Source organism: Neolamprologus brichardi, chromosome 4 (assembly GCF_056152115.1).
Source record: "Neolamprologus brichardi isolate AB-2024 chromosome 4, ASM5615211v1, whole genome shotgun sequence".
NCBI lineage: Eukaryota > Metazoa > Chordata > Actinopteri > Cichliformes > Cichlidae > Neolamprologus > Neolamprologus brichardi.
Genome location: NC_142107.1, coordinates 25864824 through 25932993, shown reverse-complemented (window position 1 = coordinate 25932993; position 68170 = coordinate 25864824). Strand labels below are relative to the sequence as shown.

The window sequence follows — 68170 nt, the reverse complement described above, 5'->3', positions numbered from 1 at the left end:
CTTCGGAGTGTTGGGTGGAGGCTTCGGAGTGTTGGGTGGAGGCTTCAGAGTGTTGAGTTTCAGAGTGTTGGTGGAGGCTTCAGAGTGTTGGTGGAGGCTTCAGAGTGTTGAGTGGAGGCTTCAGAGTGTTGAGTGGAGGCTTCAGAGTGTTGGTGGAGGCTTCAGAGTGTTGAGTTTCAGAGTGTTGGTGGAGGCTTCAGAGTGTTGAGTGGAGGCTTCAGAGTGTTGAGTGGAGGCTTCAGAGTGTTGGTGGAGGCTTCAGAGTGTTGAGTTTCAGAGTGTTGGTGGAGGCTTCAGAGTGTTGAGTGGAGGCTTCAGAGTGTTGGTGGAGGCTTCAGAGTGTTGGGTGGAGGCTTCAGAGTGTTGGGTGGAGGCTTCAGAGTGTTGAGTTTCAGAGTGTTGGTGGAGGCTTCAGAGTGTTGGTGGAGGCTTCAGAGTGTTGGGTGGAGGCTTCAGAGTGTTGGGTGGAGGCTTCAAAGGCTTCTAACGTAAATCTGATTCCTGAAGAACGTAAAAGAGATGTGTCCAGATTCTCTCGTTGTGCTTTGAACGCCACACTAACATGTAGAGGAACTGTGAGCTCTGACTGGCTAGTTTAGAGGCGGAGCTTAGGCTCTCACCAATAAAAAACTAACAGTTAAAAAGATGCGTTTTAACAGCTCTTTAAAAAAATAATAATCGTCCATACCGGCGCAGCTGATGAGTCTTGAGCTGCCTTTTTGACCAAAGCTGCTCACATTCTTCTTCTTCTCTCATTTCTGCAGCAGAGAAACCTTCTGCTTTCACCGTTGGTCGTTTCCAGGTCACGCCCTCTAAACACGGTCAGGCTGCCACCCAGCGGGAGCAACGCTCCATCAGTCAGGCCACGCCCACTGCTCACTCCCCGCCTCCTCCCAGGAAGAACCAATCAGAGAGTGACAGAGAAAGCAGCTCAGAAAGCAGCGGATCAGAGAGCAGCATCAGCACAGTGACCCTCGCCCCAGTTATTAACAAGAACGCCAACCCGGGAGGTCAGGAGGAGAAAAGGAGGGAGGAGGAGGAGGAGAGGAAGAGGAGAGGAGGCCGCAGGCTGAACGTCAGTCTGTGGGAGGGGACAGCCAGCAGCTTCGGCCAATCACGGAGTCGCTCTGCGACCTACAGCTCTGACGATTCTGACAGAGAGAATGGAGAGATGTGGGAGGAGCTACAGCAACTACGAGAAAGGTGATTGGTAGATCTTTTTTTAATGAATGAATGAATTTGTTTTTGATTTGTGGTTCATGATTCTGCTGATGTTTCGTCATTGAAACACAAACGAGTCGGTTCTGCGTCAATAATAGTTTATGAGTACTCCTTATTTATATTTACCAACATACAAACACACTGCAGTGTTTCTGGTCTCCATTGTTACCATTTATCCCATTATTATCATTATTCCATCACTACAAATGCAGTGACGTTACTTGGCCAACAGGTGTCACCATCCTTCATACAGTGACTCATATTTCAACATTGAAACTCAGAAAGCGCTCTTTCCCGTCGACTCGTTGCTACATGGACGTCGTTCGCCAGGTTCAGTGTTACAGAAAGAAAAAAGACAAATGGTGTCCAGTCTGTCTCCAACACACATTCTTTATGTCTCCTGAGTCCTTTTCCCAACTGCTCCTTCTTTCTCCCAGACACCTGATGGAGGTGCAGAACCTGCAGGTCAGTCAGAAGCAAGAGATCGAGGAGCTGTACCGGAGGAAGGGGAAAGTCCTGCCCCCTGGAATCGTTCCTCCCGCCGCCATGTTGAACAGCCGGCAGCGGCGCCTCTCCATGTCTGGAAGCAATCCCTCCTCTCGCAGGCTGGATATGCTGCCCCCTGCAGGTGGGAGGACTCCCAGCAGCCTGCAGAATAACAGACTAATGGAAGTCATTTAAAACTGAATCATCTTTGTGTGTGTGTGTGTGTGTGTGTGTGTGTGTGTGTGTGTGTGTGTGTGTGTGTGTGTGTGTGTGTGTGTAGGTATCATGAGGAGAACCTCGATCAGCAGCAGCAGCAGTGGATCTCAGGAGAGAGCAGGGAAAGGCGTGACCTTTGCCCCCGAGCACAGCGGCATGGTGAGTGTTTGAGACGGTCAGGAAGAGTTCAGTAAATCTGGACTTTTTAGTCTTTAAAACTTCAGCATGAATCATCAGAACCGTCAGGCTCGCGTCACATCTGGAGCTCCGTGTCTTATTTTCACTCTCATGAAGTCGGTTATGAGAAGCTGACTGTTGTCCTTACGTAACACTTTGCTGCACACACATTCATACAAACACCTCTAACCTGACTGTATCACTCTGACGGATTCACCGGCGCAACTCGGTTCAGTATCTTTTTCACGTCCTGAGCCACAGACGCCACTGCAGCAGAACTCTACACACAGGAAGTTTCACTGCAGTGTTGTTAGCCTCCAGAAATCCACAGACCAGCAAAGTCCACTTCAGAGTGTTGGTGGAGGCTTCAGAGTGTTGGGTGGAGGCTTCGGAGTGTTGGGAGGCTTCAGAGTGTTGGGTGGAGGCTTCAGAGCGTTGGGAGGCTTCAGAGCGTTGGGTGGAGGCTTCAGAGCGTTGGGTGGAGGCTTCAGAGCGTTGGGTGGAGGCTTCAGAGCGTTGGGTGGAGGCTTCCAAGGGTTCTAACGTAAATCTGATTTCTAATAATCTGTGTTCAGATTCTCTCCTTGTGCTTTGAACGCCACACTAACATGTAGAGGAACTGTGAGCTCTGACTGGCTGGTTTAGAGGCGGAACTTAGGCTCTGACCAATAAAATGCTAACAGTTAAAAAGACGCGTTTTAACAGCTTTTCTTAAAAATAATCATCATCCATACCGGCGCAGCTGATGAGTGTTCATCAGCAGGAAGAAGAGCAAACGCAGAGAACAGAGTGGATGCAGATCACATGATGTCTGAAGGACCAATCAGAGTGAATGTGGTCATCTTTGGTTCTGTTTATGTGTTTTCAGTGAGAAACGTTTCCATCTCTGAACCGAGGAGACAGCCTCCACCTGTCACCATCTCACAGTTCTGCCTTTCTTCAGCCATTGATCAGCGATCAACACAATTAATGATCAATGACCTCACAGCCTGTTGTTAGTCATCGTTTCATCGTTATGTAAACATGTCAGTCAGCTGATGATGACAAGGAAACATTTCTCACTGAAAACGTTACGTTCAGAACGATTTGACGTGGACGCCGACCGTCACATTTAACTGACCTTTGACCTTTGTCTTCCAGTGAGCGAGGAGCTGCTGAAGATGAGAAGATGATCACGGTGATGATGAAGAGTAATCCGCAGTGCAATACTTTAATGTCTCGTAGTTTGAAGTGAACGTCTCAGCACTTTAGGAAGAAAGAACCTCAGAGGTCAAAGGTCATCAGACAACAAGCTGAGGGTCGAGTGATGAGCTGCACCCACAAACATGAGATTATAGAATCTGCTGAAAACCTTTGAAACTTTATGAGTTTTGTTGTGATGAGTGTGGAAACTTTTCTGACCTTCACCGCTGCTCGTGTAGTCGCAGGACGACCGAGGGCGGTCTGTGCGTCTGGACGACCATGTGCCTTATTTATCGTCGTGTAGAGATGAATCTGTGTGAGACGCCGTCTCCGTGGACACATTAAGAGATGAAATTATGAATTTTAACAGTTTTGTTTGCTCCAGTTTATAAAGTTTATAAAGTCCAGAATTTCCTCCTCATATTTGTCTTAAATAAAGTTTCCTGTCTGACGATGTGCTGATGTTTTTCTTTTCACACTGAAAGGTCAGAGTGACGTCGTTACAGTGAATAATCAGCTGATTCCCAGCTGTTTGGGTCTGCAGGATTCCTGCATCAGAGAGGCTGAGATGGGAAAGTCGCTCTGCCTGCTGATCCAGGTTTCAGCTGCAGTGACACCTGGTGGTGGTGGGAGGTCATGACCTCTGTGTCCTGACATGACTCTTACATCAACCTGAGCTGTGCTTGCAGAGGTGCTATGAACCAAAGACAACCAAATGTTTTACTAATGAAGCAGACCCACAGACCTGCAAATCATTTACAGCTGTTCCAAAATAATAAATAATACAATAATAAAAAGGAGCCAGCTGAGGTGGTTCGGGCATCTGAAAAGGATGCCCCCTGGGTGAGGAGTTTGGGGCATGTCCCACCGGGAGGAGGCCCCGGGGCAGACCCAGGACACGCTGGAGAGATTATATCTCTCGGCTGGCCTGGGAGCGCCTTGGTGTTCCCCGGATAAGCTGGAGGAGGGGGAGGTCTGGGCCTTTCTGCTTAGGCTGCTGCCCCCGTGACCCGGCCTCGGATAAAGCGGATGAAGATGGATGGATGGAATATAATAATACAAATGAATGAATACAAAGGTACAATACAACACATTTATACAGCATCAAATCACAACAACAGTCGCCTCAAGGTGCTTTATACTGTGAGGCAGACCCTACAATAATACACACAGAGGAAAACCCAACAATCATATGACCCCCTATGAGCAGCACTTTGGCGACGGTGGGAAGGAAAAACTCCCTTTTAACAGGAAGAAACCTCCAGCAGAACCAGGCTCAGGGAGGGGCGGGGCCATCTGCCAAGCCAGTGGTTGCTGTAAACAAACTTCTAGCAGCATCTGTACATCATGTTTTTAAATAACAGAAGTCTGTGTTTCTCACACCCCAAGCAGAAAACAAAGAACCACGACACAGAGATAAGATGAGCAAACAGGTTGGGTTCATCAGAACAATGTGGGCCCCAAGGATGGAGCCACTCACACCTGTGGCTGTGGGAGGGGCTATTAAATGATGGGCAGATGTAACCCGTAAGGTCACGTTGGTGTAGAGGCCCGACTTCCTGTTCATGAATGTGACGGCAGCTCTGAGGTCCTGCTGAGCTCATTGTATTAAAACTTTACCATACTTCAGCCAATCAGAGACCTGCAGCATAGTGGCATGCCATGACCAAAGGTCTATTCTATTCTATTCTATTCTACAGACTGCACAGGGTCAGAGCAGACGTTTTGGAGCAGGTAAGCAGATGTTTTGTCTTTCTGAAAAGTTCCTTTGTTAGTTTGTCCACATGATGAGCAGGCTGGTCCATCACTGGACATTCATACATTATGGTTGTTTTGGAGGAAGGAAGGTTCAGGGTTTAAGTAGTCATCATCATGGGCTCATCCAATTAGAATGAGAATAAGCAGTCATCAATCATTTGCAGGTTTTGTCGTTTTATTGAATAACAGGTAAAGGAAAGAAAGACACACATGGACTGCTATCTCTAAAAAGGACAAAGTATGATTTAAGTAACTCAAATAAGTAACTCAAAATGATACATGAACTCAGGCGAGTCAAAGAGAAACTCACCTCAGCTGCCGCCCCATGTGGGAGTGAAGAAAGAGTGAGGGGCAGGTGAGTGCAGTCCTTATATAACGAGTGACAGGTGAGTGCAATTAAGGTCAAGCACCGCCCCCAATCAAAGGTAAGGAAAAGAAACAAGGTGCATCTGGTGAAGTAAGTGTGCTGAAAGGTGAGTCTTTACAACAATGGTGTAAATGTCATCAACATTTCTACCAGCCGTTGAGAGCAGGTGATGAAGTATGAACACAAACAGCTGCTAGTTGTTGTTTTATTGAGGTTTGAATCAGACAAACAAACGACGTCTATGACACAGCAGCGCTCTTCGTTCAGTTTGAGGACACCGGTGTGCAAAGAGTGTTTGTTGCCTAGCAACGAAATTATCTTTAACTGACCTCTGATCATTTTCACTGCAAACTTTTTAAAATACCGAAGATAAACCAAGAGTCTATATTTATTTAGCTGCGATCTGACCAACAGCAAGCACCTGAAGGACAACGCTACAGACAGTCAAGCTCCTGAGGAGGTGGAGAGAGACGAGGAAACAAAGAGGGAAATGAAACGAGGAGATTTTGGCTTTATTTTGTTTCAGGATCCATCTGTGGACAGATTGAATGTTTGTTGTGCTTAAAATGTTTTTTCCATAATTCCTGTTTCAGAGGTTACGTGTATTTAAACACTACAGAGCAGACAGACTGAGGAGCTGTGACGAAAGGCTGACACAGCTGGCAATGAGCAGCTGCACAGATGAAGTCGTCCTGCAGTGGCTGAGAAAAAACTGACGCCTTCAGCAAACTCAAAGACGTGTTTGACTTCCTGAAGAAACGCATTGATGAGGAGGAGAAGAAGAACCACAGCGATGATGTTTGTGGCTCATGGATCAATCAGAGACTTCATGATCAGCTGTCAGCTCTGCCCACCATCACTGACCTGCTCCTGTAGTCTCCCTGGAACTGCGTCAGTGCTGGTTTAGAGTATCTACAGGACAACGGAGGCCTCAGAGTTTTGTACTGTAAGGATAAAGACAGCTGTACGATTCCTGATGACAAGCATCGACCTGTGAACCTGCCAGATCACCGGAACTCACTGAAGAAAGCTGGAGCACAGATGGTCCCAAACACACTACACCCAAACTACATCTGAGGCTCAGAGTCATGAATGGACTTGAATCATCATTTGTTGTTCCAGCACCAGGTTTAAACTGACGTCTTTATTCAGAAGCATATTTGGGTTTAAAGTGGTTCAGACACAGCTGTTCATAATCTGCTGACCTCTGTGGAGGTTAAACAGACTCACCTGCTCGCTGCTCACAGGTGACGTGATGTCAGACCATCAGCCAGCACACACACATACAATATAGATTATTTATGCACATCAGGTTACATTGCACTGCGTGTTATAACTATGCACGTGACGAATAGAGAATCTTGAATCTTGTATTATGTAATATTTGGGTCTTTTATTGCTTCATGTCAGGGTTTCTGTACACGAACAAAAAGTTATGAGCCACAGCTTTCCAACTCTGAACCGTCTGTCACGTAGCAAACATGGAAGTAACACAAGTCTACAAGTTGTACGTCTGTATTTTCATGCCTGCAGACTCGGTAATTATTTCTGATCTTTTGTTATTGTAAACCATGAAAATGTGAAGATGATGTTGTTTAAATGAAGAAGAACAGGATGAAAACCTGAGGCTGCTCATTAACAACAATATCGTTTATATAAAACGTGCCTCGATCACTGGAAGAACATGTTGATGGCAGATACAAATCCCAGCAGTGTTTGAAACAAAGACTCTACAGATCAAACCCATGAAGTAGTCAGTTAATAGTAGTTACATGTCGATTCGATTCCTGCCTGGGGCGTCTGTATCCAGTAAGGGTCCTAAGGCTAGACCCCCTATGCTAAGCGAGCCTACCGCAGACATGAGCGAGACAGATAAATATGAAGGCAGACGTCGCCCGGATCAACAAGGTCTGCGTCAGGTGTTGAGGAACCAGGCGAGAAGTGGGCTACTGGAACAAGAAGGCATCGGTGGGCAAGAGACGAAAACAGGGCGTTGTTGGAATGCTACTACGCAAGTAACCCCGGCGGACATGAATACATTGGGAAGATGGCCCCAACTGACAGCGTGCTCAGTGAATACCTCAGGCAGCAGAGACCCAAGAAAGAGGAGGGAGACGAGGAACCATCATGGAAGGACAGGCCCCTGCACGGTATGTACCACCGGCAGATAGAGGAGGTGGCTGATATCCAGAAATCCTACCAGTGGCTGGACAAAGCTGGACTGAAAGACAGCACAGAGGCACTAATCATGGCAGCACAGGAACAAGCTCTGAGTACAAGATCCATAGAGGCTGGGGTCTATCACACCAGGCAAGACCCCAGGTGCAGGCTGTGTAAAGATGAGACAATCCAGCACATAACAGCAGGGTGCAAGATGCTAGCAGGCAAGGCATACATGGAACGCCATAACCAAGTGGCCGGCATAGTGTACAGGAACATCTGTGCCGAGTATAACCTGGAAGTCCCGAGGTCAAAATGGGAAATGCCCCCAAGGGTGGTGGAGAATGAGCGAGCTAAGATCCTGTGGGACTTCCAGATACAGACGGACAAAATGGTGGTGGCTAACCAACCGGACATAGTGGTGGTAGACAAACAGAAGAAGACGGCCGTAGTGATCGATGTAGCGGTTCCCAATGACAGCAACATCAGGAAGAAGGAACACGAGAAGCTGGAGAAATACCAAGGGCTCAGAGAAGAGCTCGAGAGGATGTGGAGGGTGAAGGTAACGGTGGTCCCCGTGGTAATCGGAGCACTAGGTGCGGTGACTCCCAAGCTAGGCGAGTGGCTCCAGCAGATCCCGGGAATAACATCGGAGATCTCTGTCCAGAAGAGCGCAGTCCTGGGAACAGCTAAGATACTGCGCAGGACCCTCAAGCTCCCAGGCCTCTGGTAGAGGACCCGAGCTTGAAGGATAAACCGCCCGCAGGGGCGAGCTGGGTGTTTATATATATACATATATAATATATATATATAATTAATAAGGGTATGGTTTAACCAAGCACAGGTGGATCTTGAAAAAGTTACAAAAAAGTCTGATCTAAACACTTTGCATGAAGACTAAAGACACACAACTTTTAACAAATGTCAGAATAAGAAACATTAAAGATGATTAATGAACGCCGATGACCTTTTTATTTTATTCTTTTTGACACAGTTTACTTTCAGCTGTTCGGCTCTGCTGATACATCGTGGCAGCACAGTTTCAAACTGATCAAAGATCAAACAGTGAGCTTCTGTATAGAAATAAAGGTTAAAACTCAGAAGTGGTTCTGTCTGATTTCAGGCCTTTGAGTCTTGAGAGCCTAAAGAAGGATTAGCAGGTATGGAAACCTTGAGCACCCTCCTCAGGTGGACTCTCCATGGATCTTTGTTCTCTGCAGATGTGAAGATGTCAGCAGCACAACCTCCATAGCCCGAGCTGCGCTTCCCATTGACTGCGTGTTAACTATTGTCAGAGGTAGATATGCATTAATATTATGATATATGTTTGAATTAATTTGCTGTGAAAATCACAAAATGGCAAAATCCCATCCAGCACTTTGGTGCAAAGTGGTCAACAGGCTGGTTCTTCTATAACGCTTTTCTACTCTCAGCACTTTACACAACATTCACCCATTCACGCACTTCCATCAATGCTGTTTCTAAATGGCTCCAACATTCACACACGTTCACACACATGGATGCATCAGAGAGCAACATGGGGTTCATATCTTGGATATGTGGCATGCAGACTGGAGCAGACTGGGATCGAATCGCCAACCCTTCGGTTAGTCGGTACCTGCTGTCTGTGCAAAGATTTATTAATGTTCATTCTTATTATCTATAATAAAAATTCCCACGATGAGTCAGGCTGCAGTTTAAGCTGCAGTGAGAGGATGTGGTTACACCAAACCACTTCATCTGTTAACTTCCTGAAACTAAGTACCCCTGATCGAGCAGCGAGCATCAGTCCAGACTTCCAGCGAATAAACAGGTAAAGTCTTTTTCACATTTCTTTTAACAATAAAACTGGAGCTACAGATGTTTCTAAACCTGAATCAACTGAAGTGACCTTGGGTTCAACATGGTTGTGAAATCTGCAGTCAGGAGGGAAGCTGTTGCTGCTTCCTGGAAGTTGCGTGTTTCTTTCTCTTTTATGAAGCCGTTCAGTGTAATGAAAGTGTCAGCTGATAAAAGAACGTCTTTCTTTCTCTCACAAAATCTTCAATCACACAGTAAACTGCTGCAGTGCAGGCTCTCTGTGAAAACCACAGCGTACAGGAAACCACGCATGCTGCTGTGCGACGCCGAGTTATTTCATGTGAATGAGCAACAATTTGGGACTTAAAGGGATCCCTGGGGTACGCCACAGTGTAGATGTAGTATTACACTGGAGTAACATTGGAGCAAACGTTGACAAAAATGTAACAGTTTTTATCAAACGGACAGAGACGCTCCGACTATTTTCAGGAAGTATGACTGCATGCGTTTAAAATAGCACGAAGCCCTTTGTGTCTGCAGTAAACCTGATTACTGATTAATGGTCTGTCAACAGTGAAATATGTTACTGTCATCTGCAAACATAAATCATCTTTAAACATTACGACGTCTTTACATTAGAGAAACATTAATGCACATCAGGCACACTGTGTAACATGTGCACGGAGGTAAGAACACAATAATCCAGCAGCACAACAACTAATTACAACATCATATATGAGAAGTTTACCTGCCTGTCAGGCTCTTTGCTGCAGTGCTGTGGACACAGAGTGACGAACACTCACTGTCACTGAGCTGCATGTAATTATCTGTAGATGTTTTTGTTCTTATGTCGGTATAAAGTTGCTCTCAGTAGAATGCAACACCTCTGGTAGATCTTTCAAATTAAAAGCCCTCTAAGCAGCTGGAAGACCTCAGCACTGACATGTGAGATCCACATAATCGTACCTCCTCTTAAACACTTTTCTTTGACTTTGGTAGAAAATGTCCTGAGATGAAGGAAGCCAGAGTCTGACTGTGTGACAGGATTGAAGCTCAACAACATGGACTACAAATTCACATGTTATGTCGCCTCAGTGCAGTCTTACATTGGTGATTCATGCATATTTTATAAAGGAGTGGTGTTAAAAATCTATTCAGTTTTAAATCACAGCAACAGTCACCTCTGCTCATGTTTTATTGTAAAATCCTACAATAATACAGAGAAAACTCCAACAAAGCGCAGAGGGATGTGTAAACGCACAGTGCATGTTATTACCACCCAGTTACATGTGGTAGTTCCTGTGTAATAAGCAGGAAACAGCGCAGCAGTGCTCAGTGTGGGAAGGAAGATTAAAGGCAGTCAGCACTCGCCCAAATCACTCTGCAGTAAAAACAAAAGAAACACACAGATGTTTTTGGTTTATTGTGGATGAAAGTGAACTGAGGTGTGCCCTGTTCCTGACCTGCGTGTTGTAAATGTGCTGTAGTGGTGAGAAGGTGCTCCACAGATGAGTTGTGCGTTAGTTCCCTTACATTTCCAGCGTGTTCCCAGTCTCGTCTCTGTGGGACGTCCTCAGCTGCTGGGCTCAGTCCTCTCGATCTCCCCAGTCACGCCACCATGTCTGTCTGCTTTGCCTGTCTTCTCTTATGTATGTACTTAATACTTATTATACTTATAACAGGTGCACTTATTATATTACTTGTAGTTATTGTAATGACATCTTTACCCTGTCACTTCTCGTAATCGTCCCTCTGTGTCCTTTCCTGTTTCATGTGTCTTAGTGAGCTCCCTGTGGATGCTGGCTGTGGTTCAAATCAACATTTCCATTAATTCCAACAACTGTAAAACAGCAACTGACTGATGCAGACTGAATTATAAAGAACCTGAGACTCACTTTGGGTTTGGAGACCTTACAAGTTACTGTCATTTCTTACTGCGATGTTCACAGTCAGTGACTCAACAACAGGTCACAGCATGAAACACAGTGTTTGTGTCCTGGGTTGGTTACCAGTGTTTCTGTGTTAGCCTGTGGTTTTATCAGTTTTAGTCTCCTGGTTTCTGTTTTGTGCTCAGTAAGTGTCATTCTGTGTCTTTGTGGGTGTCTCTTGTGTTTACTGTTTTACTTTGATGATCTTGTTTCCTGTGTCTCATCATGTGTCTCATTAACCGTCTCTGATTAGTCCCAGCTGTGTTTCCAGCTGTTCCCCTGTTCCTACTGTCTCTGCTGGATGTTTCCTCCATGCTGCCGGTCTCCGTGTTTGTTTTCTCGTCAGTTCCTAGTTTTCTAGTTTCTGTTCTCTTATTTCCTGGTCTCCGAGCTCTCGGTCATTATGTTTTGTTTCTTATATCTTGCATTCAAGTTTTCGCAGCGAATAAATCTGCAGCTTTAAGAGACCTTAGCGTGCTGAGTCCTGCATTTCCTACATCCTGCCTGCCGCACAGCGTAACACTGTTATTGAACATTTATATGATTAACATCACTTTGTTATGTTAAAATTATTTTTTTGTACAAATGATGAAATATCAAGTTGTGTCCCAACATTATTATTACCTTCTTACTAAAGGAGGTAATAAAGCAAGAACCTGTTATTATCATGACTCCCACGCAGCTTCCTCAGGTTATTTCTCTCTCACGTCTCACTTAGTAACCTTCTGAAAGTGCAATAGTCTATTTCAGCATATCCTCAATATAAACCAAAAACACGGGCAGGTAATGAAGGTCATATTTTGCTTTAAAGAACTTATTAAACTGATGTTCAACTGGCACAAAATGTGGCATTGATCTGTCTGGATTACGTCTGAAGAAGACGTCGACAGAGGTGAAACTTCTCATTTCTTCTGTGAAACTGACACTAAAACCACCTGTGAGACACACGTGTGGTTTGTTCATTATTACACTGAACAGATTAAAAACTGTAAAGCCGTCTGAAGTGGACTGTGTCTATCTCGTGGGTTTGTTTTATTCTCATTGATCCACATGTTCACGGGTACAGATGTGTTACGTCTGAAGATAAATCTCCTGATTCCTGACAGGACCGAGGATGGCAGCACCAACAGAGTTGGTGGAAGCGTTGGAGGAGCTGGGAGACAGCGAGCTCAGAGATTTTAAGGAGATGGAAACAAAGGATCAGGTGGAAAGTTTATCTGACTCAGGACCTGAAGGTGAGTCATGGAAGCAGGTCAGTCAGCTGACACGGCTTCTGAAGCAGGCAAACTGAACTCCACATTAAAATATCTCACACACATATACCTACATACTTAGTCTGGAGCTACTGCAGCACAACTAAGAGAGGATTCAGGGTCCCCTGATCCAGCCCAACTATGTGCTGTGGGACCAGAAGAGGAGCTTCCAGTTTGGGAAGCTGAACTCTGGAACCAACAGACAGTCTGAGGGAGGAGTGCCCTATTGGTACAGTATAGTACTACGAGATCTTTACAATATGAAACAACCCTCTGAAGCATCAACAGCATACAGACAGCAAGCCGGGAGGAGTATTTGCACCTGCACCTCTCGCAGAGTCCAACCCGTCTTCAGGAGACTCGAGAGTGTCTTTCAGCTCAGACTCCCACCACAGAGATGTTACAGGAAATATCTGAATCAGAACTCTTTAAAGAGGAAATCCTGGGGTCTCAGTTGCTCTGAGACAGTAAGAAGAGTAGCTAGCTAAGCTAAACAAACAATACTATTTATTACAAAGTTACAAAATATAACTAAATAACGCAAACAAAGAAACACAAAAGAAGTAAAAAGCTTAACAAAGTTTAAAGGATGACTGTAAACTGTGAGAGGCTGCACGCGCACAAACAGGTTGTTGTGTTTCCTACAGCAGACTTTTCGTGTCTTTGCTCCCCACAGATGTGAGAGGCACGCCAGAAGCTCCGCCTCCTGAAACATCGTACCAAGTCACGCTGCAGTCTGAGCTCCAGAACATCTTCAGGTGTGCTCAGGAGAAGCAGAACGAGGAACGTTTGTATGACGTGACCCCAGAGCTGTTTATTACAGAGAGACGGACCACAGACTCACAACAAGAGGCCAGACTGGCTGACCTCGAGTCAGAGAGGGTGGCTGAACCCAGTGACCTCTTCCAGCTGTTTTCTAGTGAGGGCACGGCTGTGAGGACAGTGCTGACCAGCGGGATAGCAGGAATTGGCAAATCCTCCCTTGTTAAGAAGTTTTTGTTGGACTGGGCTGAAAAAAGAACCAATCAGGACTTACATCTGATCTTCCCGTTTGACTGCCAGCAGATGGGTTTATGGAAAGGAGAAACATTCAGCCTGGCAGAGCTCATCCATACATGTATCCCATATTTCTCAGCCAGTGGCATCAAAGAAGACACTTTAAATGACATTTTCACAAGTTCACAGAACTCCAGAGACACAAGTGAGTTCAGACTTCTGTTTGTGTTTGATGGACTGGATCAAAGCCGCCTTCAGCTCGACTTCACAGGAAGAACAGAGAAGTCCACTGACGTGACAAAGTCAGCCGGAGTAGAAGTGCTGCTGACCAACCTCATCAGGGGCAAACTGCTTCCCTCTGCTCGCCTCTGGATAACCACACGGCCTGCAGCAGCCAATCAAATCCCCCCTCAGTACGTCCACAGCGTGACGGAGGTCAGAGGGTTCACTGACCCTCAGAAGGAGGACTACTTCAGAAAGAGATTCACAGATGCGGAGCAGGCCAACAGGATGGTCGCCCACATCAACACATCCCAAGGACTACACATCATGTGCCACATCCCAGTCTTCTGCTGGATCACAGCTGCAGTTCTGGAGGATGTGCTGGAAACCAGCGAGGGACGCGAGCTGCCCAACACCCTGACTGAGATGTACATCCACTTCCTGATGGTCGAGATTAACCACACAAAGCAGAAGCATGTCCCAGAAAAGTGCATTCGGTACATTATGTCATTGGCTGAACTAGCTTTTCACCAGCTGCTGAGAGGAAACGCCATCTTTACTGAGGAGGAGCTGAGCTGCAGCGGCATTCACGTCAGAGCAGCGTCCAAGTGCGCAGGACTGTTCACAAAGATCTTCAAGCAGGTTTGTGGACAAAGGAAGGAACAGGACCAGAAGAATATCTTCAGCTTTACTCACCAAAGCATTCATCAGTTCCTAGCTGCAGTTTACGTGACCATATCACTGTTTAGCCACAACAGAAATGTGATGCCCGTCCCCCGACTCACCGTGCAAAGTCTGTTCATGTGTTTCGGTAAATCAAACTCTTCTACGGCTCTGAACGTCCAAAAAAATGCAGTCAAGACAGCGTTAAAGAGCCCAAACGGTCACCTGGATTTGTTTGCTCGCTTTCTCCTCGGTCTATCACTGCCGACCAATCAGACTCTCCTACAAGACCTGCTGACACAAACAAGAAGCAGCTCACATAACAATCAAAAAGCAATCCTGTATGTGAAGAAGAGGATCAGGAAGAATCCTGGTCCAGAACAAAGCATCCTTCTGTTCCACTGCCTGAATGAGCTGAATGATCGTTCTCTGGTGAAGGAGGTCCAACGATACCTGAGTTCAGGAAGTCTCTGCAAAGATAAACTGTCCCCCGCTCAGTGGTCGACACTTCTCTTCATCTTACTGTCCTCAGAAAAACATCTGGATGTGTTTGACCTGCAGAGGTACTGTGCTTCGGAGGAGGCTCTTCTGAGGCTGCTGCCAGTGATCAGAGCCTCCAGAAAACTGCTGTAAGTTCATGGATAAGTGAGTCACCCACGAAACCAAATATAATGTTACTTCTCCCAAACAAATCAGCTTACAGACCTTACAGAGTCGACATTATAAGTCACAGCAAGCAAGATGATGTTATTTACTAGTCCAATAACAAAAAGGCCAACAGATATGTTTCTGCCTCTAGATTATTTTGCTCTCTTCTGAGCTCTCTATCATCATGCTTTTGGTATCTTTGCGCTGCTGTAAATACAGAATATGTCAGTTTTATAGCTTGCTGAAAGCCTACAGTGTTAGATAAACACATGCTGTGGAAGAGAGCTAGAGATTAATAACAAGTACGATTCAGTGCAGAGAGTAAATGGCCTGTATTTGTACAGCGCTTTACACATCCAGTCATCCACCCATTCACGTGATGGCACAGCCATGCTGGGGCGCACTGACAGAGGCGAGGCTGACGGACACTCTGACCACCACCAGTAGGCAACGGGTGAAGTGTCTTGCCCAAGGACACAACGACGAGACTGTCCAAGCCGGGGCTCGAACCGGCAACCTTCCAATTACAAGACGAACTCCCAACTCTTGAGTCACGATCCCCAGAGGTCTGTTAACACATAGTGAGTCAAGAAGAAACACTCACTGAATCATGGGAATCTTTAACATTTTAAAGATTTGAATTCTGGATTTAACAGGAAGCTAAAACAGGAGAAATCTGCTCTCTCTTTCTAGTCCCTGTCAGGACTCTTGCTGCAGCATTTTGGATTAGCTGAAGGCTTTTCAGGGAGTTTTTAGGACTTCCTGATAATAATGAATTACAGTCGTCCAGCCTGGAAGTAATAAATGCATGAACTAGTTTTTCAGCGTCACTCTGAGGATATTTCTAACTTTAGAGATGTTGCACAAATGGAAGAACGCAGTCTTACATATTTGTTTAATATGTGCGTTGAAGGACATGTCCTGGTCAAAAATGACTCCAAGGTTCCTCACAGTGTTACTGGAGGCCAAGGTAATGCCATCCAGAGTAAGAATCTGCTTAGATACCATATTTCTAAGCTTTTCAGGGCCGAGTACAATAACCTCAGTTTGATCTGAATTAAGAAGCAGAAAGTTAGTGGCCATCCAGGTCTTTATGTCTTTAAGACATTCCTGCAGTTTAACTCATTGGTGTGTGTTATCTGGCTTCATGGACAGATAGAGCTGGGTGTCATCTGCATAGCAGTGTAAATGTATGCTATGTCTTCTAATGATGCTGCCTAAGGGAAGCATGTATAATGTAAACAGAATTGGTCCTAGCACTGAACCCTGTGGAACTCCATAATTAACCTCAGTGTGTGAAGAGGACTCTCCATTTACATGCACAAACTGGAGTCTATTAGATAGATATGATACAAACCACTGCAGCACAGTACCTGTAATACCTACAGCATGTTCTAATCGCTCTAATAGGATATTATGGTCAACAGTATTGAACGCTGCACTGAGGTCTAGCAGGACAAGCACAGAGATGAGTCCACTGTCAGAGGCCATAAGAAGATCATTTGTAACCTTCACTAAAGCTGTTTCTGTGCTGTGATGAACTCTGAAACCTGACTGAAACTCTTCAAATAAACCATTCCTCTGCAGATGATCTGTTAGCTGTTTGACAACTACTCTTTCAAGGATGTTTGATATGAAGGAAGGTTGGAGATATGTGGGTCATAGACCTACAGTACATGTTTGATTTGGCACAGATTTTATATTGAAGATTCTTCCAGATTGAACGTTCCCATAGTAACACTATGAGTGTGCGAGCTTGTGACTCAGTGAGGCTGGATTTGTGTATTGAACCATCAACAGTGCAGATATCCACTTCTTAAAAATGCATATGTAGCTGCTCTAGTCGGACTATTTTAAAATGAAGCGGTGTGACTCGTGGTCACAAAAGCAGAAATTATTTGAATGTTTTAAGTGTTTAAGTTTTGTTTGTCATCAGGCTGAGTGGCTGCAAGCTGTCATGGAGAAGCTGTGAAGCTCTGTCTTCAGTTCTCAGCTCCCAGTGCTCCAGTTTGAGAGAGCTGGACATGAGTAACAACGATCTCCAGGATTCAGGAGTGACACTACTGTCCACTGGACTGCGGAGTCCACACTGTATACTTGAGATTCTCAAGTTAGTCATTATGATCAAAAAACAAAACAAAACTATTCTTTGCAGATTTTTGATAATACATTTTTTTTAATTCTTCAGCTTAAAAATTAAATGTTATTCATGATTTTCAGGCTGTCAGGCTGCATGGTCACAGAGGACGGCTGTGCTTGTCTGGCCTCGGCTCTGAGCACCAACCCTTCACATATGAGAGAGCTGGACCTGAGCTACAATCATCCAGGTGACGCGGCAGCAGATGTGCTGTCTGCTCGACTGAATGATCCAAACTGGAGACTGGACACTCTCAGGTATGCTCTGAAAGAACGAGAAGCAGACGTGTGCTGATCTTTACATACGGTGGATGCCAAAGGTCCCTAGTTTAGCAAATGTCAGTGACAAAGCTGCTATTAATGAATTCATGTTGCTGTGTTAGATTTAATATTGCAATATGCAAGTCCTAACAGCAATCTGCGCATTTACAATTGTGGTAACATAACAGTAACGGGACTGCAGTTTTCATACAGGTCAGCTGTTTGACACATATTTCAGTTAATGCAGCTCTCCACCTGAGTCTCAATCCTCAGGACCCTTTGCACATGCCCACAGAGTTCTGCCAGAAGAACTTCAGCTTCCTCTCATTTATCTAAATTGCTGCACTGTTTTTGAGAGAAACATGTGTACAACCTGAGTTATTATTGTGATTAATGGGCCCAACACTCTCCTTGTTCTGGTTTGTGGATTTATGAGCCATTAAATTGTGGAGAAATTCAGGAGAAAGTTAGTAGATCACCTGTGGCATCACAATAATTTGCCCTGCTTAATAAATCTGCCAATAAAATCAAATCCCTCTTATTTTCTTATATTTAGCTGCTGTCATCCCGTAGAACGATTCCTGTGACTGCAGTAAAATATTCCACGTTTATCCCAGCCAACCTGAAGTAAACATGAATCCATGATAATCTTAAAGGCTGTAATACTGCAAAAGGCATTAACAATGAAAACTGATTCCACAGAAGCATAAACTTTTATCAGTTAATATAATCTGGAGAACTTTGTTCTTCTTATTCCAGCAGTGTGATGTTCAGCTGTGAGTTTAACAAACTGCTTTTGAAAAATTAAAAATATTTCATCAAGTTATGGCATGGACATCCAATTACAGGTAATATATATACGAGCTGCGCCACTTTTTAAATTATTTTTAAAGGAAAAAAAATCTTTTTTTATATATTGACAGGAAAATGCGCACAGTCAGGGGTTACAGTGGATTCAGTGGGAACCTAAAATCAGCTGCAAGGTTCAGGGAAAATAGAGCTTGAGTAGATTTTCTTACTGTACAGGCTGTGATCAGATGACCTGCTTCTGACCTGCAGTTTGTTTAGCAGCAGGTTTAAACAAACAAGTAAAGAACAGATAGCTGAAAATTGTTCTTACAATAAATTATTTGTACTTCGTGTCTCGTTTGGCAGCAATCAGAATTATTATTGCCCAGCGGATTTATGTTTCCAAGTGGATCACTACAGCTTTGCCATACTGGTCTACGTGATTGATCTTTATTATTATTGGTTAATTATATTATTATTTTTTTAGTTAGTTGTTTAGTTAATTAGTTATTACAATCGGAACAGACATGATGGGGGATAATAGGAAAGATGTAGACAAGACAAGTTCGAGAAAAGGAGAGAGGAAGAGGGGCAGAGAGAAAAATCAGCTGGAAGAAAAGAAAGAAAACAAGCAAAAGAGAACAACACAACAGGGAGACCACAGCAACATCTAGATAAGTATAAGTAACAATAAAGAATAAATATTGAATGTTACTGACCAGCACACAAGACCAACCACGCACGGTATGCTTAGAGGCAGCAGCCAAGGAAGATAGTGTGTCTGAACAGCTGTGTGCACACCTGTGTGCGTGACTGCGCTGGCATTCAAAAGGTTTCTCCATTTAACAATCTGGTAGTCGATGTGGAGAGTTTACTTCTCACCTTTGAAACCCAGAGAGAGTCTTTAGAGAGAAAGAAAGAGGAAAAAGGTTCCAAAGAACACCAGCCTGCCCACATCACGGCAGCTTACAGGAACTTACCCAGCATGCACTAAAATCCCAGTAATGAGATAATGTTACATTTTGATTGGCTTTTAATTAGATTTGTGCTGAACGTTTGATTGTGCTGTTTTATGTATATCTGTTTTTATATTACTGTGAAGCACTTTGTGGTTTTTATCCTGTGAAGAGTGCTACATAAATAAATTGAAACCAAGAGTTCTGATATGTTATCATCAAGTAGACAATGCAGTCAATGAATCTGACAAACTATGCACATATACAACATTACACTGTATAATGATGAGTTTTGCATTTGATGGTAAATTTTCATTTTCAGTTACACGATTATCCAAAAGTATCATGCATGTTGTGATAGCATTATTTTGTGAGTTATTCTTTGATTCCCAGCCTGAATCATTTCAAATGATTAAAGTGTGAAGCAATTCATAACTGCATCTGTAAATGGCTGCTTTGTTATGCAGATTGGACCATGGTGGAGAGCAGAGGCTGAAACCGGGCTTAAAGAAGTGTAAGTGATTTTACTCAGCTTATTCTGACATGTCACAGAAAAAAAATATAAAAAACAATTGAATTCAATTTTATTTATCTACCAGGAAATGCCCAAGGTGCTGTATACTGTAATGTTTAAAAAAAACTACAATAATACAAAGAAAACAGAGAAAATCCCAACTATCACAGAGTGCCCTATGAGCAGCACTTTGGCGACAGTGGGAAGGAAAAACTCCCTTTTAACAGGAAGAAACCTCTGACAGAACCAGGCTCAGGAAGGGGCGGGGCCATCTGCTGTGATTGGTTGGGGTGAGAGAAGGAAGACAGGATAAAGACATGCTGTGGAAGAGAGACAGAGATTAATAACAGATATGATTCAGTGCAGAGAGGTCTGTTAATACATAGCGGTCGTGTCCAAATTCATGGGCTGCATCCTCCTGAGGACCCGGCCTTTGCGGTCTACGTGGGCCGGGTCCTCAGGAGGTCGGGTAGGCCGGAAGTAAACAGCTATGAAATGTGACGGTCGAGCCTTCAGATCTGCATCACCGCTGTCTCGGTGGAGTTAAATTAACTCGCCGTCTGCTCCTTGCTATCTAAAATATAACAGGACACTGGAGTAAACTCTCGACCGTCTCACACTCTGTTTAATCAGTTTTCTGTTTGACGTTTATTCAGCTGTGTGGAAACTAGAACTTTGATCTCAGCCAAACCGATTTACTCACAAACAAATAAAACACCAAAAACCAAACAATAACATGTTTAAGTTTTCTAAGTGACTTCTATGTCATGCTTAACCTGAGTAGCCAAAGACCGCGGTGATCTGAAAATGATGTGCCGGGGGTGTGCCATTCTCGGCGGCTCTAGTGACCATCGACCTCCCATCTAGCTATCGAACAGACGCCTGCGAAAACCTCAGAGCACTTTTGCAAATATGCGATGTCTTGATAAACCGAGCAGATATTTGATGTTTACACAGCTACATTGTCACCTGAAAATATGTTAAAAGTTTATTTTGTGACCCAGAAAGATTAGTATGAGTAATTTTAAAACTTAGTAGCGGTCGCCATTGTCAGAAACTTGAATTGGCTGGGCCGCGTTATGAATTCTGGGATATGGCGGGCCACGAAGGACACACCCGACCCATCCTTCAAATTCGGGGAAAAGGAGGACGCATTTGTCGGCTGCATTCAGAAGAGTCCAAAAATTTGGACAGCCTTCGTCGCGTTGCTGTGACGCAATCGGCCCACAAATGCGGAGGATGCAGCCTGTGAATCTGGACACCACCACTAAGTGAAGATGAAACACCCAGTGCATCATGGGAATCCCCCAGCAGCCTGCACCTGTTACAGGAAAAGGATCCATTCATATGAATCTGCACTTGTGGGTGTCTTTGAGAACTCCCAAATAACACACTTCAATGATGTTTTGATTCAACGGTACTTTGTTCCTGGCACACCAGGTTTTTGATGCACATTTCTGAACCATCTCCAGCAGCTCCATTAAAGCTTTCTAAAGATCTTGGAATATTTGCCCGCATGCTGTTAACAGAAATGAAACCAGTTAATGTGATTTGCTGTGTTCTTTGTCTCCATCAGATGCCTGCGAGCTGCAGATAGACCCAAACACAGCAAGCCGAGCCCTCAGATTGTCCCACAACAACATGACGGTGACAGCGTCAGACTTTCAGTTATATCCGAATCATCCAGACAGGTTCGACAGTTGGCCCCAGCTTCTGTGTGAAAATGAACTGAGCGGTCGCTGTTACTGGGAGGTGGAGTGGAGAGGACTAGTGGACATATGTGTGAGCTACAGAGGAATCAAAAGAAAAGGCAACAGCCCTCGAAGCAGGTTTGGAGGAAATGATCAGTCTTGGAGTCTGAGCTGCTTTCTTGACCGCTACGCTGTCTGCCACAACAACCAAGGGAAAGAGATGTACTTCCCTTCCTCATCCTCATCCTCTTTCTCTAAGAGAATAGCAGTGTATGTAGACTATCCTGCCGGCATCGTGTCCTTCTACAGAGTCTCCTGTGACAGTCTGATCCACCTTCACACCTTCAACACCACCTTCACCGAGCCTTTGTATGCAGGCTTTGGCTGTGACTCCAGGCTGGGCTTTAACCTGATGTTTAACATCCAGTCCTCAGTGTCTCTGTGCAAGCTGTAGGAGGATGAGTGTAAATGATGAATCAGTCAAGTTCGTGCACTTTAAACAGAACAAATAACAGTCATAGTAATGCATTTTTGTTTTTTTACTGATTAACAAGAGTTGGAAAAGCTGCCAGTTCTTCTCAGAGTAATGCACAATATTGGGAATAGAGAGTATACAGCTGTGTTGTAAGCCCTTTGCCCATCCTTGACAAAGGGCTTATAACACAGCTGTATAAAACCAAGGAAACATCCTAAGAACACAGGAAACAGCAAAATCCATTAAAAACTGTGGAAACAAACTGAAGGCTGAATGTGGGGCAAAGAGTTTGTTTGTAATAAAACGTAGAAATAATCATACTGCAGTTCTCACAGGTTCAGCATTGATCACGTGTTATTACCTCTCCTGTAGTACACACAAGCATGCAAGCTGGTTTCATGGACTTCATATGTATTTGAGTGTGTTGGCTTTTCAGTTGCCCTCTCTGGATGGATATAGTTACAAACTGTATCTGCCTGTACATGTGTTTGTTTTGTTTTTTCCTTCTCTTTCTCTTTTTTTCATACCTGCGTGAAGGAAAAGTACTTGAAGTGATGGCGTCCAGACTACTGTACATATAAGTCTTAGAACAAAGGAAGCCATCAAATACTGTACATTTTATTTTATGCATAACTTCAATAAACACTTTTAAAAAAACAAACTAATCAGATCAAACTCAAGAGCGGTGAAGCCTGCACAGACTCTGCACAGAAAGATCAGTCACTCATTTGCAGGACTGCTTCAGTGCCACAGTGAATCCAGGACCTGCAGGACCACACAGACACTGAACTATCACACATCAAGTTATGTATGGACAACGTCACAGCTGATAAACACATCTATGTTTTATCCAAACTAGAAACATGGATGATATGTGAAGTTCAGCCAGCAACTCTGCCTTCAGGGCAGAAGACGAAACACACATTCCTTGTGACTTTGATCCACGTCAGTTTGCACACAGATCCACTCATGGTGCCATTTCATTGCCCTCCATGCCGCTATAAACCACTCAAAGCTCACAGGGACCCCAGTCAGACTGCTCTTCATAAACTCTGCTTTCAATATTCTTACAAACCTTTGTTGGGCTCTGTTGTGAAACACACAAGAGCCTGACAAAAGGAGGGCACCTTTGTTAAACACTAAAACACATGGGTATTGATGTGCCTTGAACTGCAAAACATTTGCTGTTTACTCTGAAGGACTAGAGCGAGATTTGAATGAAAAAACAAGCAGCCTTTAGCACAGTCATAAAGAAGCTGCATCACAGATCCCTCTCAGATCACCGCTTTAGCTTGCTGCGTTGTGTAAGAAGCTACAGCATCAAAAGCAGGACCAACACAAAATAGCTTCACTGGCCATCAGGCTGCTCAACAATCACAAAGCAGTCACTAAACTTCACTGGTCCCTGTGCAATATCCCTCCTATAGTGCAAAGTGTAATAAGAATATACTAATAACGGATGGATATCTTATATCTACTCTACTGCTTACCTGTACCACTGTTAAAGCAGCTATCATTAGGATTACATATTTATTATTTTATTTACTATTGTATAAAATATATTCTTATTACTCTTTCATTCAAGTAGTGTGACTGTTAGTTTGCCCGAGGGCCCCCTTTGCCCCGGAAGAGGCCTGACCGAGCAACAGGCACCAGGCCCCGCCAAGTAGCCACCGGGAGTGAGCTGGTACATACCTGAGTGCCCAGCCCCGGACACCAAGAACCACCAACGCACCGACACCTGAGGGCATCAGCCACCAGCAGGGAGTGTGGTGAGGGGAGACAGGACTCCACACTTTGGAGGGCCTGGGAGTTCCCAGAGAGGTGGAGTCTGAGACCCGACCTGACATATAGACACAGACACAAACATGCATTCCCACCCTCATGCACACATATAAAAATACTCAGCACTCACCCAACGTAAAGATAGACACAAATGGACACACAATCACACTCCCCAAACATACTCTATACCCCGGGTCCAGGTACCCTCGCCCCCAGAGGGGGAAACGGCACCTAGACCCAGGAGATGTTACCTTTTCCCCCGGGGTGGAGGCAAGCAGACCGCCCCGACTCCGCAGCAGCAGGGAGGCCCCGCATCCCAGATCCCAATCGGACGGCCAACACCTCCTCTGAGCCCCCCCGCCCCGATTGCCAGCAGAGAACAGGGGTGTGTGAAGACCCCAAACCTCCCTACAGGCTACATTTATTAAAAGAACCATTAATGCTAAAAGAGGCTCAGGCCATGTTGCTTGGTTAGAGTATGATATTAGCTGCTATATAAACTTTGTAATTAATTAAGTGCTGCACAAACCCCACTGTGTGTAACAGGAAGTGGCACAATGAGATAAAGAAGTGAAAGCAGCAGTAATGACAGTGCACACAGGAGCCTTTAAAGAGTCCTCTTTCTGCTCATGACGAAACTGAAACCGCTCGACTGCTGATAAATTAACCCTTGGTGTGCGGCCATGACGAAACAGAAGGACAGAAGAAAATGGAAATGGACATTTAAAAAAATATGGAAGCATTTCACAGAAAACCAAATTAAATGAAAACTCTGCAACGCACAACAGCACTGCTGCTGTGCACGAGCATTTAAAAGAGAAAGAAGTGCAGGTCAGGGATAGTCTCAAACTCACAGATACAGGTTCAGGTTCAGGTTCTGGTTCAGGTTCAGGGGAACTGACGCTGATGGCTCAACGATCCAGCAAAGGATGACACAGGTCCGCCGTCATAAATAGTGCTTTCATGGTTTTCTCAGTGCACTCTCTGAACACTTCGATGGCACACTTGTTCTTGGAGGCGACCTCAACCTGGGACTAAATGAAGACATGGATAGGCTCAACACAGCAGGAACTCAGCGTAATTGGAAGTCCACAAATATAATCAAACAGTATATGAGCGACTTTGGCCTTTGCGATGCATGGCGCTCCCTTCACCCCAACAGTAAGGAATATTCTTTCTTCTCACATGTTCATCACTCCTACTCTCGTCTGGATTATTTCTTGGTCAGCAGCTCACTGCTGAGCGACGTTTCAGACACTGAGATTCACCCTATAGCTGTCAGCGATCACGCTCCTGTATCTTTAACACTAATGCACAAGAATAATACTACGCCAAGTAAAAACTGGAGATTTAATACATCACTGCTCAAAGATGAAGACTTTATTAAACATTTTAAAAAAGAGTGGACTTCATATTTAGACTATAATGAAACTCCCGGAACATCTGCTTCTGTTCTATGGGAAGCAGGGAAAGCCGTGATGAGAGGTAAAATAATTTCTTTCTCATCACATAAAAAGAAAAAAACAAAAATATTCAGGAATTAGAAAAAACCATCATATCACTAGAAGAAGCCTACGCGTCCCACCAAGATCAGGAAACATTGAACAAAATACGCAAAACAAAACTAGAATTAAATGAGATAATTGATAAAAAAAAAAAAAAAAATTCTCAGTACAAAGACTACACTTACAAAATTATGATTATGGTAATAAATCCGGTCAATTTCTAGCAAACCAGCTAAAAATAAATAAAGAAAAAACAACTATATGTGCTGTTCAAGATTCATCTGGGAACACAACTGAAACAAATAAACAACATTTTCAGGGATTTCTATAAAACGTTGTATTCACCACAAATAAACCATCTAAAAAGGAAATTGATCAGTTTTTAGACAACATAACTCTCCCAAAATTATTAGACACTCAAGCAATGGCACTGGATTCACCACTGACACCAGGTGAACTCCAGGAAGCCCTGATAAGTATGCCCAATAATAAAGCTCCACGTGCCCAATAATAAGGCTCCACATGCCCAATAATAAGGCTCCACATGGCCTGTATTTGTATAGCGCTTTACACAACCAGTCATCCACCCATTCACACACACATTCACACACTGGTGATGGACACTGGCATCACCGGGCCCGCTGACCACCACATTCACAAATGTGAATCTCTGTCCAAAAAATCCACTCAGTTTACTTCTTACTCACTATGAGCATCATTATTCTCCCCAGTAATTAAGGTTAGGATATGCACCAACATAAGCATCAATAACAGTAAATAATAAATATTGAATGTTACTGAGCAGCACACAGGACTGATGCTACACGATAGAGCCAGCGAACCAAGACAGAGCATCTCTGTGTGTACCTGTGTGCACACCTGTGTGCGTGAGCACGGTACTATTCAAAAGGTTTCTCCACGTAAGTGTGTAATAGTAGGTGTGGGGAGCCCCGCCCCCGAGGTTAGCAGCAGGTATGGAGGAGATCCAGGGCCCAGGCATCTAGAGGCCCCTCAGAGACGAGAGCCCAAAGAGGACCACCCCATGATTTCCACAACATGTATTCTTTCATAACACTATGTGTGTGTGGGCTGCAGCGCCTCACTGTGGAACGATGAAACAACTGCAGTTACTGTTTCACAGCACTGCAGAAGTCGACTGTATTTTAACGTCAGTTATTCGGCCTTTTATCTGAGAAATGTGACAGAAAGAAAGTTAAACAATCCCATCTAACTGTTTTTAAAGAGCAATCACACCGACGATGAAAAAAGCACCACTAACGTTTCTGCTGCTTGCTCTCATCTCAAATCTCAGTTCCTTTGTTTGTTTGTTTGATGAAATCAGCTCAAATCGCTGTTCTGGCTGAGAGTGAACCCTGTCTCTGTTAACAGCTTTCACACAGGGAGTCGGCCCTCCCCTCACGACCTCTGACCCGGCTGCTGTTTACATCAAAGACACATTTGTGTGTCAGTGTGCTGCAGTCGTTTGAAATACATTTGATATACTATAAAATTCTACAGATCACTTTTATCTACATTTAGACATAAACTTGGCTTCACTGAGCAGGTTTGTGAGGTCTGTTGAGGGTTTTAGGTTTTCAGTGACCAACACCAACATGGGTGGGGGTGGGTGGTGTGGGTGGTGTCATCAGATAAGCAGTTGCCTCATGTCAAGAGAAAATCTGTATTTCCTCACACACACACGCACTCGTTTTTGTCCTTTGCGAGGACGTTACGCTGACTTTTGACTGACATCTTGAAGACCCTGAAACACTTGAGTACCCATTAACCAGCGCTGACCTCGCCGCCTGCAGCTGTGACGGTTCATCGTGCGGCGCCCTGCAGTTCCAGTCAGAGGAGGGTCAGAGGGAGGACCCGAGCTGGAAGCAGTCACATGGGCACAGCTGGAGTTAAGTTTCACTTCTGTGCTGCAGAAGAAGGACGATGGAGGGTCTGAGGGGTCTGCTGGTGCTGGTGCTGCTCTCTGCGCCGCGTTCAGGTGAGTCAGACGTGGAGCTTTCCCTTTGACTCTGCGTCGCTCTGTGAGGCTTTTGTATCATTTTAACTGACAGTGAATCATAGTTGACAACATGGAGGTGATAATAATAATATTAATACATTTTATTTAGAAGCGCCTTTAAAGATCCTGAAGGTTTCCTTACATTACTGTAACACAATAAAAACAACTATGGATCACGATGAAGGTATGAAATTCTAGATGGTTTTAAGATGTGATTTAAAACTTATTGAGAGAGTTGGTGGTCTGGAGATCTGGTGGAGGTGCATCCAAAGTGTGGGCTCTGAGTTTCGTGGTAGTCAGGCGAGCAGGTGGAGCAGACAGAGGGAAGCTGAAGAAGAGCGGCGTGTACGATGGAGTGAGTATGAAGATCAGATAAATATGGAGGAACGAGGTTATGAAGCGCTTTGAAAGTGAGAAGCAGGATCTTGAAATTGACGTGGAGGTGAACTGGAAGCCAGTGGAGCTGTTTAAGGACAGCTGTTATATGTTCAGTGGATCTAGTTCTGGAAATAATACGAGCAGCTGTGTTTTGAACCAACTGCAGTTGATGGAGAGATTTATGAGGCAGAGCACAGAGAAGAGAATCACAGTAATCTAAACGAGATGTGACGAGCATTGACGAGCATGGCGGTACTGTGAGGTGTGAGAGGGACGAAGGCGCTAATATTACGGAGATGAAAGTGGGAAGACAGAGTGATATTATTTATCTGTGCTGTGAAGGACAGAGGGCTGTCGAGGATGACACCAAGACCCTTAACCTGCACCATCACCTCACAGGAATGGGGTTCTCCAAACACCTGCGTCTACCTGGGATCTGGATAAACTGGATAGACTCCCAATCCTGTGGTGCCAAAGCAGATGATGGACGAGTTACATGCACTGAATAAATCTGTCTAATCATAAAAACTTGAAACAATCACGACTGTGAAGCCCGTGTTCATTCACAGCAGTCATGGTAAAAGTTACCGTTGGTGTGAAGTATTTCAGTGTTGTACTACAACACACGTGTGACGTTTGTCCAGCCTGGACGTCCTCCTGGGTCTGGACGCTGTCGAGAGGACGTCTTGGATCTGCTGACAACAGAACTGAGACGGTTTAACGTGAAATAAACAGAAAAAACATTCAACTTTAGTGCTCAGTGACTACTCTTACTGCTTCACACTTCTACTGAATCAAGTTTTCAACTGCAGGACTTTACTCTGTAGTGGAGTAAAAGTACTTTAAGTGGAAGTACTTCACACAAGGACCACAGCGGCTTGTAGCGTGACAGGTTCGGGTGTTTTCTGTGGAAAAAACTCAAAGTGTAGAGTTGTTGGTTCAGGAGATCAGATCTAAACCTGTAAATAATCAACCTGAACAAACACACACACACACACACACACACACTGAGTGTGTTTTAATCGTCACTTTGTCAGATTGTCACTCAGCAACGATCCTCCAGGTTAGCAGACGGACATCAGTGACTCTGTGAGACGAACATTAAACTGTCTTTGTGCTTCGTTCGCTTCTGTTTTTGGAAGTGAGCCTGAAAATTGTGCAACTTTCACCAGAAGCAAAAACAAACTTTCCCCTATGTCGACATCCCCCCCCCCCCCCCCCCCCATACACACACACACACACACACACACACACACACACAAAGTCAAACAAAGACTGATAAATCAAATAAAGCATGAAATGAAGCAGACGGCTCGAGCGGAGATGCTACCTGCACGTGTGCAGCAGGCTTTCCTTACTAATGTTATCTAACAGTGCACTCTTATTGGTTGGTTATTAGGAGAAAATGTATCTGATGATAAGCACTGATGCTGGATTGTTTTTATTATTATTATTAGTCCTTTATTTATCCAGCATGTACCACATAAGTATATAACATTTAAAACAAATACAATATCCTGTACAAACATGTGAGAAATATACAATAACAGATCAGTTAATTAATCAGATTATAACTCAGAGCAGAAGTTAATCACGTATGTTTAAACGATCAGCTCGACCAGCTGCAGACACCGTTTACACCAGCACGCCAGTGAAATCGTCAGAAACAGATTTCAACCAGTCAAACAGTCGTGCCTGTTTCCACGGACGCCACTAGAGGGCAGTAAGCTGAGGGATGGCTGCAAACAGGCCTGAGGTCACGTTCACTGTGGCAGGGTGTGATCACAAGCACTGATCGCATTGCTTTCAATCTCCCTTAACCTTGATTCCAAAATGAAATCTGAATAAATCACAAAGGGTTGAAGGTTTGAGGACAAAATGTCCCCGTAAACCATAAAGACCCCGTATTTAAAATAAAACTACAGGACGAGAAGTCTGAGATTTGACTCCAAATATAAGTCTGAGTGACTCTTATAGGACGTCGTGTTAGATTGTTTTGAATGGACACAAAGTTTCTCCTGTTTTCTCTGATTCGTGGTTGATTTTAAAATATTTAAAAAATATATTTTCTACACAATAATAATGAGCATGAGGCAAAAATGCCTCATAACGATGGCTAAGAACTCAAAGGTGTGTGTGTGTGTGTGTGTGTGCGCAGACTGTGTGAGGTGTTTCGCACGCTTCGACCTGAACTCAGGTGAGTGTGATGAGGAGATCGGTGAGGTGGACGAAGACGACTGCTGTCAGAACCCAAACTATGGTTACATGGAAACAGACGGACAGTGTGAGTCCTGTGGGTGAGTACACACACACACACACACACACACACACACACACACACACACACACACACACACAGTAAAAACTGCTGATAACTGCTCCTCCACCAACACTGTGTTGTGTGTCTGTTATGTTTTCAGTCTCCTCAAGTGGTCTCCTTGGTCGTCATGGTCACTGTGCAACGTGCTGTGTGGGCAGGGAGTGAGGCATAGAAGCAGGAAGTGTTTCGGTATCGACCAATCAGAGTGCGAGAATGCTCCACTTTCTGAAAAACTGCAGACTGAACCCTGCAGTGGCGTCTGCTGCGACGGTACACACAGAGACACGCAGAGACATACACGTTGTGTTTGAATGGGCTAATTACCTCTGTGTGTGTGTGTGTGTGTGTGTAGATGAGGGGTGGAGCTCGTGGCTCGGCTGGTCTCCATGCTCAGTCACCTGTGGAGGCGTCGGAGTCAGGAAGCGAACGCGAGATTGCTCCAGTCCTCCTCAGTGTCGCATGGCTTGCAGCGGTCCTTCAGAGGAAACAGAGAGATGTGCAGCTGAAAACACCTGTCCAGGTAACAGTCATGCTCTCAGGGTTCACAGGCTTCTTTGTGTTGAGTTTTGGGGGGACAGGTGTGTTTCTGGTAAAGGTCACAGGTACGTGGTGTGTGTTAAGTCTTTCCGATACTCAGTTCCCACCTGTCACCTGTCTCTCTGTCTCACCTGTGCGTTCCAGTCCACGGTGGTTGGTCCAGCTGGTTTGGCTGGTCTCATTGTTCTGCTATGTGCATCGCTAAATCAGATGGCGATGTCATCGTTCCCTCCAGGGTGCGACATCGCTCCTGCTCTAACCCCACCCCGTCAGACAGCACATCGCCACCTGGCAACAGTTGCCCTGGAGACGCGTTACAGGTGCAGCACTGTAGCGAGCTCCCCAACTGTGCAGGTGAGAGAGGAACCAACTCGTGACGTGATCCGAAAAAGGTCAAAATTATCAAATTATCTTATTGGCTGTCTCTGCAGAGGACGGCAGCTGGGGCGCGTGGGCTCCATTCAGGCCATGCTCAGTCTCCTGCGGGGCGGGGCTTCAGCTGTCAGAAAGGACATGTGATAGCCCCGCCCCTCGATATGGAGGCAAAGTCTGCGAAGGGCCGAGCACTCAGAGCAGGATTTGTGAGAGTCCATGTCCAGGTAACACACTGACAAACACCTGGAGCCTTGCAACACGTTCAGTGACGCTGCTGCTGAAAGTCTCCCTGCTGCGTCTCGCCCACGCTGATCCCTGCTTGCTGACGTTATGATGCTGTGTTTAATGCTCCTGATCTATTTTGATCTTTTAAAACAAAAGCTGACGCTGTGTAAAATGTAAATAACAAGTAGAAAACATTCAAAATGAGGTCATATTTTCTTTTTATTAAAGTTATTTAAAGTTTTATCCGCATGCCGCCTCTCCTGGACACAGTTAGTGTTAGCGTCTGCGTCTCTCACAGTTGACGGGTTCTGGTCTGGGTGGTCGAGCTGGGGCGAGTGTTCAGGTTCCTGCATCCCACCGGGCAGAGCCATTAGAAGGACTCGCCAGCGCTCCTGTTCTAACCCCGCCCCTTCATCCAACCCACCTGGTCAAAATTGTCAAGGTGACAGCCACCAGACAGAGAGCTGCGACCACCTGCCCTTCTGCCCAGGTACACCTGTGTGTTTCCCTACCTGTACAAGTCCTTTATGACTGAGTAAATAAAAGGAGTCAGTAGCGCCCCCTGGAGGCAACACAAAGACAATAACCGGTTTTCCCAACTTTTTTTAAAAATCTCTCCATCAGTGAATGGAAGTTGGGGGTCATGGTCGCCCTTCAGTTCCTGTCCTGTCACCTGTGGGCTGGGACTTCAGGTATCAGCCAGGAGATGTGACAGCCCCGCCCCTCAGCATGGTGGAAGTCCATGTCTGGGAGAAGCTCGTCAAACACAGATCTGCTCAACCAAACTCCACTGTCCAGGTGTGGTACCTCAGCGCAGGTGAAGGGCAAAGACTGCAAGCTTCTGATTCACGTCCACGTTCTGTGTTTTCAGTGGACGGCGTGTGGTCCGAGTGGTCCGAGTGGAGCGCGTGTAAGTACCCGGGCGGGCGAGACATCCGCTGTAAGAAGACTTATGGCAGCCATTCACGAGTGCGCGAGTGTCTCCATCGGGCTCATAACGGGTCCATCTGCGAAGGCGACAACCTGACCGAGAGACGAGTGTGCTACCACATCAAAGACTGCAGCAGTGAGTCCGTCCTCAACTTCCAACATGTTGACTTTCTACAGAAAGGCTGAGCTACACCTCGTGTAACATGGGAGACCGGTGTGGCCTAATGGAGCCTCTGCTGGCCAGTAGAGGAACTGCAGGTCAGCAGTTGTTGGAGGTTGCTGCTTCCTCATCACATTTCTGTGTTACAGTGAACGGCCGCTGGGAGGCCTGGACACCGTGGAGCCTCTGTGATCCACCCTGTGGCGAAAACTCGGTCCGGTCCAGGAAGAGACTCTGCAAACCTGATTACACCGGCTACAAGTCAGTTTACAGACTGGAAGACAAAGACACAGCAAACCGAATCAAATCTGTCGTGCAGTTAAAAATCCAGTCGGGAGCTAAGATTTTAACATCACAGTGAGAACCTTAAAGTCTGAAGCCTTGTTTCATAGTCACAGCCACAGTTGAACCACCTGTGAGCTCCAGGGCATCTCGGATGTCAGGTAATAGATGCTACCTGGGCTAACATCACCTGTGCACAGGTCGTTGTTAAAACGCAGATTTAAAAATGAGCAATAACAAAAAGCTAAAGCATCACTGGATGGTAGCTGCGCTGCGGTTGACGTACACGTGAGCTGGTCAGACTAACTTCACGCTTCAGTGTTCACACGATGCACTTGGCTGTTAAAAACAGGTGAGGCAGGAGAAGCAGGTTTACACACTTTGGTCATTTGGACTTCACTGTGTGAAGGAAAACATGAGAGCCAAACCCAAACAATATGTTCACAGCAGAACACACAAAACAAATATCAAAACAGAGACGTTTTAAAATTTCATGACAAATATTAATGTCAGAAAAATATCCCAGAAAAAAGTTTCTGCAAAAAACTGAATGTCTCATCTGAGGTACATTTCTGACTCCGATAATCTGATCATTAACCTGTGATCTGCAGTCAGGCAGCAGCGCGTTAAAAACAGGCACGATTCTGAAATCCAACATTTGTTTTCTGCACTTTACTGTGAATAAAATAAAATAAATAAATAAAATACAGGTTTATCTGCAGCCGTGCTCTCCGGGTTCAGCTCGTCAGTTGAAAGTGAAATAAATCCAAGTACGACGTTTTTTCAGTGAAACTAGCGTCAAACTGCAGATGCCGTTCTGCGAATACTACAACGTGTGTTTGTGTTTGCAGCCTGTACCCTCCTCGTTCGACGGAGAAAGCTTCATTTTACGGGACACCAAAAGTCAACTGCGGCCCGTTGCCCGACGGCGAGCAGCAGGACCAGAGAGAGCCCTGCATCAACATCCCCGCCTGTGCCTAACCACGGCGATGACGTCAGCTCTAACCTCGTACCAACAGTCCAGACGTCTGACTGCAGGCGGAGCTTGTGCTGCTGTTATTAGAATGATGTCATAGATTACCTTTGACCTGTGAAGTCAAAACTTCAGCGGCGAGTTTGTGATGATGATAGTTGTTGTAATGGTTTCCAGGTGGCTGATGGGAGCAAAGACGCACGAATCTGTTGTTGTGAAATGTTGGCTCGTTTTACCTGTGCTGAAAGTTTTGGTTCATTAAATGATTTCAAGTCTATTTTGGTCATTTTGAGTCATGACGGAGGATCGAAGCCTCTGATGAGCTCATTGATGCTGTAACCACGGCAACAGAGAAGGGCACCCTCATCACAGCAGACTGAAAACACCAATAACTGCACAATCACTGATGGCAACACAGATTTACTTACTTTATTTACTTTAAGCCTTTACTGTTGATTCTGTTCATCTGGATGCTTCCAGTGGGAGAAACGTTTCATCAGGTGACTCCTTCAGTCTCAGCTGACTGCAGGTTTCCAGCCTTATAAACAGTGATGACTGAAACAGCCCACTGAATGAAGCTGGTCCGTTTATGATCAATATCCAAATTGTCATCACCTCTGATCATTTTGGGATTTCCTTACCTGGATGCCTGAGCATGCATCAGCACATCAATGCACTTTGTTTGCATCGAGGTAATAACAGGTAAGACCTCGGGGAGGAATAAACACTGAAGCTGGTTCAGAGGAAGAGTCGAGGGAACAGCAGCTGTGGGTGAAGCTGCTCTGCTGCTCAGATCTGTGCGAAGCAGCGCGCCATCAGCCCAGAAACACAGCTGGGGTGGAGGAGCAGCTGGAAGTTCTCGCTGTAATCTCGGACGAAGGTCCTTTAAAAATATGTCTGTGTCCCAATTCAGGGTCTGCAGCCTTAAAGGCCGCATTTTAAGGCTGATTACGTCACCGCGACGAAGGCTGTCCCAATTCAAAGGCTGCTCGAAATGTGGCCCTCAAATGCGTCCTTCATTTCCCTGAATTTTAAGGACGTGGCGGTGTAGACTTCGTGGCCCAACATATCCCAGAATGCATAGCGCGGCGGTGGGTGTGGATAATTTTGCCGGAAAAAAACGGCGGATGAGGGGCGAAGAGTAAACTTTAAGTAAGTACTGAATATTATGTCACTTATTTATGTGCAAATGTTTAATAACGAAGAACATTAAAACATTCCTGTTGGCCACATGTCGGCAAAGTCATGTGACATTAGTGACGTTTGTACTAACTTGGTTTTAAAGCCTTTACTTTAAAATATACGCCGTTCAATAGCTGAGCTTAATCAGAGAATGATCAAAGCTCATGTAGAAACAAACAAATGAACAAAAGATTTTCTCCTTCATCTCTGTCAAACAAAGCTGTATGAAACGTTTCCAGCTGTTAGTATCATGGTTGCTAGGCAACCTGGGCAGCGCAACGGAGGCTAGACCGTCCCATTTCACAAGCCTCACACTTCCGGCCTTAGCGGTCTTTGAGTACGCGGCCCTTGAGGATCGTTGAGGCTGCAGACCCTGAATTGGGACACAGCCTCTGCGTTTATAAATCCATCAGCTCTGCCAGAGCTTGTGTTTCCTCTCATCTTCCCTCTCTGAGCCTGTTCCTGTGTAAAGGGAGTTTTTCCCTTCCTACTTTCACTGAGTGGTAGCACTCATCTCCTAACACTGTATCATCCTTCAGTTCTATATAAAGCACCTCGAGGGGCTGTTATGAATTAAAACACCAAACGCACACATGTACGTTTACTTCTGTCACTTCCAGACTTTTTACTGTGCAAAAGTCTCGAGTCTCCCTCACGTTTTCATATTTTGCAGTGATTTTGTGAACCGTGTCCATGAAATACAGAATATCAGTGAGGAAGTTTGAATCACACGAACGAGCTGGTGCGAGTCTCACCTCAGCTTCCTCATAATTCATCAGTTTATCACAGAACAGCACTGACGTGCAGCTGAAACACGAAGCGTCACAGACGGCTGCAGACTCACTGTTGGACCTCCTCGGAGTCTCATGATGCTTGAAAGGTTCAAAGGTCAGAGTTCAGCGTCTTAACAGAAACATTGGTCTGAAAACAGTCAGGACTGGACTGAAAGCCTTCAGGAGCTAAAGTATTGGTCAAACAATCACTGAGTCGGCGCTTTGCAAACAAAAAGAGCTGAGGCTCAAGACTTTTGCACAGCAGACTCTGGTTTTCAGGGTTGCCTTTGGAAGTAATAATGATGATGGGTTGGGTTTATATAGAGCTTTACAGTGGCACTATTCATTCACTCTCACACTCACACACAGGTGGAGCAGCTGCAGGTGTAGCCACAGCTGGGGCAGACTGACAGAGGCGAGGCCGCCGTATCACGCCATCGGCCCCTCTGACCATCACCAGAGGGGCCGATTCCTGGAAGCACCTGTGCACAGATCAAAGGAGAGCCTTGGTCCCGCCCACACTGTTTTATTAACAGGTGACAAGCACAGATTACTGCCCCCCACCCCACAGACATGTCAGCACACCTGCAGGTGCAGGTTTACCCCCACGTTCACCGTTTGACATCATGGAAGCGCCCGCGGGGCACTCGCATCCCAGCTCCAGTGTTCCAGTGTTCCCAGTGTCTGGATGCACTCAAGTCCAGTTCATCTGAGCGCTTGTTCCAGTGCAGCTCGGGGAAGCTGTGGTTCAGCAGTCGTCACAGTCGTCGTCCTGTTTCTTCTTCTTTTCTTATTTTTTGGTAATGACGCCCCGACAGACGGAGCGGTGGTCGCCTCCAGGATCCCGGCCGTCGTACTGAGCGCGGCGCCTCGCACACGGCGTGTTACAGGTGCATGAAGGAAACACTCGCTTTGTGCTGTTCGTATTCAAACTGAGCTGCAAACACCGCCCGACCCCTCCACCCCTCCACCCCAAACTAATGAAGTCGTTTCTCTGTAACTTTGAACGATTCTGTTTTGTGTGGTGGTTGGTCAGGTGTGCAAAGGTGTGCGAGTGGGCGGGGTTTGATCTCATTGCGGGAACTAAAGGACGGCGAAGCACCACGAGCTCAATGATAAAACCCCGACGCTGACCTCGGCTCATACTCAGGAAATATTTCAGTGACATTCACAGCGCGCTCCTCTTCCTGGAGCTCCACGCCTACATTCAGACTCCGCCTTTCCTCGCCTGCAGTGCAAAAATCGTACCAAAGGTTTCAGCGTAAGCGAGATCGACGAGCGGTTTGCGAGGACTCGTCTTCAGGATCAAACTCACAAAAGTCGCTCAGTGCAAATATGAAAGTAAACAACTTTACACGACGGTGCAGCAGACGGCTGACGTCTCCGAGCCAATCAGACGAGAGCTGCTCACGCTTCAGCAGCAGCGCGAACGCCACAAGGACGCCATCTTCAGAAATGTCTCCCACATTCAGACGTTTGAGGATCACAGACTGATCCCAGCTCACAGCTGATCGCTCTGCATGTTAGAGCCGATCAAATATCTTTATGATCGATCAGGCGACGAATCAAAGCTGCTTAAATTTAGCTTTAAAAGGTTCAATCATACGGAGCCCCGCAGGGGACACGGGAGAAAGACGGACTTTAGCGAGATCTCGCAAAACTTTAGCGAGATCTCGCTAAAGTTGAATTCCAACAATGGCAGCAGCTACTTAGTTGTAATTTTACTCTTTCTGGGTCACAAAATGCACTTTTAAGATATTTTGGCGTGACTGTCGTTGTGTAAACGTCACCTGCTCGGTTTACAAGACATCGTTTTCGGAGATCTGACACCCACTAGCTCGAAGCTAACGGGAGGTGGAGACCTACTACAGCCGGCAGGAACACCGCTTTCCCGGCACATCGTGCCTCGACCTCCCGGTCGGCTTCGAGCTGGCGGCCTCCGAAGAATGCGGCTTTTGCCATGTCCCCTGCGGGGCTCCGTACAATCATTTGTTTATTTCTGTGATGTTTTATTCGTTTAAAGACCTTTTCGTGCATCCGACCCTCTCACGCTGCGCCGAGCTCTGAGCTGGGATAAATCTGTACCGCCTTCTGCTCTCGGGATCAGAGACCCTCTCGTATCGTCAGAGGACCCCGGAGGCGACCGACACTTTCTCAGCTCCTTTCTCTTTTACTGATTTTAGCTAACATCGCCGTCTGGCTGCTCAGCGATGACATCAAAAGAGAGGCGGAGTCTCCACATCCCCGGCCCCTCCCCTGTCGACTCCCCGCGAGCCGATCGGAGAGCTCAAAGGAGGGTGGATCATCTGAAACCCGCCCGGATACGGGACTGAGCGGAGGGAGCCGATTGGCTGAAGTCTGAGAGTTCAGCTTGATTTTTGAACATCCTTCAGTGTTCGAGTCCGAGAAACAAAGAAAAGGAAAGAACTGCAGAGAGAAGAAGAGACGCCGTCATCACTACAGCTCATCTGTGTTAGCTTAGCATCAACAGTCTGACACAGGACCTAATCATGAATGTAATCTCATTACTTCTGTCTGTAACACAGGAAATCAGCTGTTTCAGGTGAAAATAGAAAATAAAAGAAACAAACATGCTAACAGAGCAGTTATTAATAAACTGACACTTTTCTTTTGTTGCTGTGATTTCATCAAGTTGCTCTGAAACAGCTAAAAATAAATAAAAGCTTTGATCTGAGCGCGTCTGAAACGTGGAGATGACTCACGCCGGCTTCGGGCTCCGGTGCTACGTTTGTGACTCGACCCCCGGCTGGCCGCCGCCCTCCGTCCCCCGCTCCTTCTGCTCCTTGTCCTCCTTCAGCGTGGGGCTGATCTCTTCTTCGGGGTCGTAGTAATAAAACTTCCTCAGGTAGGCGATCAGAGGCCTGAGGGGAGCAGGACAGATGTTAGCGGCTCGCTTAAACTCTCCGACATTCAGACGCGTTTTTACAACATGGACCTCGACGCAGACACGCACCGACTGATTTATTTAATAACAGCAATTCAGCAGATGACAGGACGCGGCTCTGGATCGTCTCCGTCACAGCGACGGGGTTAGATCACCCTCGATCCGTTACTCATACCGAGGCTCTCAGCTAGCTTTAGCTTGTGAGGGGAGCTCTGTGCTCGCTAACAGCAGGTTACCGTGAGAGCGCATCAAACTGTAACGAGTCACAGGTGAGACTCTACCTGCAGCTGCTTACATCACATGATCAAACATGTGAGACTGACACGAAGGATCAAATAAACAAAAAGCTGCACAACGAAACTAAACCAAAGGATGCTTTAAAGAAAAACCCGCCGCTGCTCTCAGTCACGCTGCAGCGCTTCATGCGTTTTGTTTTGGTTATTTCAACATTGTTTCAAATCCTCGCCCGGCGTCCTCGAGGACCGCAGGATCTCGTGTCATGAAAACGTCCACGGGACGTCAGCTTTGCTTCTCTGAGGTCAGGAGGACCGTGTCTGACGTGGGCGCGCTCGGGTACGTACGTGGGCAGCGGCAGCTCCTGGATGTGGTCGATCCGGACCAGCTGTCGGATGCAGAAGCGACAGAGATGCTGCAGAGACTTCACGCTGCTGAACCTGGAGACCGGGTACAGGAGCTGGACGGGGGTCGGCGGCAGACCTGAACACACGAGGAGAGGACACCAAACTCAAAAAAATTATTCAATAAAGATTTTATATCAAGTAAAGTGAACCGGACAAACGTCGAATCAATTCAAAATCCAGTAATTATTATAGGAACATATTTGTGGACAGCCAACCTTTGTAACTAATGCTAATGTGTCCAGATACTTAGAGTGTACTTGTATATGTGCTTATAAAATGTCTGTGGTGATGTAGATGAAATAATGTCTTCATTGGATTCTATAATTGTCCAAAAATATGCAGACAAGCAGAGCCTGTTTTCATCTCATCAACCCCCCCATATATAATACACTGACAGCACGAAACATGGACGCAGCTTCAGGGCTGGAGAAACATGGAGGTCACACTAGTGTGGCTGTGACCACGAGGCTCCCTGACCGAGCGGCTGCAGCCACGTGTTTGTGGTGCGTCCGAGGTCACGTGCTTGTGCAGCCACAGATATCATGGAGCTGATTGGATGCTGGTACCTGGGACTCGCGAGCGCAGGAAGTACAGGAACTTTCCGTTCTTGGAGTGCATGATGGCTCGCTCGATGAACTCCACCACCGAGTGACAGCGGTCCTCAAACTTCGGGTGACACCACAGGCTGAACGTCCCTGCAGGACGAGAAACCGTGAGACGGGGACGCAGGCTCGCGGCGAGGCGCGGCGCTGCACAGGTGTGTGCGTTACCTCTGTAGTGCTCCATGCGTGTGTGGTGTGTGATTCCCTGCGACCTGAAGCTCAGACTCAGGATGTAGCGCGGGTCCGAGCTGTCCCGCACCAGAAACGAGCCGTCCGGTTTCCCCTTCAGCTTCATCTCGGCGTCCTCCCAGTTCATCGGCCCCCAGTACCAGCCGCACTGAAAGCAGACGCACAGGTTAGCTCCGCCCACTCGCACAGCAGGCTACAAAAGCAGGCAATAGTAGCTCCACCTTCTCCAGCTCTCTGAGACTGGTGGCGAAGTTGCCGGCATCGGGTCGACTGAGCGGGCAGCGAGGGGCGAGCCGGGGGGGCGGGTGCTGCCCGTCGGGCCGCAGGGGGACGGGTCGAGGTAAACCTCGCAGGAAGGTGTCTGAAGGACATTTTGGGGGGGGGGGGGGTTTAAAATTGACATAAACAAATACAGAACAAAGATCAGAACGTAAAAACAAAACTGTCACAATCGATGTTTGAAGTTTAATTATTGAAAAGCAAATAAATCACATAAATGTAAATAAATCACATAAATGCAAATAAATCACATAAATGCAAATAAATCACATAAATGTAAATAAATGTAAATAAATCACATAAATGTAAATAAATCACATAAATGTAAATAAATGTAAATAAATCACATAAATGTAAATAAATCACATAAATGCAAATAAATCACATAAATGTAAATAAATGTAAATAAATCACATAAATGTAAATAAATGTAAATAAATCACATAAATGTAAATAAATGTAAATAAATCACATAAATGTAAATAAATCACATAAATGCAAATAAATCACGAGTCAAAGCTGAAAATAAACCTGAACAGGAAACGCATCAACAAATAAACACACGCCATTAATGAGTTCTGTGTGTGTGCGCGCGCGCTACCGTTGAGGCTCAGGCTGTGCTGGATGGTGTTGAGGGAGGGGGGCAGGGCCATCGGTCGGGGGGGCAGCGACTGCATGGAGGCCCCGGCGCTGCGCTCCATGAAGGGGCCGTGCTGCTGAGGAGGACCCCCAAAATCATCTGCAAAAAACATTTAAAATAATAAAAGTGAAACTTGATACAAAGTAACAATTCTAAAACAGAACAACTGCCTCTGATTGGTCCTCAGACGACTAACATCCTTCAATGAGACGATTAAAACAATTCCACGAAAACCCGTGAGAGCAGAAACTCACCTCACGGCGCACACACACACACACACACACACACACAGACACACACACACACACACACACACACACAGAAGGAGGAAGTGCAAACAGGAAGCAGAAAGAAGGAGGAAGTACCAAGCAGACTGAGGCTCCGTCTGGGAGGGGGAGGAGGAGTGGGGGGGTGGAGAGAGTTCCCCCCCCTCCGAGAAATATCCACATCGACCAGAGAGACCGTCTCACCTGGACACAGGTGTAAGCAGAGAGAGGAAGGGGTTAGAGGAGCGAGGGAAAGATTAGTGAGCAGAGTGATCAGCTGACCTGATGAGTCATGTGATCAGACAGAAGCAGAGCTGAGAGGTCCAGGGGGCGTGTCCGGAGCGAAACAGGAAAAAAGTTTCGTTTTTCAGAATAAAACATAAATAATAATCGATTAACAGCCGATTGGTCCCCGGGCCGCATGTTTGACACCGTGAAGCAGAGGAGTCTCTGACCCGGCCCGACTGTGACCACGGTCAGGTCTGCACAGCCCCACACCGCCCCGCCCCCAGCCCCTGGCTCCACCCACACACACACTGGAGCACCCCACAAGTTTGGGAGGACCAAAACTGTCAAATTCAGAAATAAATTAGTAAATAAATTAAATATGAAAATTATTTTCTTAAAAACATACTTGGTGTATTTAATGTGACATTTCTGATCAGAGGCAGGTCACATGACACCTGAGTTTTACCTGCCCTCTGCTCACCTGGTCTCGCACATTAAAGAGCGGCTGCAGAGCACGCGTGAACGAGCTGCTGACAACAGTCACACAAACTCAGGTAAAAACATCTCACCTGTTCACCTCTCACACTCACAGCTGTGTGGACTCACCGGTGAAAGCCGGGGTGAAGGGCACCGGAGAGAAGGCACTGTGAGGTCTGGATACCTGCAGCCTGAAGACACAAACAACACCATCAGCACCATCAGCTTCATCCTGACTGCAGAGCGAGGCACGAAGGTTGTAACGCTGCAACATGTTCGTATCCATGGGAACGATCTTCAGTGAGAATCAGCAACCAGCCGACTCCACTCAGAATAAACATTTCAGGACACTTTGATGCTTTAAAGCACAGGTGTTGAACTCCAGGCCTCGAGGTGTCCTGCAGGTTTAGGATCTCACCCTGGGTCAACACACCTGAATCACATGATCAGTTCATTACCAGCCTCTGGAGAACTTGACGCATGCTGAGGAGGTCGTTTAGTCATTTAAAGCAGCTGTGTTGGATCAAGAACATCTAAAACCTGCAGGACTCCGGCCCTCGAGGCCTGGAGCTCGACACCCTGCTTTAAAGTTTGTTCAGAGCTAAAGTGACGCCGTCAAACACCAGCATGACACAAAAACACGCCCTGCACCTGCCGACAGGCACCGCCGCTCGCTGTGGTCTGTGGACAGCGACTGCTTTGTTTCACACTACGGTCAGTGTGACTGTGGGGGTGAAAGGTCACGTGTACACCATCACACTGACTGCAGGTGAGCAGGTGAGTTGTGTCAACACAAACTAACCTGCTGCTCGAGGAAGCTTCCTGAGGAGAGATTCACTTCCTGTGTGCCGACAGGTAAAGTCACACACCTGCCCAGGTGCTTTCAGTATCCATGGTTACAACAATACACCCCACTAATCTGTCACATGATCAGAGACTTTCACTGTGAGCTGCACAGGAAACGAAACATGAAGTCAGGAAATCCCCCGCTTCGAGGAAACAGGAAGTGAGTCACCGATTCGCTCTGATCTGTTCTGTGATGTCAGAGAAACTAATCAGCTGATTGATCAATACTACCTGATCAGTTTGGACCTCACCTGCCGTCCTGGTCTGGGTTGCTGCAGGTGGACCCCCACACGTCCAACAGGCTGCCCCCCGACGACGTGGACGACGCTAGGGACGGCCTCTTGTCCAGCAGCCCCCCCGAGCCGCCACTCGAGCTCTTGGTTCTGAATAGCTTGCTGAGCCGGACCTTCAGCGACCCCCCCTTCCTCGACTTCCCCCGGGGCATCTTCTCCCCCTCCCTTCCTCTTGCACCCCCTTCCCCCTCCAGGACCACCAGAGGGGAGGCTGACCGACCCGCTCCCCCAGAAGCCACACCCAGTTTGGGGGTAGCGGCACGGCTCTGGGGCTGGGAGCGCGACTGGTGCTGATGCTGTGGGCGAGGGTCAGAGGATGGGAGGGGGTCGGGGAGCGCCGCAGCAGCCTGGGAGAGTGGCAGGCGGACAGGCAGGTACGGGCAGGGGGTGGCGGTGCTGCCGATGAGGGGCTGGGGGTCCATGCAGGAGGGGAGGGACACGGTGGCGCCGAGAACGGCGAGTGAGGACCGGCAGCTCTGATCTGTGCACACCCCCGCCTCCTCTGCCAGTCTGTGCACCTGCCGCATCAGCCCGCTGAGAGTCCCACTGGAGAACACAGTCCCCGCCCCCCCAGGCGTCCCTGCACCCACCACCCGCTCTGTTTTCTCTGTGTCCTCCCCCTCCGCATCCCCGGACTCTGCCGCGAGTCCCCCCACCTCCTCTGACCCCAGACCCTCCAGGACCAGCAGGGCATCGCTCGTCTCGCTGGGGTCCTCGCCAGGCCCGATGCCCCCGGACCCCGAGGCCAGAACGCCATGGCAGGAACAGCGAGGAAGCGAGAGCACCAGTTCCTGCCCGCCACTTCCTTCCCTCACCTCGCCCGGGTGTACTGGCCTCTGCGCCGGAGCCAGGACCGGGTCTTGACACCTGGGGGGGCAGGTCTTCCTGGGCTCCAGCAGCCCCGCCCGCAGGGCTTGGTCCAGCAGGCCCGGGGGCCACTTAGCCAGCCGGTCTGTCAGCAGGTGGTGTGTGTGGCACAGGACTGACCCGGACTCCGAGTCCAGAGCCGGGACGCCCCGCTGGGGGGCCTGGGAGCCCAGCCTCAGGACCGGGTGCCATTGCAACAGTTGCTGCGGCTGCAGGTTTTCCTGCGCAGGGGGGTTCTGGTCCTTTCCTCCCCCGGGACCCGGTGTCGCGCTGCCAGGACCCGTGCCCGGCACCGGGTCCAGCTGCTGTCTCTGTCGCTCTGCCTCCTCCTGCAGGAAGCCAGGGGGCGGCTGCTCCAGCCCGCACTCCAGGATCCGGTCTCCGGACCGCAGCAAGTTCTGGAGCACCATTAGCTGCGCTCCGTGCCCCGCAGAGCCGTGCCCGCGCGGCACCGGGAAGTCCACAAAGTCCTCGGACGGAGGGGGCGACAACGGCGCCTCGGAGCCTGACGAGGCGTGCGTCAGCCCCAGCCCGCCGCTCAGCTCTCCTTTCCCGGGCAGCGGGGAGCTGTAATGCGGGGAAGCCGAGCCGAGGCCTGCCGAAGGGCCGCCAGAGTCCACATCGAACCCGCCGCCGCGGCGGCCCAGCACGGCTTTGACGGGGCCGAACCCGCCGCCCCCGGACATCAGGTCGTCGGGGTCGTCCAGCCGGTCGTACTCCGCGGCGGACACGAGCCGCATGAGCACGAAGTCCGGAGACATTTCTTGCTGCGCGTCATTCATGGCGGCGGCTAACGTTAGCTGCGCGGCTAGTCGCTCCGCTCTTACATAACAGCTGCGGGGCTAACGGCTAGCTGCTAGCTGCTGCCGCATCTCCCGGCAGAGCTACCCGGGCCGCCGGCAGCGCACAGCCGCGGACATGTGAAGTCCGGTCCGGTTTGTGACGGCGAAGGCTCCGCTGGACGACGTCAGAACATGAAGGAACGAGAGAAACGAGCCCGGTGCCGCCGCTCCGTGACGTTAGCTGTTAGCCTCCTAAAGACTCCTCATCCTCCGGTCAGACAACACGGCGGGAGGCGGGGCTGCGCACGCAGGATCGATCACCGATCATAGCTAAACGATTAACGGAGGGAACCGAACACCTGCCGGGATCTGACAGCCTCATGATGATGATGACGATTGTTGTCGTTTATTGAGGGAAAATGAAGATTTATGGAAAAAAAAATCGCTTTTAGTGGATCACTTTAAAATTTTAATGTTGCGAACAGTAGTAAAGTTTTATTTCATTTAATTACTATGCAGTAATATACAGGTATTATTTTTAATTATTGTTTTTCAGTTGGTTGGATTTTTTAATGATTTCTTTTATTGTTTCTGTTTTTTATATTTCTTCTTTGAGTTTATAAAATATTATTAATATACTTATTTTACTTATCTGTGTTGTGTCTGTGTGTTTTAATCAATGACTGGTTTCTACAGTCATTGGTTTTAATTCATCCACTCATACAGTTCCTTTTTTATTTTGGTGTGACGCGTACTCTCTGGGCTGTTGCAGCTTTTTCAGGGGAGTGTTTGAACTTTATTTAAAAAGTCGCTGCGAGCAGGGTTCGAACCTGCGCGGGGAGACCCCATTGGATTTCAAGTCCAACGCCTTAACCTCTCGGCCATCGCAGCAGCCGGAGAGCAAGCGAGTTGACCGGGAAACTGAAGCTAATGAGTGACGTCAGAGGCCTCTCCAACAGTCAATAACTTGTTTGTTAAACGCAGACAGAGGCTGACGAGTCGATAACTGAGGTCCGATGACCACGTAAAGAAAAACAAAAAGTGAATCATTGATTCTCGAGGTCACAAAGGTGGTTCATCAGAAACAACCTACGGACCAATCAGATCAATGGAAAACATCATCATTCCCAAAAATCCCTCTGAGGTCTGAAGGAGAAAGTCAGGGTCTCAAAGTAAGGCCCGTGGGTGGTCATCATTGAATTATTAGTGTATGGCTCATCGACAGGAGGTGGCGCTGCTGCTCTCACCTGTGCTCGTAGCAGGAACACCTGAGCTGAGCTACAGCAGAGATCAGGGAAACTCAAAGCTCAACAGGTGAGCCTCTAGAGCCCACAGGTGCTGCTTTGGCGAGCGAAACAGAAAACCTTTCCATTATTGTGCGTTTCTCATTTTTCAGCTGTTTCCACAGCAACAGAGAGCTGGTTTATCATTTCTATTGTGTGTATACGCAGGGCAGGGTGTCCAACATGTGGCCCGGGGTCCAGTCCGGTGCTCAGTGACAGCCAAAACCAGGTTTTTAACCCTGCTGTGCCAGGACGCGCTGCAGAAACGCTGAACCATCCAGAACACATTTAGAAAGATTTAAAGGATATTCCGTAACGCTGAGCGCATAACGAGCCGCTCACCGTGGAGGCGACACGTGAAGCACGCCGAGCCAGCCCGTCACCCCTACCTGCAGATTCTTATGAATAACTCATTTCCACACACACAGGCCCGGCGAGCTTTACAATAGCTTTTCATGTTGATTTTATAGCACTGCTGCAGAGGTTGCGCCAGCCTTTAGCAGCACGTCTGAGCACCGCTGGGACCTGAATCCTCAGTGTTGTACTTTAATGTTTTAAACAAAAGTCGCAGCTCACCTGTACTCAGGTAAAATCAGGAGTTTTGTGAATGCAGTCTGGTGCAGAGGAAGAGCGTTTGTGTTTTGAGGCAAAGCAGATAAAATAAAACACTCATGAGGTCATGTGACACCACACACTGCTTCACCCATCGCATCAGGATTTGACTTGGTTGAGCCCTGAGGGAGAGCAGTGAGAGGCTTTTATTTTGTCAGACTCCAGCAGGAAGCAGTAGCGGCGTGAAGAAGCAGCAGACGGTCAGTACAATATAGACTTTATTAGTTCACTAAAGTTGAATATGAAAGAAAAAGCAGATCGGCTTCAAATGATTCACAATTCAGAAATAAAAGTTTCAGGTTCATGTCAACACAGGAAGTGCTTCCTCCCTACAGCTGCCGCGCCTCTACAAAATAAAAGCCTCCGAGGCCAGAGCCACTTTGCTTTCAGTGACCATATTTACCAACTGAAAGCAAAGCTCTCCGGCCGTAGAGGCGGCACTGAGCGCGCTCTGCAGCGTTTAAGCTTCGTGTCATTGTTGGGTTTTTTGTTGTTTTTCTTAAAACCGTCCCAACAGGAAGTCACCCGGTAGCGAGGAGCGACCGCCTTACTGCTACTGAACAAGCCATAAAGTGAGTTCCAAAAAACAAAAATCATGGTTCTTTGTAGCGTCGAGTAAACAAACCAACAGCGGGAGGCAGCCAGAGCTCAGCGTCCAATCAGCAGAGTCCAAACGTTTGAGTCCAGGAGTCCGAGAAGAAGAGCGAAAGCACAGAAGAGCTCGGGGAATGTTTTGTATCACTTTAACTTTATTTTCATCATAGCAATGGAAAAATAGAACCTCATACAAACGTCTTCAATCATCTGAAATCTTAACAAGCAAAAAGGTGAGTGACCCGTTCCCAAAGCAGGCGCGGCGGCGAGGAAACCCGAGGCAGCTCGCGGCACTCGCTCACGCCCGGGCTAAACTATTCCCATTTGGCACTCGTTCCTCTCAGCATCGTTTCGGCTTTTATTTTGAAGGAATTTAGTGCTGCCGTTGTTTGGAGGAGACCGAGCGGGCGGAGGCGTCCGTCCCTCACAGCTCCGCCGCCATGTTTAGTGCTCAGAAGAAGAAACGTAAGAGCAACAAAAATCCAGTTTTCCACAGAAGAAGTAGTCCACGCAGTCACTCGATCAGCTGATTCCACACAGTTCCCCTCCTCCCCCTCCCCCTGAGCGGGGGGGTGGCGGCGGCAGGTCGGTGACATCATCACGATGTCATAGGAGAGCCCAGCTACAGCGAAAGAGGCGGATCGCGGGCAGAGGCGGGGGAGGAGTGGAAGGAGAGGGGGTTTCTTTAAGGGGGAGGAGTCACAGTCCAGTCCACAGGCCATCCAAGAGGGGAGGGGGAGGGGGCGGGGTCATCGCCTGCAGGAACTGAAGGTGGTGTGATGTCATCATCTCTCGCTCGCTCACACGTCTCTCTCTCGCGCTCACACACAGACACTCATCTCTTCTTCTGCTGCTTCTAGCGAAACGCCGACAAACACAGAAGATTTAATCCAGCGGCCGATTTGTCCTCAGTGATGTCATCCGAAGTCTCATCTCGCCCTGACACGACACCCGCCATCTGCAGGAGACACAGAGAGAGGAGGGGGAGGGGGGAGGGTTAGAGAGGAAGTGGAGCAGAGAAGCCACGGGAAGCGTCGCAGCATGGCTCCACCCTCACCAGGCCTGGCTCTTCAGCTTGCGGAGCTCCTTGGTGGCCCAGGTGGCGAGCGTCTTGGTCTTGGTGGTTTTGGAGCGCCGGCCTTCCGTCAGCAGGTCGTTGATGAGCGGGCGAACCTCCACCAGCTTCATCACATCTTTGCCAAATGCTGTGCACAGGTCACTACGGGACACACACGTCAAACAAACTTTTAATGTGAAAAGAATCTGAGCTCTCACGCTGGAGCATCGCCAGGGTAACCGTGCTGGTCTCAGAGGATGCGGTTTGTTTTCCATCACGCCATCAGCGTGGTGCATGATTTCTCTTCACCGACCACAACGCCTTAGACTTTGAACCATGTGACCCTCACTGATCAGCTGTGGTGCAGACCACAGGAAGTTTAGCTCCTTCAAAATAAAACCATAAAAGCTGCTCTGTGATATCTGATCTGAGCATGAAGTGTTCTGGGGTAAAGGAACCCTCTGATTGGCTGTGACCTCCTGATAAGATCTCCATGTTGGACCAACATGGTCGAGCTTCAGCTCCGCCCCCTGCTTACCCGATGAGTCCGGCAGCGTTGGCCACCACGCCGTCAGAGTGGTCCTCGTCTTCGGCGATGTGGTGGATGAAGGAGAGGATGAACTCCACCCGAGGCTGCACCAGCATCACGTCGGCTGCAGGGGTGGAGAGGAGACGAGGGTGAGACAGCAAGTAAAGCAAACAGGAAGTTGTTTTATTTGTTGGGTCCCGCAAAACCAGGAAGCTGTGAGTTCGGCGGCAGCCTGAAGCTTCCCGGGTGAAAAGGACCCACGTCTGTCTGCGACGTCACTAAAGCCTCCTGCTGACTGCAAGCAGGAAGAGGAACTGACGTCGCTGGAGCTGTGGTCATGTGATCACAGCGATAACCGTTAGCCCCAGACGCCCGAGGACGGACTGTCCGTGTGTGTCCTTACGGTGGACGTTCTCCTGGTCTCCCTTCAGGCCCTGGATGATGCCGGTGTAAGCCTCCAGGCAGCCCTCCCTCAGCTCGTTCAGGTAGTCCACCATGTCGTAGTCCGTCTGAAACACAGGTTCAGGTGTGTCAGGTGAACTCGGACAGACAGGAAGTAAATCTGTGAGGTCAGAGGTCTCAGATACGCGTGGTTGGTTTTACATCACGGTCAGCGTGGTGCATGAGTTTTCATCACAGACGTCTGAATCTAAGCTGAGCGTTTTTAAGTGTCTGTTCAGACATCTGTGAGGGGGCGGGGCTTTACCTTGTCCACCTGAGCCTGCGATGCCTGCTGCAGGGTGTCCAGGACGATGTCCAGGTACTTCTTGAACTCGCCCCCGATGGCCAAAGCGATGTCGCCAAACGCAGAGAGGATCTGAGGCTTCACCGACCGGTGCACATTCTCGTTCTGTAAACAGAGCAACGTTTAACATCTGCACACCTGAGAGGGTCAGACAGGTGAGGGTCAGACAGGTGAGGGTCAGACAGGTGAGCAGCACGGCAGCTGTTAAATGTCCATCAGGTGATCAAACAGAACCAGAGGAAGGAGAAGTCTGGGATCAATAGGCCATTAATAATCAATAATCCACACCTGTGGACAGGTGCTGCTCGGCACACCTGGATCATCATGTGACTGTGGGTCAGAATATCTGGACCCTGTGAGGGGCCGACTGGAGCTAATGTGTGGGGTCAAAGGTTGAAACTGAATTTCTACAGCTTCACTGATATCAGAGCAGCCAGCTAACGGCGCTGTGGCCCACACAGGAAGTGCTCCAGCCACTGAGCATGTGCAGAAAAACTAGAGGAAGTGATGAGAGAGGAAGTCTCAGACAAACGTGGTTTTCACGTCACGGTCAGTGTGGTGCAGTAACAGCAGACACAGACGAGCTCCGCCCCCTCCTCACCCCGAGGTTCTCCAGCAGCAGCTGCATGATCTCGTCGCAGTACGGCAGGATGTTGGACATCAGCGCTCTGCACAGGTCGCACACGAGACCCACGGCCGCCAGACACACCTGCAGCAACACGTCAATGACATCATCATTGACGTGTAACATTAGTAATAAAATAACATCAACACTGTGATGACATCAGAGCTGCAACTCCTCCTCCGCGACTGTGAAACAGGAAGTGGTGATCAGCTGTGAGTCCTACCTGATACTCTGCGTAGTTCTTCAGTCCGATGGCGAGGAACGGCTTAAAGGCCTCCATGTATTTCTGGAAGTCGCTGCCCAGAACTGCAGGAGAAACACGCAGAGTGAGACACGTGGAGAGCCGCGCCCCCTGAACACAACACGTCACTGCCCTCGCCGTGTAGTTACTCAAGTAACTGCGGCGTACCTTCGACGAGCGTGGACACGGCCATCAGCGCGTCCTCCTGCACGCCTCCGGAGCCGGCGGTGCTCTGAAACATCCTCAGCAGGGACGCCATCACCACGTCTGAGATCTGCAGGGCATCCTGATGCTGCACTTTACGCAGGACGTTCTGCACACACACAGGAAACGCTCAGAACCGCCATAATAAGAGCACGAGCACAGAAAGGCTCAGGTGTCTCACCTGCAGCGTGGCGCACAGCAGCGACTGCAGGTCGTTGAACTGGATCCGATCTGAGGTGCTCTGGATGTGAGACTGGAAGACAGGAAGTTAAGAGACGTGAAGCCAGTGCCTTTTCAAATTAAAAGCTGCCTAGTCTGCTCAAAATTGACTTCCTGTTTTTAGTTTATTTCCGCTCTGTTTTTTCTCTTGAATGACTTTGAGATCCGCTCACAGCGCCATTGATATCGCTCCGCCCCTAAGACGGCGCCCTCACCTCCATTTGCAGGACCTGCTGCAGCCGCTCCATGATGACCAGCGTGGTTTTCTGCACGGCGGGGTAGCAGTCCTTGGCGCTGTTCTTCACGATCTCCATCAGAGCCTCGTACGCCGCAGAGCGCAGGTTGTTCTGGTGACCATCGGGCCTGAGAGACGGGAACAGACCAATCAGACATGAGTACCGAGCGCATTCAGCTGTCGAGCCCCGCCCACAAACGTCGACGCCATCACAGAAACCTCTGTGATGACATCATCATTTAAGCGCTTAACTCGACATTTTAAAGTGAAACAGCAGCCGTGACACGATCGGAGGGCCGACAGGAAGCCGTCTGCAGCTCTTTATGCGCTCTGAAACCAGGAAGTGGTCGCAGCGCCATCAGGCTGCGGTCGTGACTTCAGAGGCACAGACTGACTGGCGACACGTGACATCGTCATACCTGTCTGTGGTCTCCAGAAGCTTCTGCACGATGATCTCGAAGGACGAGGACAGGCAGTAGGTGTTCGGCTCCTCCTGGTCCTCGGCGGCGTCCGTGGCTTCGTACGCCGCCTCTGCGAGAGACGAAAAGGCCTGAGGGAGGAGACGACAGGGTAAGGTTTACACCGAAGAAGAACGAGGTGACCTCAGGTGTTGAGTTTGTGGCGATGACATCACCGATCGCAGACGGAGCGACTTTATTCAAACTGATTTTAAATGTCGTGTTCGTTCGACAGCGCTCTCTCGAAGGCCACGTGACGCCCAGCGTGGAGCGGCCACTCACCCAGCAGACGTTGGAGGCCACTCTAGGCTCCGCCCCCAGGCCCTCGATCAGGCACTGCAGCAGGGGGGCCAGGTAGACCTCGTTGATGGCAGCTTCGGGCAGCAGCTCGCAGATCCTGCCCACCGTCCACGCCGTGGTGTCCCTCACCACCACGCTCGGGTCCTTCATCAGCTCGATCAGGGTGGGCATCGCCTGCAGGAGGGGGCGGAGTTTAGCACACAGAGGGATTCGTGCGACAGAGACTGGGCGAGCCGCGTCTCACCTGTATGACGAGCGGCTTGAGCTGGTTCAGCTCGGGTCCCTCCAAGATGGAGCCGAAGGCCATGACGGAGGCGTCGCGGTAACGCCAGTCGGGATGTTTGATGTTCTCTTTGATGAAGGGCAGCACGTGGGGAACCACGTCGTCCTCGCAACAGGTGGCGAGCAGCATCAGGCACACGCCGGCCGCCTTACACGGGTTCCAGTCGTCGTCGTCATCGTTCTCGTCCTGCAGGAAGAGGAGAAGGCGGAGCTAAACACGTGGACTCTAAGCCACAGACGGGTAAACGGGCTGAGGCGCCGACAGGTGAGCTACCTGCTTGGTGAGGGTCTGGGTGAGGATGGGGACCAGGTACTGCAGCGCACCTTTGGCGTAGAACTTACTGGTGTGCTCGGGGGGGCGTCCCTGCTCCGAGGCCTGCGATTGGACAGAAAGAGAGCGAACCGTGAACAAACAGGAAGTAAAAACAACAACTTCCTGTTGGTTAAAGGAAGCGCCACACTGACCTCTGAGGCCTCGATGGCCAGATCCATCTCCTCGTCACAGACGTTGGACCAGAACTCGATGCCCTGCAGCGCCACCTCATCAATGTCGCTCTTCATCGCCTCGATGGTGATCTGAAACAGGAAGTGACGAGAGTAGCAGCGCCGCTGAGACGACGCCGACCGACTGTCGGGTTTAAATAAAGGTTTGTGGTTCTTACCGCGAACAGGGCGGGGCCCATGTACGTCTCCATGTACTGATAATACAGAGACATGATCTTCACCAGGTTCTGCAGCGCCGCCACGCGCACCTGAAACAGCAGAGCAGCAGGTGAGTGCATGTGAGGGGTCAAAGGTCACGGGCATCACGCTGGCGTTACTCACTCTGGTGTCGGGACACTGCGTGGCTTCACAGACGACCTGCATGATGAAGTGTCGCTCCGTCTGAAACAGGAAGTGCACATTTGTCAGCGTGAAAACCTGCAAATAAAGTTACGTTAAAAGGGGGAGGAGTCAGGAGAAACAAACGTACGTCCTTGTCGAAGTTGGCTTTAGTGAACTCGAGCGAGTTGAGCAGCGCGTTGGTGGCGGCCAGCTTCACGTTGTTGCTGGGCTCCTCCTTCCTCATGCCCTGGATGATGGCGGTCAGGATCTGGTTGGCGTTCTCCTGCAGCTGCTCCGGGTCCTGCGGGAAACAGCTGGGTGAGCGAACACTTGGGTAACAACAGGTGGCGTGCTTTAACGCGCTCGCCGTGACTCACGATGTCCTGGCAGATGTAGCCGATGGCCTCCAGCGTGGACTCCTTCATGTGTTCCGTGCTCGACGGGTCGGTGACGTTGGCGACGAGCTGCGGGATCAGCTCGGGCCACTGGTTCACGGGAATCTCGGCGCAGGCGATGCCGGCGACGCACTGCGAGGCCGAGCTGGGCCGGTACGTCTCCGTGCCCAGCGTCTGTAGAACCTGCCGGAGACACACGGGAACCGTTAGACAGGCGGAGGCGGTGGCGGACGGCGAGCGGGGTTTGCTCGGCCCTTACGTAGTTCTTGATCTCGCGGCGAGCGTTGATGTCGATGGCCAGCCATCTCTGCTGGTACTGCGCCTTGACATCGGGGTCTTTGGATGTCAGCGAGTTCTTCACCTGCAGACCGGCAGCAACTCGAGCCACCTGAGTGTTCCCCGGGTTCGCCAACACTTTGGACAACTCCACCAGGAATGTGGGCTGAAGGAGGAGGAGCAAAGGTCACATGATGAGCGTCAAACATCTGGGTGGAGTTACGGTGAAACAGTGAGAGTGAAGGAAGCTTCGTCCAGAAGCTACGGCGCCGGGATTTTTACTGGAGCTGAAACACTCAGCTCCTCTTCGTCTCTGGTTTCAGGTGTGAACAAGGCGGCGGCAGGTACGATCACAGACAGGAAGCACTAACAGGAACCGAGAGATCGGTCGCCGACCTGGAAACAAGTTTTACTTTAGCTTGTCAACATTAAGTCAGTTTGCTGGGCGGAGCATTAAACAGACTTAGTGATTTGATCGCTCGCTCTGCTTCAGGCTGAAGGACGGCGAGCTACAACTAACGTCAGACCAGAGAAGAGAGCAGACCGAAGATATTCTTGGACTAAAATACTTTTCCCCTCACACCTGACAAGACGCAGCGTGCTCCTCCTGCCAGAAGGTGGCAGTAGCACACGCAGACAGAGGCAAACAGCAAAGAACTGCCAACTACGTTTCTTCTGTCTGCAGGACGCCATCAGCATCACGCCATCAGCAGGTGTCCAGGTGCCCTCGATCAGCTCCAATCAGAACTTTAATTCTTCTCTGGACAGACAACTAACTGTTTCTCTGCAGCGAGCAGACGACCACAGCAGCACTGTGTGTGTGCGTGCGTGCAGAAACCATGATCCAGCAGAAACATCTGGATTTGAACAGTCAGTTTTAAATATCAGATCAGTGGACTTTCTGGCCGTGATGGCGGCGTCTGGCAGGAGTTATGGTCGGGTTACACGCTGCCGAGTTTATGGTTTTATTGTCAACACACTGTAAAGCGAAGGGGCGGGGCTTCATTTATAACTGCGAGATAAACGGTGACTGTTCTTACCTTTGTCTCTAACACCGAGATCATTTGAGCACAGAGTCTGATATTTATCTTCCTGACGCAGCAAAAACTACAAAATAAACTACAGAAAGTCATCTTTGATTTTATTGGTTCCCGCCGACGATGACATCACCTCACGCAGCTGACGATCACATGGAGTGTCTGTGTGTATAAACAGGAAGAAACATTTCCTCAGGTGAACCTGCTGCTCAGGATGGCTCACCTGGTCTCCCAGTGACGCGTGACAACAGCGCCCACATGGTCACAAACTACACCGCCACAGCCCCGTGGCGGCTTTACTGCAAACCCCACCGGCCCTACCCCGACTCCCCCACCACCTGCACCTTTTAGTTGGAGTTCTACATGCCAGTCACCACATCTGTCAACACATTTAAACATTTCCCTGAGTAACAAGTAAGCCACGTAACCGCAACACCTGACTCATCAAGCCCCGCCCTCACTGCAGAATATCAGTCAAACCTGAGCACACAGTCAAGAAGAGCGACCCGTGGAGACAGCCTCCTCACAGAAACCCTGGAACAGCTGTGACCCTCACACTGATGTTTCACAGAGACCCACCTGCTCACACCTGCCGGCCACACCTGGTCACAGAAAGCTGCAGTCATGTGACCAGCAGAGACAGCCCGTTTACAGAGATATACTCGCTCAACATACACATTTATACTCGCTATGAACCACTTCCTGTTCTGGTTGAAGTTAGCATCTGTACTTAAATAGTATGTGAGGGCAAGGTCAAAGGTCAGGACCACACAAAGGGTATGTAGAAATGTGGGAGCATCACCTTCGCCCTCTGATGAAGACCTTGAAGTGGCTGAAGCATGCAGACCCTGGCACGGTCATATCAGGAGCCAATGGAGGCTGTGACACATATGTGAGTGTGTGTGTGCGTGTGTGCCAGTGCAGAGGGCGGAAGGGGAGGAGGAAGGAGGAAAAGCCGGCGGGATCCAGCAGTCCTCGGTCCCTGTCCGCTCCTCTCCTGCAGCAGCCTGAGCTCCAGCTGCTTCTCCCTCCATACTCACCAGGTTCTCTATGGCCGCCTGCTCCAGAAACTTCTGCGCCGCCTCCAGCTCATTCCGGTCTGCGGACAGAGGAGAGAGGAGGGGGCTGGTTAGCGGACGGGCTAACGCACGGTGGTTAAACGTGTTCACCGGACGTTCACACACAAGCACCCGGCCCCGGGGTGGATGTCCCGCACTAATGATTCACCTCAGAGTCAGAAAGTTTAACTCCCGCCCCGGTGAGAGCCATCGGTGGTACCGAGAAGCACACCGACCCTGCAACATGCGCGCTAGCCACCTGCACTGTGCTAGCAGGCTAACGCTAGCCGACACGTTTCCAGAGACACGCATGAAGTTTTATGTGCAAACAGCGGAGCCGCTAAAACTGCGCCAACTGCGCTTAAAGCAGCGGAGCAGAGGTCAACTCACAACCAGGGCGCTCGCGTGTGCCCGCAGCGACTCTAAAGCGGCGTTACCCAGGAGAACACACCGAGAAAGCGGCCGACAGTTTGAATGGCCCGAGCTAGCGAAGAAGCTAACGGCTAACCCGGGCATGGGCAGGGTCGCGGCTTCTGATCGGGGACACACAGCCGGCATTACGGCCTATGCGGGCCCGAATCCGCGTGATGGCGATATGACAGCGTCTTCTAGTTTCCCGTCGACAGGCTAAAGGGTTACCAATGCCAGTAAAGTGTGCTTAAACGCCCGGTAGAGTGCTAAGTCACCAGCGGCGTCAGGCCGTAACGCTAACGGGTTAGCACAGTGAGCTAGCATGGTTTCCCTCCTCCCTGCTTCCAACTTTCCCCGGTGCTCCGGGCAGCCCGCCGTCTCGCAAACACCGCACTCCCCGGCCCGGGGTTCGGCATCGGGCCCGGGCCGCCGGCTGTGTGCGCTCCATGGTGCAGGGACTCACCCGGAGAGACGGTTTTTTCGAGAATCGTGATGAGCTCCATTCCTTCCCCCGGCTGCCTCTCTTCAGTCCGACACTTTCGGTTGCCGCGCAGCGCCCACAGCGGATTATATTTCTTCCACGGAGCTCGGTCGTTGTCAGGCACAGGACGGGTTCAGTCGGTGATACGGGTGGCGGAGGTTCCCCGGTCTTCGTTCGGCGTATTTTTACTCGGATGTTGCGGGAAATGTTGACAGCGTCGGCGCAGAGTCACGTCTCGTCGCTTCACCGCCGCCCGTTCGCATCCTGTGCTACAGGGAGGGAAAGGGCTGCGCGCTTCTCTCCCGCGGAGGGATATCACGCAGTGACGCCAAAAACGTGCTGCCTTCAGGGACCGCCGGACACCATATCATCCTGTCTCAGTACACTGAGATTTAATTTAATTTAATTTTTGTTTCACACATGGTGCAACAGTAATTAATTTCCTACACACAAACCTTCCTTTCAATTAAAACAACACTGCATCCATGCATGAAAAGGAGCAGGAGTTGATGACTGAAAATATAGATATCATTACATCACTTTTAAACTATACAAATACAGAATATCTTATTCTATTTAGTTTTTAATGTTCGTTATTAAAACACTAAAAGAATGATTACATTTTTGCTGCAGTTTGAATCACACAGTTTATTTTTTTATGTATTTATTCATGTAGTTGAAAATATTTTCTTTTAAAATGCAGCTGAACAGCTGTTAGTGTTATAAATACCTTTCCATTAAATTAAATTGGTAGCTGGGATAGGCTCCAGCCTTCCCCCCCAATAGAACCCATCCATCCAGTCTTTTCCGTTTATGCAGAGCGGGGTTGCAGCCTAAGCAGAGAGGCCCAGACTTCCCTCTTCCCAGTTTATCCGGAGGAACACCGGCGTTCTCAGGCCATCATATAATCTCTGCAGAGTGTCCTGGGTCTGCCCCAGGGCCTCCTCCCGATGGGAGGTGGATGGAGCCCAAAGCTGACAAAATGAGACGTTTGGAGGAAAAAGTACGCTGAGTGCAGTCATTGTGTTAACGTTTGCTCAGCTGAAAACGTTTTCTTTCTTAAAAGAAAGGGATCTTTCTTCAAAGATCCCTTTTAATGTAACCCTGAACAACACGAACTGAATAAAAGCTCTAGGCGCTGTGGATTCCGAGCTACACAGGAACGCAGCAGCAGCACGCGCCTCTCGGATCTTTTCGGCGTACGGAGTCTCTCGTGCAAGTAACTAAGTACTTGTACTTGTAGCTGCTCTGCGCTCCAGCTGCTGGTTGGTGCTGGATTCACGTGTCTGTGAGTGTGTCGGTGAACCTGCTGCAGGCCTGTGTCATGTTTTCTGTCCACAGACTGACGTGAAACAGGAAGAAGACACCAAACACAAAAACATAAACAATGACGTCACATAAAAGCGCTGTATAAAAGCAATTACAGGAAGTCAGCAGTTCTGTCAGCAGCTTCTCACGTCGTCAAAGCCTTTCGATCTTCAAGCTCCTCCTCCGTCCTCCTGCCTGTGGCCTCCATTAAAGGAGAGCTCACTTTATTTTCTGCTGCCTAGACTCCCCGCTCCTCATCTCTGGTGGGAGGCCAAGCTGTGAGGAGGTGGTGAGGCCTGAACCAGAAAGTGATCGTTCAGGTCAAACACGCAGAGGCAGGAAGTGCTGCTGAAGGAAAGATCGGACTCTTGTCGTTAGTCGGTCCTGCCTCGAAGCCTCGAGCATCTCCATCATCATCTCAGAGTTGTAGACATGGCTCTGGTGAGGAGGGCTACAGATCACACCTGAGTCACACATTCTTCCACGATGTTGGAGAACTCGAGCATGAGCCGGAAACCCAGAAAACCTGTGTTGATCCCGATCTGCTCCAGTCAGTGACAGGATATTTAGAATATTCTGCTTTTAAATTTTATATATATATATGAGAGAGAGGCTGGGTGTCACTCCTCGACTTTCAGAGATTTTTACTAAAAACAGCTGCAGACATTCATACTGACACATTTATGATTGTGTGTCTGACTCCGTGTTGATCAGTTTTAGGACTTAAGTGCTTCATAATTACATGTTTTAAATATATAATTAGAGGAGAGAGGCCACGGCCAGGTGAGCGCAGGTGAAGTGACGCAGGTCTGTCTGAATAAAGACACGCAGCTGAAAAACAAACCCATTGCTTCTTTATTAGTCATTTTACAGTAGTCACTCATACGTAGCTGCCTTGAGTTGGTCTTTTGTGTCTATTTACCGTTTGTTCCAACATCTTCCTCTTTTTTTTTTTCCTTTTGTTTTTTAAACATCAACACAATGGAAGAGTCATGGACAAAGTATAAAAAGAACCCAACAGAGGGAAAACAGGATAAAAATGCCCCTTTTCACAACAAAAACTACATTTGGCAAAAGGTGGGGATGAAGATGATGATCCAGTGCATCTTTAAAAAGAAAAAAAGAAAAAAGAAAAAGATATCAAACACCACATGATTCAGTTTTTACTAAGATCCCGAGGAGAGCGCAGGTGTCCGACTGGAAAACAGTTTTCATTACTTAGCAATTATCGTCCAATCACATTTGACCTCCTCATTTGTTGCTAGCTGAAGCGGCAGAGAGCACACCACCCCCACGGAAAAACAAACAAACAAACAAAAGAAAACAACAACTCAACAAATAGAAAAAAATAAGAGATTTTAAAAAATGACCCATTCACATGCTGACAGTTGATCTGATGCGTTTATGGCACAACAAGGCGTCACAGGCGATTTCAAATTTACCCATAATACTTTTATTTCACAGCCGGTAGCAGCCCAAAGTCAATGCACTGCTGCAGGAAACACTGCGATACCTCGGCTGCAGCGCTGCAATATTCACTCATACCAACTAACAGAAGGTGCTGACGCTGCATTTTTTCCCTAAGAATTGAACATGGGCAACGGTTAACATATTTAAAACAAACAGCAGAAAATGACTAGTAGCAGACAGTAAACAGTTATGATCATGTCCCCAGAAGTATGTGAACACTTTATTCTAAACCAACAAGCTAACACCAATTAGCTTGAAAATGTAATCATGTAAAAAAACAAAAAACAAAACCTAAACTTGTAGACCTGTTTAATTTTTTCCTCCATGTTTATTTTTCTGACCAAGTTCTGAATCAATGTTAGCTAAACCTCTGGGTTTTTAGGTCGTCTGAGCTAGCCTAAAGAATGTAGCCGTTTTCCCGCTCATTTTCTTTTTTTAAACTTTAACAGTATCAGGTGTTCTTAGCCAGCCAACCATAAACCTCTACAGCGTTAGCAGTTACCTTCAGCTAGCCTGATAAATCCGACCCTTTTCCTGCTTATTTTGGAATTTTCCTGACAAGTTTCAAAGCTAAAATTAAACAGAATTAGCTTGTTAGCTTATTGATAAATAAAAATCTCCCTTAAAAAGTATGTTTTTTTTAAGTTTATACTGTAATAATTTAGCTAGCTAAAACTAATTCTGTTATCTTTAGCGGTTATAAATTAACTTGACAAATTATTTCCCGCCCTCAGTTTTTAATATTCCTGTCTAGATTCTCATGTAAGTACCAACATTATATTATTAGCTATTTTGCTCCATGCAATTTACTCAATAATTCTTTAGTTTTTATTTTTATCCTTAAAGAGCTAGTGTTAGCGTGTTAGCTGACTAACAACAATAAATCCCTAAATTAAAAAGGGTATTGTCGCTAATGTGTGGCTAGCTAGAGGACGTTTCCACTAATTTGACGTTGTTGTCCACTAGTTTGAATAGTTTGAGTGATATTTGAGCAGCGGAGGTAAAGCAGCACTGACTGCAGCTAACCAACTTGCCAGCTGGTTCAAGGCAATCCATTTACTCTAGTCTACCCTGAAAAGTAAGTTTTAGTCATTAAAACCGCTGTGATTTGATCGACCATTTGATGTGTCGCAGACGTGTACACCTTAAAATACAAACATTATAAAATAAAAAAAAACATTTTTAACACCACCCTCCACCCAGAGGAAACTCAGGCAGTTCACATACATTAAGAAAAATAAACCCAACATTTACAGCTGAGTATCTGGACGTGATTTATGAAACATCTGTGCGACTTTATAATTGAAATTCCCTGCTTTTATCCATGGAAACACGGGAAAAACAAACAAACAAAAACCTTTGAGTCAAATACAACTGAATGCTTTTTCATAACTGACGCCCACAAGAAACAACCGAAGCCCATTTAAGCCAAGAAAACAAACGCTTCATGAATGAAACAACTTAAGACCCAAAGTCATCAACTTGATTTTCTCAGTCGCAACTACAGAGTGACTAAAATTAAGAAATAACCTGAGACGAGTCAAGAACACGACAAGAAACAAGATCAACTGATGGCAGATCACAAGAAAAATTAGGGATATGATAAAATAAGTCTATGCTAAATTAAGATTCTTAAAACAAAAGCATCTCTCACTCACACACACACACACACACACACGATTTATAAAACAAGTCCAGACGTGCTTCTGCGAACTCGATTTTGGACTGTTCATCCATGTTTTTCTTTCCTGGCAGAAATAGGTTTCTTCAGCAAACAGATTCGTATTTCTCAAAGTAATCTGAACGATGCAACGACAGGAAGCTGATCAAATGGAGCGCGAGCAGCCAAAAACAGGAATGTCTCCGATCGGAGCAGATGGAAGCGCTGCTGTGGCACAAAATAAATAGAAAACAGAAAATCAAAGACAACAAATACTCCTGAGAAAACTGATGATTGATCAGAGGAAGCTGATCGAAGGTGATGGACACAGGGTGTAAAATCAAAGGGGGATGATTGAGGCTCAGTTTCAAACAGCGTGACCAGTCTGATCACGCTCAGAGGGAGGAACACCTGAACAACCCACACATGGCCAAAGCTCACCTGCGATACAGGAAGACTCCTTTAATAGTACCACACGTGAAGTTTGCAGCCTCGCTGGGCACGAACACCGGAAGCGTGGGGAGACCACTAGCCTTGCTCCGCCTCCCACCAGTCTCAGCGACTGATCGAGCGGGCGGAGCTACAGAGAGGTTTTTAAATCAGCACTGATCCCTGCTTCACCTTCAAAACTCATTTCCACCACGTTCTTCCACACGTTGACCTAAGATGAGTCTTGGAGCGGAACATCAAATATTAGGAGCTGAAGGACGGCCCCCTGTGGACCGCGTCAGTACGTTTAAAGCAGCTAAGACACGGCTGTCCTCATGTCGTCAGCTGACGGAGGTCGCCTGCGCGCTAAGGAAAGCCACGCCTCCGTTTTGACTGCAGAAGATTTCGTCACGGTTTAGGAACTTGGAGGACCTGCTGGGGCGTAACAGGAAGATGGCGCCAATTTTCGGCGGGTGGTGGGACTCTGACAGCACGATCTTAGTCTGAAATCGAGTCAGTCGGGCGGTGCGGACGCTTCCACAGCCTGCTCAGACTGCAGGTGAAACTGAGCCAGCGAACACGGACGTCGGCTCCATCGTGGTGTTTGTAGTACATTCATCATGGTCTCGTTAAAAGAAAACTGTGCCGCCTGAAGCTGCAGAGCAGCAGAAATCAGTGTTACGAAAACGACACTCGAGGTTCGCCTACGTGAACGACCCAATACGAGCGTCAGCAGGAATCCATCCCTCGCCATTTTCCCTCTGGTTCCTTCCCGATGTCGGTCGGTCACGGTGACATCGTGGACGGTGTGTTGGACCAAACCAAACTAGTGACAAACTCTTTCTGATCTTTTGGGCAATTAATCGATTCATACGCACTCGGCTGTTTGTATTTACAGGGGAGTCATCGGTGAGGTCAGAGGTCAAATAGAAGAAACGAAACTAAATCAGCGATGACCTGCTGTGAGCGTGTTTAAGTCTTTACTCAAATCACGGCAAACTTGGAGAGAGAAACCACAAGAGGTGCCAGAAACAGTCGATTGATGGTTTCTGCCCGAGTTTGAGTCGCTCAGCAGCGAGCGGCTGAAACGTGACGAGTTCAGTGAAGGTCAGTCTGAATGAACTTTGACGGTCGATGGATTTGTGGCGTGTGCAGAGGACATGAAAAGTGTAGTGTGAGGTCAGTGACGCTTCAGGCGGGAAACGAGAAAATAAAGGCGGACGATGCTGTGAGACAGGAAGCAGAGGGAAAGCTTGACCTGCACAGACGGAGCGCGGCGCGTTCGCTCGACGAGTTCGCTCGACGAGTTCGCTCGACGAGCAGCTGACCGGCGTGATGATCGGTCGCAGGGTGGAAGGACGGAAAGGAAGGAGATGGGGGAGTTTAAGGAGGTGTGGGATGATGGTTCAAAGGTCAGGGGTCATTTACAGTAACCTACAGATATATACACACACCCAAATTATACAGAGAACAAATATATACATGCTCAGGGTTTCTATTTAACTATAACCAACAACTTTTTCCCAAAATACGTCCCTCCTCCTCTTCCAGTGTCAGGAGCGACTCCTCCTCCTCCTCACCTGTCTGTAGTGTAACGAGGAGCGAGGCTCACGGGCCACCTGAACGCGAGTGTCACATGACATGAAGGCGGACTTTAGCTGTTCTTTAGCAGCGTTCTGTCTTCAGGAGGACAGGAGGAGGAGGCGGCAGGCGTGGAGGAGGATGTAGCGGCGACACTGGCGGTGGTGGTAGCAGAGGAAGAAGACGAGGAGGAGGAGGAGGTGGCATTGGAGGGGAAGGAGAGCAGCTGTCCGGTCTCAGAGGAGAGGAGCGAGCAGGAGCGCAGGTCGACCGTCTGCAGGGAGGTGCAGCGGCGCAGCAGCGGGATGGACTGCTCCGTCACCTTAACACAACCTAGAAAACACACAGACAGGTGAGGCGGAGCAGCGGCACAGGCGGAGCAGCGGCACAGGCGGAGCAGCACAACGGCGAGGCTTTTACCTGCCAGGTTGATGTGGGTGAGGCTCTCTCTCAGGGGGGAGATGTGGGAGGTGAGCGTGTGCACCGTCTGGTCGGTGATGTTCCCGCAGTGGCTCAGGTCCAACTTGGCCAGGTGAGGAACGTAGCGCATCAGTAGGCGGGACGACGCGTCCGTCAGGTCCAAACCCGCCAAACGCAGCTCTGTCACATTCTGGAAACGCCCCGCTCTGGTTTCCCCGTGGGCTGCAGGCCCAATCAGAGCAGAGAATCAAACACGTGATAACCTCAGAGCCTTTGTGCAGGCGGAGGTGTTCCGACGTGGGTGCCTCACCTGTCCTGGTGTCAGGTGGGGGCGCCAGCAGCTCTCTCAGGTGAGAGTCTTTGAGGTCCTCAACTCTGCTGAGGTCCAGCAGCTTCAGGCAGGGGCACACGGCCTGACACAGAGCGGAGACCGCCGCCCACGGGCAGCCCGACACATTCAGCTCCAGCAGACCTGGGCGGGACAGAAGACACAGGTGAGCCTCGCAGGTGAGAGGTGGAGCCACTCGCCGCCTCACAGGAAGGAGGGAAACGGCTCCAGTTTCAAGAGTATCATGTGACCTGGTTTGGCCAATAAACCAGGTGAAAAAATGAAACCACGGCAACTTATAACAGGGTGTGGGCAGGTGAGCTACACCTGTGCGAGGCCTTGAAAACAAGCCTTCGGCTCTATTTGCCGACCCACAGCTGAGCGGATGAATACGAAGGTGATTCGGTCAGATGGTCAGATCAAGTTCCCCTCGCGCTTCGGTCTTCGTGAGTGGGGGTAGTGTGCGTGTGCAGCGGGTGGAGGTGCACCGTCACCTTGCAGGCGGTTGATGAGCCACATCAGCTGTTTCTTGGAGATGTTGGTGTAGCCCAGGTTGAGGGAGACGGGCTGCCGGCGGATGATGCCGCTCAGCATGGGGGGGGTGATGGAGCGCTGCCGGCTCAGGTCGATCTGAGTCCACAGCCTCTTGTCGCAGCACCTGGGGGGGGGGAGAGACCGCAGCGTTAGTCGCAGGGCTGACGACCGCGGGGGCTACACTGAAGGAAAGTCAGGAAACTCGTCCCCGCACCGCAACCTTCCACGCCACTCGAGATACGGCGGTATATGCCGACCTAACGTGTAGTTACCCGCGAGGCTCGCGTCAGGTTAGGTTGCAGCGTGGGATTAACACTCCGTTTATGGCGTGAGCTACGGCGCAGAAGCACACGTCTACAGCGAGACGCATCGACCTGGAAAACCAACCCAGACAGGATGAACTCGGACGTACCGTCGTTCTCCAGCTCTGATCGAAGCGAGTCCACGTAAAAGTGCAACTGTAGCCCCCCTACTCGAGTACTGGGGCTGGTATCTCACTGATTTCTAGGATCGATTCAATTTAATTCGAATCTGGGAAATTTTGCCTCAGACAGTCAGAAATATTATAATTCAGATCAGGACATTTACATATTTTTGTATCTATGAAAAGGAAGCTGACACTTTCCAGACTTTATCAGAGGTGTGAGCGTCACAGCAGAGGCCTTTGTGTCAAAGCAGCTGAAGATAAAACAGAAAAACATGAAGGAGATTCTGGATTTTATAAAATATTCTGCAGTCGATCAAAAACAAAAGAAAACCATTAATCAGCACATGAACATCACCTCTGACGTTACAGCGGTTTTATTACAGACACATTTTGTATAATTTTAAAAAGTTTAAATTTGTTCAGTATTTAACGGCAGAAATGAGGTTTTCTTTATGGAAGTAAGTAAAAGGAAAAAACAGCGTCCGACAGCCTGTAAACAACTTAGACTTGTGCGTAACAAGCAAGCGAATAATGAAGAAAACAGAGATTTAGAGAGAGAGAGAGAGAGAGAGAGCTGTGCATGAAGTGTGATTTTATTGGTGGAAGCGAAACAGCAAAAGTCAGAGTGAATTCATGACGATGTTCATGTGAAGCTAGTTTGGATCTTCTTTTGCTGGTTCAGTCAATATTGTTTGGAGAGATAAACTAACAGCTTCAGAATCAGCACAAAGACGTGAACACAAAGCTCGACCCGCCGAAACATCAGAATCAGCGAGCTGTCGGCGTTCAGCCCCGACCGTGTCCGTGCCGTCGGTGAGAAAGTCACATCTCACTGATCCTGATGCGTCGGCGGGTCGAGCTTTGTGTTCACGTCTCTGTGCAGAATCCTGTTCCTGCTCTCAGTTACTGTTTTAAATGTTTGGTGCTTGTTGAAACTGAGATTCTGGCGTTTAGGGCAAAAATAAATTAATATAAAAAAATCAATTCAGGATTTGAATGAATCGATTTCACGTTATCAAAGCTAGAATCGATTTTAATCGATGAATCGATCATTAAAACCCGCCCCTATCGAGTACCACCTAATGTGTGTGGCTGTCGTCATAGCAACCGAGGGTCCCATGACATCGTGAGTATGCGACACGAAGGAGGTCGAGGCGCCGACATACCTCCTGCTGGGTCTGCGGCTCACACGCTGTCGTTTTGGCAGTTTTGTGATGTTTGATCATTTAAACGTCGGACGCGTTTATTTTGTTTTTATTACTTTGACTCTTTGAGGAGAAGCCTCATGATTATTAAAACCAGCCAATAATAAAGTTTTAAACCAATCAGCAGAAGGGGCGTGCTCGGCTCTGATGGGCCAGCGTACGAGACCCCGCCCCCTCGCACCCATGACCTCACAGCGACTGACCAGCGGCTCCAGGTGCGGCAGACCCTCATGCAGACGCAGAGCTCTCTGTGACTCAGGAAGGTGAAGACTCGCAGCCACACGTCCCGTGTCATGATGTGGGCGGTGCCAGAGTCCAGCGGCAGGCAGCTGGGCTCGGGGCACGCCGGCGGGGGACGCACCAGGTGCCTCTCCATCTGCACGGGGCGGGGAGGCGAGGGTACGGCCGGCGGGCTGCGCTTCATCATCTGAGAGCGAGGGCCGAGGCGGGACGGCTGCGAGCAGGGGGACGCCGCCATGGCTGACATCATGAGTCCGCTGGCCCCGCCCCCCCCGCCGTTGGAGGTGGGGATTGAGGAGGAGGAGGAGCTGTTTCTAGACGTCTGGTTCTTGTTGTTTCGGATCTTGTTGCCACGGTTGCCGCTACCTTTGGTCCCCCCCGCTCCACCGTGTCTGTGATTGGTCAGAGCTCCGCTGGCGTTCTCCTTCTCCCCGCCCCCTCCTCCCCCCGTGCCTCCACGTGTCCGTCCGTTGCGCGCCTCCTGCCCGTTGCTGCGCTGCTTCCCTGTGAAGCCGTCGTGCTGCGAGGATGGAGCCATCTGACTGGAGGACAGCGGCGAGGGCGGGGGCAGGGAGGCGGAGTTTTTCCTGGTCCTGTCCAAAGTGGGCGTGTCGTCATCCTCTCCATCCATCAGCCCGCCTTTGCGTCCCCTCTGAGACAGCCCCGCCTCCCCTCTCCGACGGGACTTGTCTCCCCCCGCCGGCTCGTCCTCCCGCTCGTCCTCCTCGCCCCTCCCTCCCTCGCCCTCCGACTCCTCGCTGGCACTGAAGCCGAGCTCGGCCAGACGCCGCTCCCTCTCCCTTCTCTCCCGCTCCGCCCGACTGCCGCTGCTGTTGCTGTAGACGACGGGAGGGGGCGGGGCCGGCGAGGACGAGGACGGGGAAGACACTCTCCCCTGCTCCCCCCTCAGGGAGTCGTCGGAGTCGGACTCGGAGTCGGACTCTGAGCTGGAGGACGAGGACGAGGAGGAGGAGGGCCGGCGCTCCAGCATGCACATCCTCTTGAATCGTTCCAGTTTCTCTCTGTGATGGGAACGCTGGTCGGCGCTCGACGTCCCGCCCACACCGCCGCCTCCTCCGGGCTGCGAGGAAGATGAGGTGGAGGAACCCTGCCCCCCTGAGGCTCCGCCCCCAGAGGAGGAGGGGCCATTGGACTCCGCCGCCTCCTGTTTGGGTTTCTGATGAGAGAAAAGACGACGCGTCAGAGAAAGCGGGCGGTAACCGAGGACATCACGTGGTTAGCGGCGTCTTACCTTCTTCAGGCGCTTCTCGTGGCCTCCTTTCATCTGAGGAACAAACAGGAAGCAGATCGATTACATCATTAGTGTCATTAACAGCAGATTGGAGAGGCAGCTGTGCTCTGGCTCCGCCTCCAGTCTTAAATCTGAGCACGTTAAACGCCTCAGATCAATAATCTATAATCAACTCGTTCAATCTCAGGTCACCTTCTTCTTGGGCCCGCTGTCCGCAGGCAGCTCCTTCTCCTTCTTCCTCTTGTGCCCGCCCTCCTCTGAGGTGGGTGGGGCTTTCTTTTTAGGAGGCGGGTCATCGGTGAGCTTCCACCGGCCCACCTCGCCATTATCCAGCCTGCGTTTGCCCGAGCCGTCCGCCTGGTCCTGCGCACAAACAGAAGCAGGGTTCAGCCTATCCGAGCGCACCGCTGCCCCGAACCCGTCCCCTGTACTGGTCCCACTCTCACCTTACTGGTTTTGCCCTCCTTGTGGCACTTCGGACACTCCCAGCAGTTCGGGATCTCGTCGTTGATGATTCCTTCAGCTTTGCCCATCTGAGGACAAAAGGCAGCACACATCAGCACATCTGGAAACATCAGGACGAGCAGCGAGTGGCTGCAGAGGAGGAGATGCTAGCAGCTCCACACGACTGCGGGTCATGCGATGGAGCCGCCGCGAGGAAATATCCTCAGTTTGTTACAGCGACTAATTTTCACCACGTCAGCCGACTCAGACAGCTCAGGTCTGTTTTCTTCTCCCAGTTCCAGATCACAGCTACGGTGGCTGCTGCTGGACAAACTTGGCTCTCACAGATTATTTATCATTTAAGGAGTTTTTGGAGTTACGCTGTTACAGGCACATTTATGAGCGCCACGTTACTCACGTCCTGATCGAGCCCGGGAACGTTAGCTTGCTATTTGAATGTATTTAACCTGATCATGTGACCAGCGTGCAGCTGCTGGACACTTACAAGGTTACGCAGATTAAACGTTGCTGAGTCACTGCTGCTTTCAGTGGACTCGCTCTGAGTCAGGAAGTGACAGCAGCTCACTGAGGGGGAGCGCCTCTGTTTGGTTTGTTCGTGTGGATTAATGCTGCCGCGCACAGATGAAAG

General features: G+C 48.6%; 6 protein-coding genes and 2 non-coding genes across 11 annotated transcripts in view; 3 read left to right on the top strand and 5 right to left on the bottom strand.

Moving 5' to 3' along the window:
- Window positions 1-3736, top strand: part of LOC102792521 (serine/threonine-protein kinase WNK4-like) — a 22020-nt gene extending 18284 nt beyond the window's left edge. For all 3 annotated transcript variants that reach the window (XM_087840214.1, XM_087840213.1, XM_006805293.3), the window contains exons 21-24: window positions 765-1203; window positions 1659-1849; window positions 1988-2082; window positions 3241-3736. In XM_087840214.1, the coding sequence (XP_087696340.1) occupies window positions 765-1203; window positions 1659-1849; window positions 1988-2082; window positions 3241-3243 (728 nt within the window). In that variant the 3' untranslated portion in view covers window positions 3244-3736. The remainder of the gene's footprint in view (window positions 1-764; window positions 1204-1658; window positions 1850-1987; window positions 2083-3240) is intronic.
- An 8673-nt stretch (window positions 3737-12409) lies between these two features.
- On the top strand, window positions 12410-22307 carry LOC102792819 (NLR family CARD domain-containing protein 3-like). Its single transcript, XM_087840394.1, has 6 exons — window positions 12410-12530; window positions 13225-15058; window positions 17014-17187; window positions 17298-17471; window positions 19687-19733; window positions 21310-22307. Exons 1-6 carry the CDS (start codon window positions 12410-12412, stop codon window positions 21876-21878), a joined length of 2919 nt encoding a protein of 972 aa, XP_087696520.1. The 3' UTR covers window positions 21879-22307.
- A 4616-nt stretch (window positions 22308-26923) lies between these two features.
- On the top strand, window positions 26924-33408 carry LOC102793114 (properdin-like). The gene is made up of 11 exons (XM_087840212.1): window positions 26924-27185; window positions 29743-29881; window positions 30005-30174; window positions 30257-30424; window positions 30586-30795; window positions 30873-31040; window positions 31340-31531; window positions 31666-31839; window positions 31913-32107; window positions 32281-32392; window positions 33265-33408. Exons 1-11 carry the CDS (start codon window positions 27131-27133, stop codon window positions 33392-33394), a joined length of 1713 nt encoding a protein of 570 aa, XP_087696338.1. The 5' UTR covers window positions 26924-27130; the 3' UTR covers window positions 33395-33408.
- Window positions 33409-35851: 2443 nt separating this feature from the next.
- LOC102793407 (uncharacterized) lies at window positions 35852-44664 on the bottom strand. Of its 2 annotated transcripts, XM_087840210.1 has the most exons (10): window positions 42666-44664; window positions 41698-41759; window positions 40963-41067; window positions 40559-40696; window positions 39900-40039; window positions 39658-39826; window positions 39454-39582; window positions 38828-38963; window positions 38065-38223; window positions 35852-37768 (listed from the first exon to the last, which is right to left on the bottom strand). In XM_087840210.1, the coding sequence occupies exons 1-9, from the start codon at window positions 44354-44356 to the stop codon at window positions 38085-38087; spliced, it is 2709 nt and encodes a 902-aa protein (XP_087696336.1). In that variant the 5' UTR covers window positions 44357-44664; the 3' UTR covers window positions 35852-37768; window positions 38065-38084. The 2 variants fall into 2 exon arrangements, with proteins under 2 accessions (XP_087696336.1, XP_087696337.1); XM_087840211.1 differs by lacking the exon at window positions 40963-41067 and having other exon boundaries at window positions 42666-44663.
- Window positions 44665-45165: 501 nt separating this feature from the next.
- Window positions 45166-45247, bottom strand: trnas-uga (transfer RNA serine (anticodon UGA)). Its single transcript has one exon. It is a non-coding gene; the product is annotated as a tRNA-Ser (tRNA).
- A 1209-nt stretch (window positions 45248-46456) lies between these two features.
- On the bottom strand, window positions 46457-56527 carry kpnb1 (karyopherin (importin) beta 1). Its single transcript, XM_006805255.3, has 22 exons — window positions 56206-56527; window positions 55314-55372; window positions 53220-53402; window positions 52943-53143; window positions 52714-52866; window positions 52566-52625; window positions 52403-52492; window positions 52206-52316; window positions 52015-52116; window positions 51703-51927; window positions 51441-51632; window positions 51120-51250; window positions 50681-50828; window positions 50428-50499; window positions 50211-50355; window positions 50025-50107; window positions 49778-49885; window positions 49138-49281; window positions 48835-48940; window positions 48441-48555; window positions 47903-48064; window positions 46457-47803 (listed from the first exon to the last, which is right to left on the bottom strand). Coding segments are annotated over exons 1-22 (2631 nt in total). The 5' UTR covers window positions 56246-56527; the 3' UTR covers window positions 46457-47802.
- LOC118455351 (small nucleolar RNA SNORA79) lies at window positions 48617-48754 on the bottom strand. Its single transcript, XR_004844119.1, has one exon. It is a non-coding gene; the product is annotated as a small nucleolar RNA SNORA79 (small nucleolar RNA).
- A 1852-nt stretch (window positions 56528-58379) lies between the features above and the next one.
- Window positions 58380-68170, bottom strand: part of fbxl19 (F-box and leucine rich repeat protein 19) — a 15092-nt gene continuing 5301 nt past the window's right edge. Inside the window, exons 4-11 of the mRNA XM_006805256.3 lie at window positions 67524-67610; window positions 67270-67440; window positions 67078-67110; window positions 65789-67002; window positions 63914-64077; window positions 63402-63563; window positions 63092-63313; window positions 58380-63004 (exon numbers count right to left, since the gene is read on the bottom strand). Of these exons, the coding sequence (XP_006805319.1) occupies window positions 62745-63004; window positions 63092-63313; window positions 63402-63563; window positions 63914-64077; window positions 65789-67002; window positions 67078-67110; window positions 67270-67440; window positions 67524-67610 (2313 nt within the window). The 3' untranslated portion in view covers window positions 58380-62744. The remainder of the gene's footprint in view (window positions 63005-63091; window positions 63314-63401; window positions 63564-63913; window positions 64078-65788; window positions 67003-67077; window positions 67111-67269; window positions 67441-67523; window positions 67611-68170) is intronic.

Excerpts from the sequence above, each read along its gene's own strand:
- LOC102793114 (XM_087840212.1), top strand. The coding sequence starts at position 27,131 with ATGGAGGGTCTGAGGGGTCTGCTGGTGCTGGTGCTGCTCTCTGCGCCG. Across the intron at positions 30,425-30,585 it reads AGCTGAAAACACCTGTCCAG|TCCACGGTGGTTGGTCCAGC; the intron begins GTAACAGTCATG and ends TGTGCGTTCCAG. Across the intron at positions 30,796-30,872 it reads CGAGCTCCCCAACTGTGCAG|AGGACGGCAGCTGGGGCGCG; the intron begins GTGAGAGAGGAA and ends CTGTCTCTGCAG.
- LOC102793407 (XM_087840210.1), bottom strand. The coding sequence starts at position 44,356 with ATGAATGACGCGCAGCAAGAAATGTCTCCGGACTTCGTGCTCATGCGG. Across the intron at positions 41,760-42,665 it reads AACCCAGACCAGGACGGCAG|GCTGCAGGTATCCAGACCTC; the intron begins GTGAGGTCCAAA and ends TTGTGTCTTCAG. Across the intron at positions 39,583-39,657 it reads ACGCATGGAGCACTACAGAG|GGACGTTCAGCCTGTGGTGT; the intron begins GTAACGCACACA and ends CTCGTCCTGCAG.
- kpnb1 (XM_006805255.3), bottom strand. The coding sequence starts at position 56,245 with ATGGAGCTCATCACGATTCTCGAAAAAACCGTCTCTCCGG. Across the intron at positions 52,867-52,942 it reads GCTACATCTGCCAGGACATC|GACCCGGAGCAGCTGCAGGA; the intron begins GTGAGTCACGGC and ends TGTTTCCCGCAG. Across the intron at positions 48,065-48,440 it reads AACGCTGCCGGACTCATCGG|TGACCTGTGCACAGCATTTG; the intron begins GTAAGCAGGGGG and ends TGTGTCCCGTAG.
- LOC102792819 (XM_087840394.1), top strand. The coding sequence starts at position 12,410 with ATGGCAGCACCAACAGAGTTGGTGGAAGCGTTGGAGGAGCTGGGAGAC. Across the intron at positions 15,059-17,013 it reads AGAGCCTCCAGAAAACTGCT|GCTGAGTGGCTGCAAGCTGT; the intron begins GTAAGTTCATGG and ends GTTTGTCATCAG. Across the intron at positions 17,472-19,686 it reads TGGAGACTGGACACTCTCAG|ATTGGACCATGGTGGAGAGC; the intron begins GTATGCTCTGAA and ends TTTGTTATGCAG.